Source organism: Hemiscyllium ocellatum, unplaced genomic scaffold (assembly GCF_020745735.1).
Source record: "Hemiscyllium ocellatum isolate sHemOce1 unplaced genomic scaffold, sHemOce1.pat.X.cur. scaffold_560_pat_ctg1, whole genome shotgun sequence".
NCBI classification, from domain to species: Eukaryota; Metazoa; Chordata; class Chondrichthyes; order Orectolobiformes; family Hemiscylliidae; genus Hemiscyllium; species Hemiscyllium ocellatum.
Genome location: NW_026869116.1, coordinates 118,121 through 185,253, shown reverse-complemented (window position 1 = coordinate 185,253; position 67,133 = coordinate 118,121). Strand labels below are relative to the sequence as shown.

At 43.4% G+C, this 67,133-nt stretch overlaps 1 long non-coding RNA gene across 2 annotated transcripts; it reads left to right on the top strand.

Moving 5' to 3' along the window:
• The first annotated feature begins 10,928 nt into the window (after positions 1-10,928).
• LOC132813941 (uncharacterized) lies at positions 10,929-40,178 on the top strand. Of its 2 annotated transcripts, none has more exons than XR_009644229.1 (5): positions 10,929-10,985; positions 17,954-18,060; positions 20,530-20,620; positions 36,723-36,840; positions 39,439-40,178. It is a non-coding gene; the product is annotated as an uncharacterized LOC132813941 (long non-coding RNA). The 2 variants fall into 2 exon arrangements; XR_009644228.1 differs by lacking the exon at positions 10,929-10,985 and adding an exon at positions 11,628-11,727.
• Positions 40,179-67,133: the final 26,955 nt, after the last annotated feature.

Here is a 67,133-nt window from a genome sequence, read left to right as displayed (position 1 = left end):
GAGAGAGAGAGAGGGAGCGGGCGAGTCTAAGATGGAGGGGAGCGAGAAAGGGGGTGCGAGAGAGAGAGAGGAGGGGAGGGAGAGACAGAGATGGTGGGGGCGACAGAGCGAGAGGGAGGGGACGAGAGAGCGAGAGGGAGGGTGTGAGAGAGAGGAGGGTGAGGGCGAAGGTGAGGAGGGCGAGGGCGAGGGCGAGAGAGAGCCAGAACGAGAGCAAGAGACACAGAAAGATGGACAAAGGGGGAGAGCAAGAGAGAGCGAGCGCGTGAGAGAGACAGCAAGAGAGAGGTGCCAGAGAGATGGAGAGAGGGGGCAAGAGAGAGAGAGTGAGAGACAGAGAGAGAGTGAGCGCGAGAGAGAGAGAGAGAGAGATGGTCGAGAGAGAGAGGATTGGCAGAGAGAGTGAGGAGGAGTCAGGATAGAGAGAGAGAGAGGGCTGCAGAGAAAGTGGGGGAGAGTGAGAGTGTGAGAGAGAGGCCGCGAGAGAGAGAGGAAGCAAGAGTGAAGGGATAGCGAGATGGAGAGACGGGATGAGCAAGAGGTAGAGCAATGAGAGAGAGGCAAAAGAGCAATAGTGGAAGCGAGAGACAGAGGGAAGGCCCAGAGCGGCAGAGACAGAGAGGTGAGAGAGGAAGGGAGGATGCGAGAGCGATGAGGCTAGAGCGAATGAAGGAGCGATGTGTTGTGTGAGACAGAGAGAGACAGAGAGAGACAGAGAGAGACAGAGAGAGACAGAGAGAGACAGAGAGAGACAGAGAGAGAGACAGAGAGAGAGACAGAGAGAGAGACAGAGAGAGAGACAGAGAGAGAGACAGAGAGAGAGACAGAGAGAGAGACAGAGAGGTGCCAAATAAAGTGAGGGGCAAGAGAGAGAGAGGGGCGGGAGAGGGAGGGAGAGAGAGGGGTGGAAGAGGGAGGGAGAGAGAGGGGCGGGAGAGGGAGGGATAGAGTGGGGGGAGAGATAGAGGAGCGAGACGGGGAGAGAGAGAGAGAGAGGATGGGGCTTGATAGAGAGAGGGAGAGAATGATCGAGAATGAGTGAGAGAGAGAGAACGAGCGAGAGGGAACGAGAGAAAGAAGGAGAGAGTTGCGGTAAAGATGGGCAAATACGGGAGAGAGAGTGAGAGTGCGAGGAAAAGAGAGAGGGACAGAGGGTGTGGGAGAGAGTGATTGAGAGAAAGCAAGGGAGGGGTTAGAGAGGAGCAACAGAGAGCGCGAGAAAGCTTCAGAGGAGTGAGAGGGAGAGAGTGATAGAGAAGGATAGAGAGAGAGCGAGAGACGTGTGCGATGGTGACATGGGGAACAAAGAGAAATATATATATATATATATATATATAGAGAGAGAGAGAGAGAGAGGCGAAGGTGGGTGTAAGACAGAGAGAGGGCCGCGCGCAAAAGAGAGAGAGGCAAGAGAGGACAACAGTGATGGGGGGGGAGAGAGGAGAGAAAGGGGGTGTGAGAGGGAGGGGAAAAGGAGAGCGAGAGAGAGGAGCGAGAGAGAGAGAGCTGGTGAGAGCGAGAGGGTGAGAGAAAGAGGGGGTGAGTGAGAGACAGAGGGTTGAGAGACAGAGTGGTGTGAGGGAGTGAAAGAGAGAGAGAGAGCACGAGCAAGAGAGAGAGCGCGAGAGAGAGCTGCAAGAAAGAGCAAGAGAGAGAGAGAGGGCAGATACGAGAGAGAGAGAAATGAAAGATCGAGAGTGGCAGAGTGGGATCATGGAAACGTGGGAGCCTGGGAACGAGGGAGTGAGGGAGCGAGAAAGAGGGAGTGTGGCAGAGGGGCAGCGAGGGAGTGGCAAGAAAACATGAGAGAGATGGGGAGGGGTGATAGCGGGGTAGAGATAGGGGGGACAGAGGGAGGCGGGACAGAGGGAGGCGGGAACAGAGGGAGGCGGGAACAGAGGGAGGCGGGAACAGAGGGAGGCGGGAACAGAGGGAGGCGGGAACAGAGGGAAGGATAATAGAGGGAGGGGGTTAGAGGGAAGGGGGACAGAGGGAGGGGGTTAGAGGGAGGAGTGGTAAAGGGAGGGGTAGAGGGAGGAGTAGAAGGAGGGGAGTAGAAGGAGGGGAGTAGAAGGAGGGGAGTAGAAGGAGGGGAGTAGAAGGAGGGGAGTAGAAGGAGGGGAGTAGAGGGGGGTAGAGAGAGGGGGGATCGAGAGAGGGGGGATCGAGAGAGGGGGGATCGAGAGAGGGGGGATCGAGAGAGGGGGGATCGAGAGAGGGGGGATCGAGAGAGGGGGGATCGAGAGAGAGGGGGGATCGAGAGAGGGGGGATCGAGAGAGGGGGGATCGAGAGAGGGGGGATCGAGAGAGGGGGGATCGAGAGAGGGGGGATCGAGAGAGGGGGGATCGAGAGAGGGGGGATCGAGAGAGGGGGGGATCGAGAGAGGGGGGATCGAGAGAGGGGGATCGAGAGAGGGGGGATCGAGAGAGGGGGGATCGAGAGAGGGGGGATCGAGAGAGGGGGAGAGGGAGAGCAGGTACCGGGTGTAGAGGGAGGTGGGTAGAAGGGGGGATGGGGGATGGGGGATGGGGGGATAGAGGGAGGGGGCGTAGATAGAGGGGGGACAGAGGGAGGGGGGACAGAGGGAGGGGGGACAGAGGGAGGGGGGGACAGAGGGAGGGGGGACAGAGGGAGGGGGGACAGAGGGAGGGGGGACAGAGGGAGGGGGTAAAAGGAGGGGGGTAGAGGGAGGGGGGATCGAGAGAGGGGGGATCGCGAGAGGGGGATCGCGAGAGGGGGGATCGAGAGAGGGGGGATCGAGAGAGGGGGGATCGAGAGAGGGGTGGATCGAGAGAGGGGTGGATCGAGAGAGGGGTGGATCGAGAGAGGGGGAGAGGGAGGGCAGGTAGCGGGTGTAGAGGGAGAGGGGTAGAAGGGGGGGATGGGGGATAGAGGGAGGGGAGATAGAGGGACAGGGATAGAGGGAGGGGGGATAGAGGGAGGGGGGATAGAGGGAGGGGGGATAGAGGGAGGGGGGATAGAGGGAGGGGGGATAGAGGGAGGGGGGATAGAGGGAGGGGGGATAGAGGGAGGGGGGATAGAGGGAGGGGGGATAGAGGGAGGGGGGATAGAGGGAGGGTTAGAGGAAGGGCAGGTAGCGGGTGTAGAGGGAGTGGGGTAGATGAAGGGGTGGGAGGGGCAGAGGAAAGAGGTAGATGGAGAGGGGAGAGGAAGGGTGGAGAGGGAGGAGTTGGGGGTGTAAGGGATAGATGGAGGGGTAGAGGGAGGGGGAGAATGGGTGCGGGGGGACGAATCAGTGTGCGAGGGGGACGAATCAGGGTGCGAAAGGGTGGCGCGGGGGTGTGGGGGGTGAGGAGGATAGGGGGTTGTGGCGAGGGGGTTGGGGGAAGAGGGGGGTCGAGCGGGGGTGAGGGAGACGATTAGAGGGTGAGTGGGGGTGAGTGGGGACGAGGGGGGTGCGAGGGGGAGGTGAAGCGGGGGTTCGAGGGGTGCGAGGGGAGCGATTGGAGGGCGAGTTAGGGGCGAGGGGGGTCGTGGAGGGGCGAGGGTGGCGATGGGGGGTGAGCAGGTTTGAGGGGGCGGGGGCGAGAGGGTAGTGAGGGGGGGCGAGGTGGGACAAGGTGAGCCAGTGGGGGCGAGGGGGGCGGGGGAGGGGTGGGTAGAGGGGTGGGGCGTAAGAGTGGTGTGCCGGGGGCCCGAGACGGTGGGGGTGGGGGTGGGGGGTGGGAGTGGAGGAGAGGTTGAAGAGAGTCGGGGAGAGACAGAAGGAGAGTGCTGGCTGTGTCATTTCATCATCTGTGAAACACATTAAGACCGGCGAAGTCCCTCATCCTGATAACGTTCTGCTCAGGACTCCAGTCACTAACTTGCTGCCAGGTTCTGATAAATAACCAAAAACACAACAGGAGTTGCACTTGCAGAGAATAGGGGAGCCACGGTTACATCAACATCAGAACACGAGGAGGCTATTTAGCGTCGTGAGCCTATTCCACCATTCACCCAAATCATGGTCATCTTCATCATCGTGACAAATCCCTGTCTTTGTCCCATAATCCTTCAGCATTTTCATTCCAAATCTACCAACCTCAAATTTGAAATTTGCAAATAATTTCCAATCAATCCCTGTTTGTGGAACTTTATCAAACTATCCATTTCTGTGTATAAAAGTGTTCCCCGTTATCACACCTCAATGTTCTGACTCGAACACTTCATCGGTTTAATCTTTCTTCTTAAGTTAAACCTTGGAATCCAAGTATCACTTCAGTAAATCTGCACTGCACTTCCCCTCAGAGGGATACTCTCCTTCAGCCATGGTACCCAGCCCTGACAGCTTGGTCTAACTAGGTTCGGATTTGCTGAAGCATGACTTCTAATCCTTTGGGATCTCGTCTTCTGTCGAGATCAATGTCAACATTCCACCGGCCCCTTGGTCACTTTTCTTAACCTGTTTGAGACATTTTCGTGAACTATACAGCTGGATCAATCCCACCAAGTTCCTTTGGAGTCCACTCTCTCTATTTTCACAATCACAAAATATCCGATTTTGATCCAACCTCTCACTTGCCGACACAAACTCATCTGTCGTTGTTTTTTTTTCATTTACTGAATCTATCAAGATTGCTTCCTAATGCTGTGCTTCCATCTACCTACACTTGGAATCGCTGTCATCTGCAGAGTGGCCCCAAATGTTGAATGTGGCTTTCCTTTCATTATGAATAGCGAATAATAAGATCTCCAACATCGATCCATGCAGGATATCACTAAACATATCCTTCCAATTAGAATACCTCTTACTATCTGCACAAATGTCTCTTGTTCAAATCAAATTCCTCTGCAAAAATATCTTTTGCATCTTATTACCTTTAATGAACAGTAGAAAGGTGTAAATTCAGGGACATGCTTCACAGTCAAATTTGCCTTGTGTTTATCTGATTGGGGGAGCAAGGAATCCCAGTAAATATTAATCGTTGTCTTCACTATATGGGAACTCGATCACAAAGATTAACAATGTCAAGTATTTATTCTCCTTCATGATTTATAAACTCTGGGCACATTGTGACCGAGTGGTACTCGCTTTTTTTTTCAAAAACACAGGCCCTGCCCAACTGTTGGCTCACACTCGTTACACCATATGGTCCTCGTCCACTCCATCTGAATCTCTTGGCAAGGTACCTCGAACATGGAGAGGAGCAACTATTCCAAGCACTGAGATCCCACTAATTGGTAACATCACTCACCCTAATCCATAAGAGAAGCCGACTGGTCCCGCACTACGTCCTCATCTGAACCATCCTGCTGGCTGCGTTCCTTCCCCATAAGAAAGTGGTGTTGGCTCTCTGATGGCAGAAGGGAAGGGAAGGATTTCTCTTCAATCTCATCTTTAGTCATTGGCTCGTCAAACTTATGGGAGTACTCAGTGGCAACAGAAGCAGAGGCTGTAGAGACAATAAATGACTGACATTGTTCTTTGTTATTTTCCATTGCTAACTAAAGGTTGAGAACTTGAATTTGAAGTTAAGGGCTGAGCTAGAATCCTTGGATTAACTATTTGCTCAAGGAGCAGAGTGGGGTTACAATTATTGATTCAACACAACTTTGATATTGAATCATACATTGTCTAAGTATCCTTGTGCACAACCACAGATCCAAGGGAAACACAAGGAACTTGGACTGAATAGGTTAAGCTCATGACTGAATAAAGGAATCTTGAATTAAAGCAGTGCCTATTTGACCCACATATCCTTTGGGTAGGGAAGGAGTGCTAACGTAGCAAAAGATATGATTGATTCAAATCATCTAACTGATGAGACACATTTCCCTGCTTAAGTCATGAGATCATTGGAAGGACAAAACATCATTTCTGGTTAAAGAATTCACCTTTCTCACCAGGTAATGAAGGCACACTGTCTCTCGGATTGAGTCGTTGGCCACTGTTTGAACCACCTCCTTAATGGAGCTATTTCCCTTTTGTGTGGCCAGAGGTTCTGCTTTTCTCCAAGAATGGTAAGGGTGAGCTGTCTTGTTTACTGCTGCCGCTGCTGCTCCTATAGAAATGTCACAGAACAACACAGATGCATCGTTTCAGGGCACAAAAACAGGTTCTCAGTATCTGTGATTTACACAGGCTTCCTTCTCAACCTAAACCCATCAACATGGTTTTCTTTGATTTCTTGTATTCCAAGCTCCTCCTTGAATTCATCTGTTATTTACTTCAATTATTCCTGATGAAGTAAGTTCTACATTCAAACCCCTTTTTGGTAAAGACTTTGTCGCCCTCTGCAAATTCCCCGTGAGATTTAATAGTGATTACAATTATATCCACAGATCCAGTGGATTCTCTCATTCACAAGCAGAAACATCTTTTCCACGTCTACCCGATCAAACGTAACTGGACCATGTCACTCTTTTTCAATGAGACAAGACTGCCCAATCTTACTTGATGAATTCAAATTCAGTTTGAATATAATTCCAGTAACTATTCTTTATCTTCCCTACTGCCTCTACATTCACATTACAATATGAAGATCGGAACTGTTTGCAGTGCTCCAAGGGTGATCTGTCCATGGTTCTACACATATCGAACACATTTCCATTCTGTCATCCCAGAAATAAACCCATGATACACTTTTCTATTTAACCTCACAAACTGGTGCCATTTGCTGCCAGTGACTCATTGCTATCTCCAGATCCCTCTTCTCTGTTTAAGGACATATTCCCAAAGAGGAAGTGGTCTCTTTATTCTTTTGACCACAGTGTACTACCTCACACATGGGTGGGGGTTAATCTTCCACAGCTTTGACTGCAATATTCCCTTAACCAAATCTCCCCAACAGTAAGTCTTCCTAAAAACAAAACTCCAACATATTAATGTACTTAATGTCGTCAACTATTTCTTATTTGAAAAGCACTAACTGTCGAGCTCAGTTTTGAACAAACATCCTCTGCCACAGTTATCAAAATGCCACAAGCTGAACGACAACCACTATTTACATTCATATTCATTGCAGCCTAAGAATGAGAGGTGGTATCATTGAGGGTCTATAAAATGGTCAAGGGATTGACCAAGTAGAGGCAGAGAAGATGATTCAATCTACAATGAGTCGTCCTAAGTTGACAATGAAGGGAAAGTTGGAGGAATTACTTCTCTCAGAGGATGGTGAAGCTGGGGAATTCCCTATCTCAGAACACTGTGGATTCTGGGACATGAAGTAAATTTAAATAAGAGACACACAGACTTTTAATCAGTAATGGGTTGAAGAGTTAAGGAGGGCTGGCAGGAAAGTGGTGTTCAGGCCAAGATGAGATTGACAATCAAGCTGCCTAAATTTTAAACATGAACACTTCTTAATAGTTCACTCGATCCTAACGAAATATTTTGTGCAAAACAAATCACATGATACATAGTTATTCAGAGAACAAAACAAGTTTGTTCATTGAAGAACCCAGAGGAAAAGGTGATGAAACAATGTGAGTTTGATATACCTCAGTCATCATTTCAAGTGCATTCTCGGCATAAATTCTCCTTTTCCTCCTCGAAGTATTCAACTTCTTGAATAATTGAGAGAACGAAGTCACAGTTGTACAATACATAAATCAGACCCTTCAGTCCAACTTGCCCATGCTGACCAGATATCCTAAATTAATCTAGTCCCATTTGCCAGCATTTGTTCCATATCCATCTGAGACCATAAGACCATAAGACATAGGAGTGGAAGTAAGGCCATTCGGCCCATCGAGTCCACTCCGCCATTCAATCATGGCTGATGGGCATTTCAACTCCACTTACCCGCATTCTCCCCGTAGCCCTTAATTCCTCGAGGCAACAAGAATCTATCAATCTTAAACCCTTTCTGCTGATTATCGGTTTATTTTACTTTATCAGCACTTGAAATACTGACTTTTTTTCTCCCAACATTGGTGAAAGAAATCATAACTTCATTCATCCAAGTTAATTTTGTAATCTTTCACAAAGTAACAAGTGAGAACAACATATAGCGGAGTACAAAACAAAATACTGCAGCTGCACGATATCTGGGAACACTCTAAAGGTGAGGCACTGATACTTTGGTGTAACCTGCAGTCTGGCCAAATTGTAGCAAAAAGCTGTTCAATTTTATCTGCAAACTATTGAATAAAATCCTCCTTGCACAATAATAAGGCAGCATTTTGGGATGTCATTTTTAAAATATATTATTTTCAAAGTTACTCACAATTAAGAGTGATCACTTGGTGCTGTCTGCATAACTCAGTACGAAAAGGAATTAACAGTAAAAAACACAATAACCCAAATTCAGAGTCACTAATTCATTGATGTTGCATGGGTCCAGCATTTATAAGTAATCAATTTTTAAAAACAACTACAAATACATTTACTAACTATATTGGAGTACAGTCAAGTTTCTTACTGAACAGTGACAGGATTGGACAGAGTCCGCATGGATTTAAGAGAGGGGAATCATACTTAGCAAATCTACTGAAAGAATCTACAGAGTCAAATATTAAAGTAAGAAATAGCAGGACATTTAGAAAAGCTTATCATTAAACATGGTCGACTGGGTTTTGTGAAAGAGAAACTATATTTGACAAATTTGCGACAGTTCATTGAGGAGATAACAAGCAGGGCTGATAAAGGGCAATCGAATGATGTTCAGTATTTGGAATTTAAAAATGCATGTGATAATGTGCTACATAAAAGTTAATTGCACAATTGAGGAGCTCATGGTATCAGTGTAATGTATTAGCATGGATTGAGGATTGGTTAACCACACTGGCTGTTGCTGAGTCCTCACTTGCAGTGCTGTATACAATGTTAGCTCCCATATTTAATAAATGATAAACCAACATCGGAGACCATTCAAAAAAGATTCACTTAGCTGCTTCAAGGATGAAAGGGTTGACCTATCAAGAACAGATAAGCAGGGGTGATCTTATGGAAACAAGATTCTGAGGAGTTTGACAGGGTAGATGTTGACTAGATCTTCCAGCACCAATGAAGTCTCAAACAAGGGGACATTCATTTTAGAAAAAGTAAAGATTTTTTTTTCTCAGTGAATGGCTAGAATTTTCTCACCCAAACTTTTGTGGAAGTTAAATGTGGGAGGGGAATGGTTGGGTTACTCTTCGGAGGGTTGTTCTGGCTTGTTGGGCTGAAGGGCCTGTTTCCACACAGTAGGGAATCTGTGATTCTATCTCAAATTATTTTAAAAGAGGGCAGATAGATTTTTGAAATATTGAGCAGTTGAGGGCTATGCGGATCAAGCATAAAAGAGGTGTTGAGGTCTGGGTTGGCCCAGCCATGATCTGACAGAATGGGGGAACAAGCTGAAAGGGATGAATTGCCTACTCCTGCTCCGATTCCTTGAGGCTCCATTTCATGTTTTTTTTCCAAAGAAGAGCGTAATACAATGTGCTAAAGATCTCAGATGTTGTGAAAATGGGGTGTTTATGTACTGATTCAGATGGCATTGATTCATCAATCACAGCTATACAATCATGAGTAGGAAGGCAATTCCCTCCATGAATAAAGGAAATCTACTGCAGAGCTCACGCAAAGGGAATTCTTACCCTCAGTAAACTCTCAACCCACCCTACCTCTTGCAAAAATGCCATCCCGTTTTCCAATTCCTCCACCTCCGACATATCTGCTCCCAGGAGGACCAGTTCCACCAGAGAACACACCAGATGGCCTCCTTCTTTAGAGACCGCAATTTCCCTTCCCACGTGGTTAAAGATGCCCTCCAACGCATCTCGTCCACATCCCACACCTCCGCCTTCCACACCCCACCCCTCCAACCGTAACAAGGACAGAACGCCCCAGGGGCTCACCTTCCACCCTATAAACCTTCGCATAAACCAAATCATCCACCGACATTTCTGCCACCTCCAAAAAGACCCCACCACCAGGGATATATTTCCCTCCCCACCCCTTTCCGCCTTCTGCAAAGACCGTTCCCTCCGTGACTACCTGGTCAGGTCCACGCCCCCCTACAACCCACCCTCCCATCCTGGCACTTTCCCCTGCCACAACAGGAACTGTAAAACCTGTGCCCACACCTCCTCCCTCACCTCTATCCAAGGCCCTAAAGGAGCCTTCCACATCCATCAAAGTTTTACCTGCACATCCACTAATTTCATTTATTGTATCCGTTGCTCCCGATGTGGTCTCCTCTACACTGGGGAGACTGGGGGCGCCTCCTAGCAGAGGGCTTCAGGGAACATCTCCGGGACACCCCACCAATCCATCACACTGCCCTGTGGCCCAACATTTCAACTCCCCCTCCCACTCTGCCGAGGACATGGAAGTCCTGGGCCTCCTTCACCGCCGCTCCCTCACCACCAGATGCCTGGAGGAAGAACGCCTCATCTTCCGCCTCAGAACACTTCAACCCCAGGGCATCAATGTGGACTTCAACAGTTTCCTCATTTCCCCTTCCCCCACCTCACCCTAGTTCAAACTTCCAGCTCAGCACTGTCCCCATGACTTGTCCGGACTTGCCCTACCTGCCTGTCTTCTTTCCCACCTATCCACTCCACCCTCTCCTCCCTGACCTGTCACCTTCATCCTCTCCCCCACTCACCCATTGGACTCTATGCTACTTTCTCCCCACCCTCCTCTCGCTTATCTCTCCACGCTTCAGGCTCACTGCCTTTATTCCTGATGAAGGGCTTTTTCTCTGCCCTTTGGATGCTGCATGAACTGCTGTGCTCTTCCAGCACCACTGACCCAGAATCTGGTTCCAGCATCTGCAGTCATTGTTGTTACCTCCCATCACATGACCCAACATCTCAGCACAAGCAGGACACACTGCGCATGCTCCAGCCAACAGTGATCCCGGGTGATTGATGTCAGCACCGGACCAATGAAAGGACGGTGGGCGGAGCTGGAGGACCTTGCGGGAGGTTAGTCCTCCAACCAATCACAGTGAATGAAGGGCGGAGCTAACGTAAACCATGTGATCACCCTCGCGCCCGACGCAGAGTCGCTGTAATGAATGCTCGGGAAGTTATGGAGCGAAAGGAGACGGTAAGGAAAGAAATAAACAGGGAAACGGGAGAAAAACTGTGTTGGTATGAGCGGAGAGGTTTTACAAACAAATTGTGCACGTTGGAAAACACAAATTTGAACGTCCCAGTCCCGTGTTTGCAGTAAATGGGTAATTGCCTCAGCGGCTGCAGGCCTGAGTGAGCGCCGCCATCTTTGTTCGGGACAATGATTCACTGGACACGTGCGGGCCGCCATCTTTGTAGGGGGCAAGGTGCAGCCAGGCGCATGTGCAGCCTGTCTCTGGTACAGAGTCATTGTGATGACAGCAGCCAATCCTGCTCTGATTCACCTCTGGGCTCCCTCAGGACCACTTTGTCAATGTCTAGCTTCCTCAGTCTCCAACCATGGGGGTATGTTTGGCCTGTTTAATACTGTATTATTACTTTTATAGACCCTTTGTAAATGAGTTTTTCACGGTGGTCCAGCCCCTGACCATGTGCTGCTCTATTATCAGATTACTTTTTTCTTGAATATTTTTGACAGTCAAGAATTCCTTTTTCCAATAAGCAAGTGTATTTTCCTTCCATTTCTGACTATCAAATTCTGAACCATTTTCATTCCCTGTAATTCATTTTGCACTCCCTGAAACATCAACTGTGTTTCTCCTTCCACAGATCCCAGTGATTAATGCCAAAGCCCTGTTGCCTGGGGAGAGGGTGATGTTTGACTTTCTTGTACAGCTGCAGTTTGTGTGGTGAAGGTGCTCCCACAATGTGGTTGGGTAAGAGACATTACAGATTATTCATTACAGCAACAGTGATGATTTGAAGATAATGTCCAAATCAAGAACAGTTTGTAGTTTTATTATCATGCTTTCACAAAAATATGATTGAGGACTTTAGATATGAGGCCAGAGATGGAGATATTTGGTCAGGTGACCAAAAGCATTGCCAAAAAGTAGGTTTTGAGGGATGTCTTAACGGTGGAAGCAGACCTGTGAGGTTTTGTCTGCAAATTCCAGATCACAATGCTTTAGCAACTGTAGAATCAGCCACACAATTGAAGTAATGAATTAACAAATCATTGGGTGTCTCAAAGAAAATGGGTTGTCGAGGTCTCAAAGGATGTGTGGTGAAGGGAGCTAGGGATGATCACAGCCAGGAATTATATGAAGAGTGAGTTTTCTAAATTGTTGTTGCTTATGAATAGGTGCCTTTTGATGGATCAACATGTTTTGGGAGAAGTGAGCACATGGGTGACAGTTTTAAATTTTTCTTGAGATAACAGAGGTTGAATTTGGGAGGCTGGCTAGGAGTGTGTTTGGATAATTAAGTCTGGAGATAACACACGATGGATGAGGGTTTCAGTGTATGAGCTGAGATGAGGGTAGAATCAGCTAGAAATAGTGGTGTTGGAGTGGGACTGGGCTGTCACTCTCTCCTCACCTCTGGGATCCAGCTGGTTGTCAGGTTGTGAATCAGGGCGGTAACACAATCGGGAGCTGAGTGGCCCTGGTGGAGCCTGAAATGAGTGTCACTCAGCTGGCTGTTGCTGAGCAGCTGCTGCTTGGTAGCCCTGCTGATAACGACTTCCATCACTTTACTGCTGATCGAGTATGGACTGACAAAGGCAAATTTCCTGGGTTGGATTTGCCCTGTGTTTTTATTTGAACATCCCTGGGCAATGTTCCACATTGTCAGTAGATTCCAGTGCTGGAGCAGTACGTGGCTTGGTGGGTGGCAAGTTCTGGAGCACAAGCTATCAGTATTATTGCCAGAATGTTGGCAGGGCCTGTAGCCTTTACACTACTTAACCATTTGTTGATATTATTCAAACTAAATTGAACTGGTTTAAAGTTCATATCTGGGACGTTAGGAACCACTGGAGAAGGCTGAGATGGATCATCCCACTTTGCATCTGGCTGAAAATTGCTGCAAATGCTGTCATCTTATCTTTTGCATGGATGTGTAAAACCCCTCCATCAGTAAGGGTGGGGATATCTGTGGTGCTTCCTGCAACAAGTTGTTTAATTGTCCATTTCCATCACAACTGGGCGTGGCAGAACTGCATTTTAGGTATGCCTGGTGCTGCTCATAGCATGCCCTCCTTTCCTGTCCATTGTGATGGGTGAGAGCGGGATGTACAAACCCATGAGATTACAGATTGTGCTGGAGTACCGTTCTGCTGCTGATGTTATCCCACAGTGCCTCAGAGAGATCCAGTTTGAGTTCCTACATCTGTCCCATTTAGCACGGTGATAGTACCACTCTGAACAAGGGAGCTTTTTCTCAACTTTATGGCGAGGCTTTGTCTCCAAAAGGACTGTGTGATGGTCGCTCTTACCGACACTGTCATGGACAGATGCATTTGCAGCTGGTAGATTCATAACGATAAGATGTAGTACCTTGTTCCCTCACCACCTGCTGCAAACCCCATTTGAACAGTTATGTCCTTGAGGACTGAGACAGCTCAGTCTGAGCTACTCTCTCAGCTACTGAGTTAGACTCACCTTCCCAGAAGTCCTTCGCTCCTACCTCGCACCTCTAATATTCCATGTCTTTTTTTCACTGGAGAAGGATGTGGAAGCTCGAGAGTTTGGAGAAATGAATAGTAATAACTTGTAAAGTGTCTGTTACAGAGGAGGAGTTTCAGGATGTCTTAAATTGCATCAAGGTGGATAAAGCCTTGGGACCTGATCAGGTGTATTCCAGAAATTTGTGGGAAGCTCGGGAAGTGATTGCTGGGCCCCTCCCTGACATATTGGTATTATCGTTCGTGACAGGTGAGGTGCTGGAAGACGGGTGCCATTTTTTTTATAAAAAGGTGGTAACAAAAGGCCAAGGAACACGAGAACAGTGAGCCTGAAGTCAGTGGCAGGCAAGTTGTTGGAAGGGATTCTGAGCGACAGGATTTACATGTATTTGGAAAGACAAGGAATGATGAGAGAGTCAGCATGGCTTTGTGCGTGGGAAATTGTCACTCTAACCTGATTGAGGTTTTTTTTGAAGAAGTGCTAAGAAGATCGATGAAGACAGACTGTGGACATTGTCTATATGGGCATTGAACAAGGTTCCACAAGCAGACTGGTTAGCAAGGTTAGATAACATGGAATGCAGGGAGAACTATCTATTTGGATACAAAACAGGCTTGAAGGTAGGAGACAGTGGGTGGTGATGAAGGGTTGCTTTGTGGACTGGAAGTCTCTGAAAAGCAGTGTGCTGCAGGAATGGATATTGGGTCCTTAAATAAATGACTTGGATGTGAATATATGAGGTAGGTTTACAGAAAATACAAAATTGTAGGTGTAGTGGACAGTGAAGAAGGTTAGTTTAGAATACAACAGGATCTTGATCAGATGGGCCATTCGAGTGAGGAATGGCAGATGGAGTTCAATTTAGACAAATGTGAGCTGCTGCATTTTGGTAAGGCAAACCAGGACAGGACTTAATGTATTTAATGGTAAGGTCCTGGGGAGTGTTGCTGAAAAAGAGGTACATTGTTCCTTGAATGTAGAGTCGCAGGTCGGCAGGTAGTGAAGGTGGTGCTTGGTTTGCTTATTTATTGGTCAATGCATTGAATACAGAAGCTGGGACATTATATTGTGGCTGGATAGGACATTTGACAATGAGAACCTTTTTCCACGTATGGAGTCAGCTATTACGAGGGGGCATAGCTTTAAATTAAGGGGAGGTAGGGATAGGACAGATGTTAGGGGTAGATTCTTTACTCAGCGAGTCGTGAGTTCATGGACTGCGCTGTATTTTTCTATGTTCTTTGTTCTATGATAAAGCCATTTCAGGAATTCCGTTTTCAGTTCGAATTTTCCTGTTCTGAGAAGGATGTTGTGAAACTTGAAATGGTTCAGACAAGATTTACAAAGATTTGCTACAGTTGGAGGATTTGGGCTCCACAGAGAGGCTAAATAGGCTGGGGTTAATTTCCCTTGAGAATCAAAGACTGAGAGGTGACGTTTGGGAGATTTATAAAATCACGAGGGGTGTGGATATGGTGAACAGCTGGGGTCTTTTTTCCCCCCCAGGTTAGGTGAGTCCAAAACAAGACCACGTAGGTTTAAGTTGAGAGGGCAAAGATTTAAAAGGGATCAAAGGGGCAACGTTTTCAAGCTGAGTGTGGTGTGTGGATGGAATGAGCTGCCAGATGAAGTAGTGGAGACTGATACAATTACAACATTTAAAAGGCATCCGATTGGGTACGTGATTAGGAAGGGTTTTGAGGAATTCAGACCAATAGCTGGCAAGTGGGACTCCGTTAGTTTAGGATTCCTAGTTGGCATGGGCGAATTGGTCCATTGTTTCTGAGCTGTACATCTCAGCACAGATAATTCTTGGATCTGAGAAGGTTAAGCAGTGATTTCGACAAGGGGGAGATTTGTTTCAAGATATTTATTTTGAAGAGAGAGGGGAATTGTTAACAATGTCACAATATTAGTAACTACTTTATGTTAAATGGAAAATAATGTGAATATGTCACCTATATTTTACTGAGTACATTCTGAGCATCTGGAACAGTCTGAACAGCGGGTGGACACAGATTCAGCAGGTGTTCTCAAAAAGATTTGCAATTTTACTATTTACGGAAAGATTGGGGGGCTGTGGGTAAATGCGAGGGGAGTTGGGACGGATTTGCAGCATCTCCAGAGGGAGAGATTACAGCCTCAATGGGCTGAATAGCCCCTAGCCCCTGTGCTCTGTGATACTGCCCTATTCACTGTGAAGTATGAAGCTCATCCCAAGGCAGAGAGAGCGAGGAGCCCCCCACTCACCTCACAATGGGGGATGGCTTGATTGATGGCAGCTCCAGACCAATGGGAGGAGGGTCTGTGTGGTCCTGCAGCCAATGGGAGTGAATGAGGGGTGTGGCCAGCAAGATGACACCTGTCCATGAGCTGTGCAGGTGCAGTGTCACTGGGTGGGGGTGGGAGAGACAGCAGGGACTGGGACAGAGGCTGTTGGACCTGAATTACAAACTCCTGGTAAATTAAAACCAAAAGAACTGCAGATGCTGTGAATCAGAAACAACAACCAGGAGGTTTTGGAGAAGCTCAGCAGGTCTGGCAGCATCTGTGACGAGAAATCAGAGTTAACGTTTCAGATTCGGTTTCCGTTCCTCACAGTTGATGTTACTGTGAGAACAAATGTTGGTTTATATGCAGAAGCTAGGGTTTAGGGGAGCATGTAAGGAGTAAAGGGTAGGTAGGGATAGAGCGAGAAGAACGGTTGGATAAAGGAGTGGATAACGATCTGGCTGAGGGAGGGTAACTAGCTGTTAATGGAGACTATTAGTGGCAAACCATAGGTAGTGTGTGATGACAGGCTGTGAGAACAAGGCCTAGTGTGTGGGGTAGGGGGGTAGGACATGGGGTTGTTAAGCTATGGTTAGACACTAACTGCCTCCGTTGTAAACTCTTCCCCACATACATCACTCCACGATTGGAGCTGCAGATGGGTGGCACAGTGGTTAGCACTATTACATCACAGCGCCAGTGACCCGCTTTCAATTCCCACTTCAGGCAACTGTCTGTGTGGAGTTTGCACATTCTCCCCGTGTCTGTGTGGGTTTCATCCGGGTGCTCCGGTTTCCTCCCTCAGTCCAAAAGTGTGCAGATTAGGTGAATTGGCCATGCTAAATTGCCCGTAGTGTTAGATGTAGGGGGTTGGGTATGAGTGTGTTGCTCATTCAAGGGTTGCTGTGGGCTTGTTGGGCCAAAGGGCCTGTTTCCACACTGTAAGTAATCTAATCTAAAAAAAACCTCTTGAATATCTTTCCTAATCCCCTCTGTCCTCCTTAAATATGTATCTTAAAGTTGTTCTCTTTAATCCATGTTTCCAGCATTCGTGAAACACTTTAGGAGAATTGTCAGTGTGAAAGACTCCATAAAATGCAGGTAGTTGTTGTTAATGTCTGAGATCAGGAGAAACAGGAATGAACCTTCACCCTTATACCTCTTATAAGAAGATGGGGCTGGGACTGGAAGACCAGGCAGTGCCTGTCGGTCCTCCAACCAATCGGAGTGAATGAGGGGCGTGGCTATAAACAACCACGTGATCAGCTTCACTGGCAGCACAGTGGATGTTGTGACCAAGGCATTGGAAATGTGTGAAGGCGCAGGGCACGGATAAGGGAAGACATATTGACCAGGAAGAGAAGGAAATTTTCATGGAACGGGCTGAGACGTTTTACAGAACTTAGTGCACATCGGAAAACACAAATTTGAAAATCCCAGGACCGTGTTTGTGGCAAACGGGAAAATGCTTCAAATGGTGAATGGTGCGAGTGAGCGCCGCCACCTTTATTGGGGGCAGAGATTCATGGGACATGTGTGGCAGCCAACTTTGTGAGGGGCAAGCTGCAGGGGGACACATGCGCAGCTTTGCCTGGCAGGGAGTGATAGGACAGGATTTACACAGTGTCAGAGTCAGGGTGTTTTCAATGTCAGAGTGTGATGCTGGAAAAGCACAGCCGGTCAATCAGCAGCCAATCGGTGGGAAGGAAGATGGACAAGAAGGTGGTGCCGAGTTGGAAGGCTGGATCTGGGATAAGGTTGGGTGAGTGGAAATGAGGAAACTGGTGAAATCCACATTGATCCAATGTGGTTGGAGGATCCGAACACAGAAGATGAGGCGCTCTTCCTCCAGGCATCAGATGCCTGGGATTTGGCGGTGGAGGTGGCCCAGGACCTGCATGTTCTTGGTGGAGCGGGAAGGGGAGTTAAAGTCTTTGGACAGAGGGTGTTTTTGTTTAGTGTTTTACTGTTACTTTCACAGACCTTTTGTAAGTTAATTTTCCTCTGCTGCCCAACCCCTGACAACGTGCTGGGCTCTAAACGGACTAAATTTTCCACAATCACTTTGCCAGTGAATAATTCCTTTTTACAACAAAAGAGTGTGTTTTCCTTCCATGTCTGACCATCAAATTCTGCAACATTTTCATTCCCTGTAATCCGTTTTGCACTCCCTGAAATATCAACTGTGTTTCTCCTTCCACAGATCCCAGTGATTAATGCCAAAGCCCCATTGCCTGTGGAGAGGGTGATGTTTGACTTCCTTGTACAGCTGCAGTTTGTGTGGTGAAGGTGCTCCCACAATGTGGTTGGGTAAGAGACATTACAGATTAGTCACTCAGCGATAGAGAAAAGTTAAATGTATGTGCAAATCAACAACAATTTGTATTTTTATCATTTTTATAATTTCACAGAAATACGATTCATAATTTCTGACGTTAGGCAACAGATGGGTATATTAGGTCAGGTGATCAAAAGAATTGCCAAATAAGCAGTTTTTCGGGAATTCTTTAAAGGAGTAAAACAGACATGAAAGGGTTAGGATAGGAATTCCAGACCGTGTTGCCTGGGCAACAGTAGAAACAGCCAATCCGGTGAAGCAATGAATAAACACATCATTGGGAGTCTGAAAGAAAATGAGTTGTTGAGGTCTCACAGATTGTGTAGTGCAGGGAGACAGGGATGTTCACAGCCAGGAATTACATCAAGGGTGAGAATTTTAAGTTGCTTGTAAACGGGAGCCTTGTGTTGGATCAACAAGTTTTAGAGCAAGTGAGCACTTGGGCAGTAGAGTTTGAGATATTCTTGAGATTATATGTAAGTTGAATGTGGGAGGCTGGCCAGGAGTGTGTTTGGATAATGAAGTCTGGAGATAACACAGGGATGGACAAGTATTTCAGTAAATGAGCTGAGACTAGGGTGGGGTTGGGTGATCTCACAAATGTAGAAATAGCAGCTTTGGAGTCAGGCTCCTCCTCCTCATCATCATCATCACTCCCCCTCACCAATTCACAGATATTTTTCCTTGTTCTGTCTGTCCTTTCTGGTTATGTCCTGCTCACCCATTCTGCTACTAACTAATATTTTACTTCAAGGTTGTTGGAAAATCCTTCTCCATCTCAACTCTCCCTTTCCTTTCTGAAGTCCTTGCATTTGGTGTCCCTCAAGGATCTATCCTTGGTCGCTCCTGTTTCTCACCTACATATTGGCAGGAGGTGACATCGTCCAAAAGCACTGTTAGGTTTCACATGTACACTGACAATGTCTAGCTCTACCTCCCCATCATCCCTTTCCATTGCTCCACTGTTATTCTGTTATCAAACTGCTTGCCACTCCCACCAATCGATTAGCTGCAATTTCCTCCAATGAAACATTGCAATGGTTAAACCCATTGCCTTCAATTGCTGTTACAAATTCCTTTCCCTTACTGCAGAACCCCTCTCTCTCACTGAGAACTGAGGCAGAACTACACTCTTCACAATATTGCTCTCCTATTCTGACCCCAAGGTGACCTTCTGATCAGACATCTACACAATCACAAACACCAGGAATTCCAATCTGTAAAATGTTGCTTGTCTCCCCCTCGGCCCAGCTCCATTGCTAATGAAACCCCTTACCCGTGTTAGTGTTGCGTTAAAGTTGACAAAACTAAAACAGAACCCTTGATTCCGCGACTGACTCAGAGTCTGGTTCTAGGTTCCCTCATGCTGGGACACATCCTGTCAGTCTTTACCTTGTCAAACCCCTTAGGAAGCCGATATGTTTGAAAGAGTTCACTTCTCATTCTTCCCAAATCGAGTGAGTAGAGTCCCGACTTCTTCAGCCTTTTCTTAAAAGAGAATCCCTTCAAACCAAGGATCATCCCAGTCAATCTTCTCTGAATGCCTCAATGAAGTGATGTATTACCTTAAATAAAGGGAGCAAACCTTCTCTCATTACTCCAGATGTTTTCTCACTCGCACTGTATGAAGTTGTTCTCAGGTATATACTTCAAACTCTTATACTGCAAATCCCTTGAAATCAGGAGCAATATTCCATTCCCCTTCCTGATGACCTGGTGTAACTTTGTGCTACCTTGCTTTGTTTCCTGCACATTTACCTCTTGCTCCCTTTGTGGTGCAGCTTTCTACAGTTTCCACCAATTAAATAGTCCTCTGTTCTTTTTATTATCTCCTCCAAAATGAACAACTTCACATTTTCCCAAGTGATACTCCATTTGCCAACTTGTTGCCCACTTCTCCAATGAATTCCTCTGTGTAAATTGTTTATAATCCTTTTGGAACTTTACTGTTATGCCTTTCCTAGGAGATTTTCCCCATCATTCTTCTAAACTTTTCCTGGGAACACTGGGCAGTGGGAAGCATGCAGAGTTCCTGTCTTTTACGGGATACTCTATGGAATGACTGGGAGGAGCTTGCTGCCTATTTGGTCAGAATGGTGACAACTTGCCCCTGAAGCTGCATGAGCCTTTCACCCCCCCCCCCCCATGTCTTATTGATGAGGCACAGCGGCAGCACGGAAGGAAAGAAGAAGCAACAAGTCCTGCTCTCCACATCTCACTGACACTTGGAAAATTCTCTCCCATGTGTCAAAGATTGGCCCTGTGCAGTCACATGAAGTCCCAAGGTGGAAACTGATAGAAACCCACGTAGATTTCCCCCTGAATTGACTGCTGACCTCCACAAGGGGTAATGTGTCCGGTCATCCTGGGCCAGGAGGAGGGGATGGCGTGAGTTTCTAACCTGATCTGACAGTGACGGATTTTATAAACTTGTATTACAGGTGGACATTCAGATGGTAACCTCGGTATTTGTAACACCAAACTCTGACAGAATTACTCAATTCATCAGGACCAGGATATTTGCATTTAGTTGTGAGTATTGTGTTCCAACTCATTCCTATTTGATGCATAAAAGTTCTCCTTTGAATCAAACCATCCTGTCAATAGATCTCCCTCCAAGTCTTTCATATATGTCTTGTCAACAGTTTATGATGAGCTGATGAGTGTAAGGTTGATTATTCTAATGTATAATTTCTGTAAACCCCTCTGTCACAGTGCAGCCACAATTTCCTCTGCTACAAGGAGAACAACCTCAGTTTCCCCAAACCCCTGATTCCCCAATGTCTGTTTGCTCTCTATAAGGTACACATCAGGATTGTGTTGGAACATTCCCCACTTGCCTGCATCAGTGCAGCCCCCAACAATATTAAAGAAAGTGACCATCCTCCAGGACAAAGCACTGTGCCTGAGTGGTGTCCCATCCACCACCTTCAGCATTCCCTCTCCCCACCCCCGGGGTACAGTGGCATCACTGTGTAAAAGGGAAAGGCAGCATTGTCCTCCCAGACCATAGGGCTGCTCTCTCATTAGGGAGAAATGTCTGGTAGGTTTAACCTGAAGGTTACCCAGCCCAGGCAAGGGGAGAGGTTGTCAAGGAGAGTCCATCTATTGTAGTTGGATATTCTTGATATGTACCATTAACACCCTTGTCCCTTCAACTAAAATCCCCCATTCCTTGTACCATCCTGGTAAATCTCCTGTGTCCCCTCTCAGGGTACCTACCATCCTTCCCAATGTGTTGGTGATCTCTGGTTTGCACAGACCCAGCTGCTCTGTGTTCCTGTGGGTGATATCGTCATAGAACAAGAGTTGCACTAAGCCTCACTGTCTGTCAGGGTGGGAGACAAATCCTGAAAACATTTGAGATATATTTAGTATACACTTGCGATGCCATGATAGATGAGACTTTTCCACAAGTACTGGAAAATAGATCAGGATAGTTTGGTGTTAGTTTTCTTTCTCACAGATGGATCACCAGAGCGTTTTTTCTGTTCTGTATACAGCTGAGATGTTTATTATAGAAATATGACAGGCTCCATTGGACATCAGGTCAGAAAAGGTGATACTAGAATAGATGGCACATGGTTGGTCGATGTTTTTGGGAGGTAAGTGAGATGGAGAGTTTTAAGATGAAATTCAGAAGCTCAGCTCAGGAATCAGAAAGGGCCATCATCAAGTGAGAAATAAAACCTTGGTGTCCTGGAGGCTGGAAATAAAGAAAGGCACATATCGCAAAGTTTTGAGAGAGGGGAGGGGATTGGAGATAGGGAGGATAATGAAGCTGGAGGATATGAAATTTGGAAAGTATTCTGAGGACGGAGGATGTTACAGAGATAGGTATTTATGATAGAAATTTTTGGGTTTTGAGGCTGGAGAGGAATTATTGAGATATGGAAGAGTTGTAAGGCTGGATGAGGTGACATTGACAGGGAGAGTACCGAGCACACAGGAATTTACAGAGGTAGCGAGGGTTAGAGACATAAAGTTATACAGCACTGACACAGGCCCTGTGGTCCAACCAGTCCATGTTGACCATAGTTTTGAACTGAACTAATCGCATCTGCCTCCACTTGTAATCCTTTTGTTCTTAATGCATTTATAAAAACCCTTTGGATTATCCTTAACCCTATTCGCCAAAGCTGTGTCCTGTCCCCTTTTGACCTCCTGATTCCCCTCTTCAGTATACTCCTACTGCCCTTATACTCGAAGGATGTTTTGTATTGGAATAAATGCAAAATATTACATCTTGATAAAAGAAGGCAGGATTTACACTCACTAAAAGTCAGGCCATGAGAAGTGATATAGAACAGAGACCTCGGTGTTCAGATTTTTGAAGTATGTGTCACATGTAGACAGGGTGGTTAAAAAGGTGTTCAGCACATTTATCTTCATTGCTCAGACCTCAGAGTATAGGAGTTGGGACGGGATGTTGAGGTTGTACAGGATGTTGGGGAGGCCTCTTCTGAAATACTGTGCCCAGTTCTGGTTGTGCTGTTATGGGAAGGGTTTTTTTTTGTAGATATTTTTATTGAAATTTAACATTTTTGCAAATTTACAAAAATAAACAAAACTCTCAAATACAAACATTGATGTACAATTAAATCATATATACAATAGTCATAATTTAACAAAGAAAAGAGAAAGAAAGAAAACAAAAAAAGAAAAAAAAGAAACGAAAAAAGAAAAAAAAACTCAACTTTCTACTAATCTAACCTATAACTAACCAGAGTGTATACCTAAGTCTCTTACATGCTCGGAATGTATAAACATCAAATATAATAAAACCCGTATTCGCGCAGGATTCCTCTCCCAAGGGGCCCCGGAGCAGCCCGGTCTGAAATCTTCACTAAATAAAAGCCCTTGTTAGGATAGCCGAAATATCTGCATTTATATAATTCAAAAAGGGCTGCCATATTTTATAAAATAATTCAGTCTTTCGGTGCACCATATTTGTGAGGAAGTCAAGGGGGATATATTCCATAATTAATCTGTGCCAATTTGAAAGTCCAGGGGGGCCCTCAGCCACCCAGTTCACCAAAATATTTTTCCTTGCACAGAAAGAGAGAATAGAAAATAGTCTCTTCCCATGCATATCCAGAGATGAGGTTCGAAAAGCCCAAAAGGAGAGATACAGGGTCCACCCTAATTTCCGTTCCTAAAATTTCTGTCAGGGTATTTGCCACTTTAGTCCAGTATCTGCGGATTTTCTAACAAGTCCACAGACAATGTACAAGAGTACCCACCTCTATTTTGCATTTAGGACACATTGGAGATGCTCCTGCCTTAAATTTTGCCAGTCGAGCCGGAGCTATATGGGCCCTATGAAGTATCTTTAGTTGGATAGCCTGAGTTCTGTTACAGATAGCAATTCTTCTAGCATTTTCCCAAATGTCATTCCACATATCCTCAGAGATTTCTAGCCCCAAGTCCTGCTCCCATGTTTTAAGCAGGTCATCCATGTCTCCTGAGACTCCATCATGTAGCAAATGGTATATAGTACTAACGGAGGATGCCCCCGCTGGTCGTAAGACATTACGTTCTCTGTCTGATTTATAAAGACTATCTATTAATGTAGTCTTCCTCTGTATATAATCTCGAACTTGGAAGTATCGAAAGAGATCCCCATTAGTTATTCCGAATTTCAGACGCAGCTGCTCAAAGGACATCAGGATCCCATCTTTAAATAGGTCCCCTAAGCATGAGATGCCCCTGGATCTCCAGAGTTTAAAGGTGGCATCTGTAATCCCAGGTTGGAATCCCCATGCGCCTACTATTAGTGCATGGGGGGATTAGATTAGATTAGACTTACAGTGTGGAAACAGGCCCTTCGGCCCAACAAGTCCACACCGACCCGCCGAAGCGCAACCCACCCATACCCCCACATTTACCCCTTACCTAACACTATGGGCAATTTAGCTTGGCCAATTCACCTGACCCGCACATCTTTGGACTGTGGGAGGAAACCGGAGCACCCGGAGGAAACCCACGGGATGTTTTATGTGAGTTACCCTCATTTTGCCGCATTATATTCCAGGCCTTAATTGTGTTTAATATTATGGGATTTTTACAGTGGTCTGTAATGATTTTCCTCTTATCTGAAAATAAAAGGTTAATAAGTGGGTATTTTACTTGGGAGGCTTCGATATCCAGCCAAATTGATTGTGGATCAGATGAAACCCAATCAGCTATGTAACTTAGTAGGGAGCTTAACTGATATTTCCTAAAGTCTGGGAAGTCCAGTCCTCCCCTTGCCTGTGGAAGCTGTAGCTTCTTCAGCTTAATAAGGGGCTGTCTATGGTTCCAAATAAAGGAGCCCAACCAGCCATATAATTTACGTAGGGCTAGCCTTGGCAGCATCAGCGGGAGCATTCTCATAGGATATAAGAGACGGGGCAGAACATTCATTTTAATTAATGCTATTCTCCCTAGCCAGGAAATCGGAAGGTCTCTCCATCGCTGGAGGTCCTGCCTTATCCTTTCCATTAATTGTACAAAATTAGCCCTATACAGCTGATCAAATACTGGCGTGATAAAAATACCTAAATATAAGAAGCCATCCAGGGACCAACGGAAGGGAAAAGGGGATCCGTCCATTAAGTGGGGTATCATAGCCAGACCACCCATTGGCATGGCTTCCGATTTTGAAAAATTAATTTTATAGCCTGAGAATGCACTAAATGTATTAATAACTTGAATTAGACGAGGCACTGACATTAAAGGATTACTGAGGAATAAGAGAACGTCATCTGCATAGAGGGTAATTTTGTGTTTACCTGTACCAATCCTCGGGGCCGTTATATTAGGATCAGTCCGGATGGCTTCTGCTAATGGTTCGATTATCAGCGTAAACAACAATGGTGAGAGAGGATATCCTTGACGGCAGCCCCTACCCACACTGAAGCCATCCGATCTTAACCCATTAGTAATAACAGCTGCTTTGGGGTCATTATACAATGTTGAAACCCATTTGGTAAACACCTGTCCAACGCCAAACCTTTCCAATGTGTAAAATAAATATGACCATTCAACCCTATCAAATGCCTTTTCCGCATCCAATGAAATTACTACTCCTGTTATCTTTCCCTGATGACAGGCTTGGATCATATTCAAGACCCTTCTGATATTATTGGATGATCTGTGGCCCTTAATAAATCCCGTCTGGTCCTCCTTTATAATATATGGCAGTACCCTTTCTAGTCTTAGTGCTAACATTTTTGAGAGAATTTTAAAGTCTACGTTTAGTAAGGATATTGGTTTGTAAGATGCACAATCTTCTGGGTCTTTTCCTTTTTTGAGGATAAGAGAAATATTTGCTTCTTTCAGTGTGGGCGGGAGACAGACCTGACTATGCGCAAAATTATACATATCCATAAGTGGGTCAACCAATATTCCTGTAAATTCTTTATAGAATTCAGCTTGAAAACCATCCGGGCCCGGTGCTTTTCCGCTCTGAAGTTGCCTAATTGCCTCAAGTATTTCTTGGACTGTTAAAGGGGTATTTAGGGCCGACACCTGTTCCGGAGTCAGGCCCGGGAAGGTCAAATTTTTAAAAAATGACTGCATCCTCCTAATCCTATCTTCACAGTCCTGCGATCTATATAGTTCAGAATAAAATTCTTTAAAGGTCGCATTGATCTTTTTATGATCATGAGTCAGGGTACCTGTACTTTCCTTGATGGTCGGAATAGTTTGAGGGGCTTTCTTTTTCTTTGCAAGAAATGCTAAGTATCTACCCGGTTTGTCGCCATATTCATATAATCTTTGTTTCGCAAATAATATTTCCCTTTTAGCCGTTTGAGTAAGCGCGGTGTTTAAAGCTGTCCTAAGAGCTTGTAATCCTCTGCAATTTTGTGATAGAAGGTCTATCAGTGTATGCTGTTTCGGCTGCTTTTAGGCGAGCTTCGAGCAGACGCTGTTGCTTTCCCTTCATTTTCCTCTGGGTCGCTGAATAGGAGATGATCAAACCTCGTGCATAAGCTTTGATGGTCTCCCACATCATTGACGGATTGCTAGCCGTACCAGTATTAATTTCTAAAAACGTTTTAAGTTCTTGGGAGAAGTACTTTAAAAAATTGCTATCTTTTATCAGGAAGGGGTCCATACGCCAATGCCGAGCAGATGTCCCATTGTTCTTTACCTTAGTTTCCATGTATACAGCGGCATGGTCAGAGATTGCTATAGTACCTATTTTACAAGTTGCTATAGAGTTTAGAAAAATCGATGGGGCAAAAAACATATCAATTCTTGTGTGACATTTATGTGGATTAGAGTAGAAAGAAAAATCTCTACCCTGTGGATGGAGACATCTCCATACATCTACCAATCCTAATTCTTTATTCAGGTCCGCCAGTTGTCTAGATCTGGGAGATACTCCAGCGGCACTCTTGGGAATCCTGTCTATTTCCGGATCCATAATACAATTAAAGTCTCCCCCTATAATTGTATGACGGGCACCAAAGGCCATCAGTTTTGAAAAAGCTTCCGTTATGAATTTAAAGGGGTGTGCCGGGGGGCAGTATACATTTAAGATCCCATATTCCTCTCCATTTATGAGGGCTTTAATCAAAATATATCGTCCAGATTCATCTTTTATCTGATTTAGAATTTTCAAAGGGAAGTTCTTCCGGACAAGGATAACGACTCCCCTGCTTTTTGAATTAAAAGAGGAAAAAAAGGCCTGATCAAATCCGCCCTGTCGTAATTTTAAGTGTTCTTTATCCGACAGGTGTGTCTCCTGTAGGAGAGCTATATCAACTCTCTCCTTCTTAAGATTTGATAATATTTTCTTCCTTTTAACTGGCGAATTACTCCCCCTGACATTTCAGGTGCACCACTTAACCGACTGTTCAGCCATAATCATCTGGACAGATCCGAGACCCCTCGGGAGGGGAAACCCTATCTAGGACATCCCGAGCATGGACCATACAAGATTTACAAAAGTAAAGATTCTCTGATACACTCAAAACAATATAACAAAAAACTCTTTCTAAGTATAAAAAATATAAAACATTCCGAATTGGAGATTTTCTCCCTTGTTCCCAGGGAGCGTCACTTCCTCTCCCACAGTCCATCTTACCCTCTTCCAACCAGTGCCCCACCCTTGACCCAGGTGTTCCTCAATAAAATGAGGAGAATTCAAATATGATATAAAGCTAGAGTTAACAGTGAACACCCCACCCCGACCCACACCCACATCTAAATATATTTGGGAATATTAATACCATATATAACTATAAGATTACAATCTCAACATGTAATACTTAAATATAATACCACAAACTAACAGGGGAAAGAAAAACAACCCCGCTCCTAAAAACAGAAGTAAAATAGGATAAGGTAACCACCTCTCCCCATCAACATTAACCATACGCCCCTATATATATACACACACACACACACACACACACACACACACACACACACACACACACACACACATACACACACACAGAAAGATAAGAAAAGATGAAGGGATGTACACCAAAATAATGGGAAAGGCAGACCAGCGTCCACAATCTCTTACAGTTTATTTAAGAGAGTCCAAGAATTCCTTAGCCTTCTCCGGTGATCCGAAGTTATATATGGATCCTTCGTGGCTAAGGCGTAGCGTCGCTGGATATCGTAAGGAGTACTGGATATTTAAGTCCCTTAAACGCTTCTTCGCCTCATCGAATGCCTTCCTCTTTCGGACCAAAGCTGGGGAGAAGTCCTGGAACAGCATGATCCTGGATCCTTTGTGGGTCATAGCTTGGGGATCTTTTCCCAGATTTCCTGAGGCTTCCAGGAGCATCTGCCTCTCCCTATAGCTCTGCAGCTGGAACAGGACCGGGCGTGGGCGCTGGGTTGAGCCGGGCCCACGTACTGTGACCCGGTAGGCCCATTCTACCCTTACCTGGCCTGATCCATTATGCAGATTTAAAAGTTGTGGCAGCCAATGCTCTAAGAATGCTGTCAGCTGACCTCCCTCTTCCTGCTCGGGCAGGCCCAACAACCGAATATTTTTTTCTACGACATCAATTTTCGAGGTCATCAATGTGGTTTTCTAGGTTCTGGACTCGATTCTCGAGAAAACGGATGTGGTCGGCTGTTGATTTTATCCCAGTCTCTGAGGCTGCGGCCTTCGACTCCACCTCTCTGACTCGGCACTCCAATTCCTGAATGTCTCTGCCCTGCTTCTGCAGCTCGGCTGATAGTGCTTCTCTGCTCTGCCGAGACTCATCGATAAAAGCATCAATCTTCGCCTCCCACCTGGCAAACATCTCCTCAAAGCTCATCTTCATTGGTAAATCTCCTGAAGTAGCTGAAGACACCTTTGTTGCAGCTGAAGAGGGAGAGGGTGGGGGAGGGGTCCCTGCTTTCTTAGAGCCGCCTGTTCCCTTCCCTTTACTCATTTTCCAGCTAGTATTAGACTATTTAAATGTACTAATAGGTAACTATTTAAGGTTAACAACTATTATAAATGGTTTAGTGAGTGTGGTGGGGGTGGATAGCCCACTTTTGGGAAGGGTATTTTTAAACTGGAGCGGGTTCAGAAGAGTTTTACCAGTGGGTTAATGGGAATGGATGGTTTGAATTTTAAGCAGAGTCTGGATAGGCTGTGACTTCTTTCACCAGAGCATAGGAGGCTGAGGGGTGACATTATTAGAGATTTAGTCTTCAGGATTTTATATCAGTAATGTGAACAACAGATGCCCTTTCCAGGAGGGATTGCGATTCAAGACTGGGTACAGACATTTTAAAGTGAGAGGAGGAAAGCTTTAAAACGACGTTTGGGATTTTATTTTTGCATAGAGAGTGGTTCGCATGTGGAATATATTTGCAGAGGTAGCTGTGAATGCAATTACAATTTCAGGGTGGCACAGTGGCTCAATGGCTAGCAGGGCTGCCTCACAGCACCAGGGACACAGGTTCAATTCCTGTATTGGGTGGCTGTCCATGTGGAGTTTGGATATTCCTCCCCGTGTCAGCGTGGGTTCCTCCAGGTGCTCCCCTTTCTTCCCACAAACCACAGATATACAGAGTAGGTGAACTGGCCGTGCTAAATTGCCCATCGTGTTCAGGGATGATTGGGTTTAGTGAATTAGTCAGGGGTATATGTAGAGTAAAAAGGGTAGGGGAATGGGATTCTAAGAGGAAAAACATGTGGACCCATATATCGATAGGGAACTAGAAAGAGATTAGGGCTCCTCAAAAGATCAGCAACGTGGCCTATGTGTGGAGCTGTCAGTGATACGGTGGGGGAGAGACTAAACGAGTATTTGGCATCATTGTTTACTGTGGAGAAGGACATGGGATTTATAGAATGTCGGGAAATAGATGGTGACACCTTGACAATGTCCATATTACACAGAAGGTGGTACTGGATACCTTGAAACGCATAAAGGTGGATAAATCCCCAGGATCTGATCAGGTGTACCCTAAAATTCTGTAGGAAGCTAGGGAAGTGATTGCTGGGCCCCTTGCTGAGAGTTTTGTATTATTGATAGTCACAGCTGAGGAGCCAGGAGACTGGGGGTTGGTTAATGGGGTGCTCCTGTTTAAGGAAGGCGGTTTGGACAAGCCCGGGAACTACAGACGCGTGACCCTGACGTCGGTGCTAGACAAGTTGGAGGGAACCCTGAGGGCCAGCATTTACACGTATTTAGAAAAGCAAGGACAGATCAAGATTGATGAAATTGATGTGCTGGAAATTTTGGAAAACATCAAGATTGATATGTCCCCATGGCCAGACCAGATTTATCCTCGGCTGCTCCAGGAAGCGAGAAAGGAGGTTGCTAAGCCGCTGGCAAGGATGTTTGCCTCCTCACTCTACAGGAGTCGTACCAGAGAATTAGAAGGAGGCGAATGTTGTTCCTCTTTTCAAGAAGGGAAATAGGGAAATTGGTGGCAATTACATCTGTTAGCAAAGTTGTGGAAATAATTCTGAGGGATAGAATTTATGACAGTTTGTCAAAGCATAGTGTGATTATTGAGTTCTTTGAGGAGGTATCAAGACAGGTCGATGACTGTAGAGCAGTGGATGTGTTATAAATGGATTTCAGCAAGGCATTTGTTCGGGTTCCCCATGGTAGGTTCATCCATAAAGTCAGGAAGTATGGGACACAGGGAGATTTGGGTATCCGGACTCAGAATTGGCTGGCTGACAGAAGGCAGAGAGTGGTTGTCGATGGAAAGCATTCTGCCTGGAGGACAGTGTTGAGTGGGGTCCCGCAGAGCTCTGTTCTTGGGTCTCTGTAGGATTTGTAAATGACTTGGATGAGGAGGTTGATGGTTGGGTTAGTAAATTTGCCGATGACACAAAGATTGGAAGTGTCGTTGATAATATAGAGGGCTACTGCAGGCTGCAGTGTAACATAGACAGGATGCAGAGCTGGGCTGAGAAATGGCAGATGGAGTTCAACCTGGATAAATGGGAACTTGAATGCTGAATATAGGATTAAAGACAGGATTCTTGGCAGTGTGGAGGAACAGAGGGATCTGGGTGTGCAAGTACATAAATCCCTCAAAGTTGCCAACCAAGTGGATAGGGTTGTTAATAAAGCAAATGTTTTTTTTGGCTTTCATTATCAGGGGATAGAGTTTAAAAGCCATGAGGTTTTTCTACAGCTCTACAAGTCCCAGGTGAGACCACACTTGGAATTTTGTGTCCAGTCCTGGTCTCACTACTATAGGAAATGTACAGAGGCTTTGGAGAGGGTGCAAAAAGGTTTACTAGCATGCTTCCTGGACTGGAGGCCTTCCTGTAAGAAGAAAGTTTGAATAAGCTCAGACTTTTCTCTCTGGAGAAAAAGAGGAAGAGAGGAGACCTGATACAGGTGTACAGAGACTTTGCCCCAGGGCAGGATTGACTTGTTTGAGAAGTCATACTATGAAGATATTAGGAGGAAGGTATTCAGGACACGTCCGAGGTAGGTTTTTTACACAGAGTTGTGAATGCATGGAATGCGTTACCAGTGGTGGTGGTGGCAGCGAAGTCATTGGGGACAAGACATGCACATGGATAGCAGTGAGTTGAGGGGTGCGTAGGTTAAGTTACTATGTTTTACATTAGGATTAAATCTCGGTATAACATCGTGGACGTAAGGGCCTGTTCTGTGCTGTACTTGTCTATGTTGTGTGATTAGGGATAGTCGGCATGGCTTTGTGTGTGGGAAATCACGTGTCTCATACTTGATTGAGCTGTTTTTGAAGAATTAACAGAGGATTGAAGAGGGCAGAGTGGCAGATGTGATCTCTATGGACTTCAGTAAGGCTTTTGGTAAGGTTCCCCATGGGAGATTGATTAGCAAGGTGAGATCTCACAGAATACAGGGAGAACTAGCCATTTGGATACAGAACAGGCTCAAAGTTAGAAGACAGAGGGTGGTGGTGGAAGATTGTTTTTGGACTGGAGGCCTGTGATCAGTGAAGTGCCACAAGGATCGGTGCTGGGCCCTCTGCTTTTTGTGATTTATATCAATGATTTGGATGTGAACATAGGAGGTATAGTTAGTAAGTTGGCAGATGAAACCAAAATTGTATGCGTAGCGGACAATGGAGTATGTTACCTCGGATTACAATGGGATCTTGATCAGATGGGCAAATGGGCTGAGGAGTGGCAGATGGAGTTTAATTTAGATAAATGCAAGGTGCTGCATTTTGGAAAAGCAAAGCTTAGCAGGACTGATGCACATCATGGTGAGGCCTGGGGAGTGTTGCTGAACAAAGAGACCTTGCAGTGCAGATTCATAATTCCTCGAAAGTAGAGGCACAGGTAGATCGTGCACTTGAAGAAGTGTTGAGATGGACACACCAAGCACTACTGATGCTGCCTGACCTGAACACAATGAACAGGATGGATAAGATGTGGGCATTGCTGGAAGTCCGAGTCTATACAATGCGGACCTGGGGAAGTGCAGCAGGTCAGGCAGTATCAGAGGAGCAGGAAAGTGGATGTTTTGGGTCGGGACCCTTTGTCAGTCCTGATGAATAGTCCTGACCCAGAACGTCAGCTTTCCAACCCCATCGTATTCATGCTGGTCATCAAACACCTATTTATTCTCGTCCCACGTTCTGGCACTCAGCGTGTAATCGATATTGTAGTGCTTGGTGTGATCATCCCAACACTACTTCAAGGCTGCAATGTTTCCTGCATCTGTCACCATTTCAGATGCTGCCTGACCCGCTGAGGATCTCCAGCACTTTTTGTTTTTATTGTGGCTTTTCCACCATTTTGCTGAGGCACTTCGAGTCAGAGTGTTATCCAGCACGGAAACAGGCCCCTCAGTCCAACTCGTCCATGTCGACCAGATATCCTAACCTGATCCAGCGCCATTTGGGAGAGTTGGCCTATATCACACATGAACACTTTCTATTCATGTACCTCTCCAGACGCCTTTTAAATTTAATTTGGCCTGTGTTCATCATTCCTATAGCATCTCATTCCATACGCTCACTAACCTCTGAGTGAACCGTTTGGCCCTCAGGTCCATTTGAAACGTTTCCCCTCTCACCTAAAACCCAATGCCCTGTATTTTTGAACTCCCCGACACTGGGTGGAAACAAAGGCCTTGGCTATTCACCCTGTCTGTGCTTCTCCGTAAGGTAACCCGTCATCTCTGACGCTCTGGGGGGAAAAGCCCCAGCTTATTCAGCCTTTCCCTTTAACTCCACAGTCCTAACAATAACCTTGCAGATATTTTCTGAAACCCTCCTCAAGTTTTGTAAAACAGAGTCACAGAGATGTACAGAATGGAAACAGACCCTCTGTCCGAATCGTCCATGCCAACCAACTCATTTATACATGTACCAAGCAAGTTGTTGTAGGGGCCCCTTGAAGTCTTTCCCCTCTCACGTCAAACCTATACCCTCTGCTTTTGGACTCCCCTATCCTGGGAATAAAGAAACTGACCCGTCACCCTGTTGTTGCTCCTCACAATTTTATAAAGTTGCATAATGCCATCCCACAGCATCTCCTGCTCCAGGGAAAATAGCCTTAGCCCCCCCATGGTTCAATTGTTCCAATACTGGGAACACCCTTGTAAATCTTTGCTGAACTTGTTCAGGTTTCCCAACATCTTTCCTGGAGCAGGGAGACCAGAATGGAAAGCAGTCTGGGAATTCCAAAAGTGGCTGAGCTAATATACTGTACAACCAAACCATGATCTCCCAACTCCTATACTCAATGCACTGCCCAATGACAGCTAGCATACCAAACACCACCTTCACCGACCTGTCTACCTTCAACCCCACTTTCAAGGAATTATCAACCCACACTGCACAGTGTATTTGTTTGTGCACACTTCCCAAGAACTTGTCATTATGAGGTTGAGTCGTACTGTGGTAACATTTTTTCCGAAATCAGGGAGAATAGAATTGAATGTAGTATTTTAAAACTGGCCTCACCAATGCCCAGTACAGCCACAACTGTAGCTAACTCCTATACTCAGTGAACAAATCCCTACAGTGTGGAAGCAGGCCATTCGACCCATGAGACTATCCCAACCATCTGAACTTGTGTATTTCCCCTATCCATGCCCCTCATGATTTTGCAAACCTCAATTTTGCAAGCCTCTGACGCTCCAGAGAACACAGCCTATTCAACTTTTCCTGGTAGCTCAAATCCTCCAGTCCTGACAACATCCTTGAAATTCTTTTCTGACTCCTTTCAAGTTTCACAATATTGTTTTGATAGGAAGGCAACCAGAATTGTATGGATTATTCCAACAGTGGCCTAAGCAATGTCCCGTGCAGCCGCAATATGATCTCCTAACTCCTGTACTCAATGCTCTGACCAATAAAGGAAATCATACCAAATGCTGCCTTCACTATTCTATCTACCTGCGACTCCACTTTCAAGAAGCTATGAATCTGCACTCCATGGTGTCTTTGTTCAGCAATGCTCCCGAGGACCTTATCATTAAGTGGATAAGTCCCAACTGCAGCACCTCACATTTTTCTAAATTAAACTCCATCTGCCACTCCTCAGCTCATTCGCCCATCTGATCAAGTTCCCATTGTACTCTGAGGTAATCTTCTTCACTGTCTATTACACCTCCAATGTTGGTGTGATCTGCAAACTTACTAACCATACCTCCTATGTTAGCATTCCAGTCATTTATATAAATGACGAAAAGTAGTGGATCAAGCAGCGATCGTTGTGACACTCCACTGGTCACAGGCCTCAAGTCTGCAAAGCAGCCCTCCACCACTCTGTCTTCTACCTTTGAGTCAGTTCTGTATCCACATGGCTGGTTTCCTCTGTATTCCATGAGACCTAACCTTGCTAACCAGTCTCCCCTGAGGAGCCTTGCGGAACACCTTACTGAAGTCCACGTAGATCATGTCCATCGCTCTGCCCTCATCAATCCTTTGTTACTTCTTCAAAAGACATTCTTCCCTTTGAAAAACGTAACAGTTACAGCACCGGAATAATCGGCCCACCGTGTCTGTGCGGATCATGATGCCATTCCAAACTAATTCCATCTGCCTGTACATGATCCATATCCCTGCCACCCCATGCCTGCTTCTGTGTCTGCCCAAACCCCTCAAAAACATTGTGATTGTTTCTGCTTTTACCATCTCCCAGGAGAGTACATTCTAGTCAACTACCACCTTCTGCATAAGAAACTTGCCTGACATAACTCCCTTTAAACCTGCACAGATATTGTTGGAAATGCCCAGCAGGTCATGCAGCATCTGTGAAGAAAAATGAGTTACTGTTTCGGGACTGGTCCCCCTTCCTCAGAAACGTTAACTCTGATTTCTCTTCACAGATGCTGCTGGACCTGCCGAGCTGTTTCAGAAACGTCTGTTTCTCTTCCTGGTTTACAGCATCTGCAGTTGTTCTGGTTTTCATTCCTTTAAACTGCTCCCTCTCCTCTTAAATGTGTGGCTCTAGAATTTGTCACTTCCACCTTGGAAAAAAGATTCACGTTATTCACTCTGTCTGTGCCTCTCGGGTTACCCCGCAGCTACTGACTTGCCAAAGACAAAAGTTTTTCCAGCCTCTCCCAATCCAGACAACATCCTGGTAAACCTGTTTTCACCCTCTCCAAAGCCTCCAAATCCCCTTGAAGTCTTTCCCCTCTCATGTTAAACCTATGCTGTCTACTTTTAGATTCCCATACCCTGGGGTAAAAAAGAAACCATGACTAGTCACCCTATCGTTGCTCCTCATAATTTAATAAAATTCTACAATGCCACCTCAAGCGTCCAGTGATCCAGGGAAAATAGCCTCAGCCTATTCAGCCTCTCCCTATGGTTCTAATGTTCCAATCCTGGCAAGACCCTTGTAAATCTTTTCTGAATTCTTTCAAGTTTCCCAATATCCATCCTATAGCAGGGAGACTGGAATTGAAAGCAGTATGGAAATTCCAAAAGTGGCCGAGCCAATAAACTGTACAACCGAAACATGATCTCCCAACTCCTATCCTCAATGCACTGCCCAATAACAGCTAGCATTACAAACACCACCTCACTGATCTGTCTACCTTCAACTCCACTTTCAAGGATCTATCAACCCACACTGCACGGTCTGTTTATTCGTCAATATTTCCCAGGAACTTGTTATTGAGGTTGAGTTTATTGTGGTAACATCTTTCTGAAATCAGGGAGACGAGAATTGAATGTAGTATTCTAAGTATTCTAAGGTCACCCCTCAGTCTCCGACACTCCAGGTAAAACTCCTGGCAACATCCTTGTAATACCTTTCTGACCTATTTCAAGTTTGAGAACATTCTTCTGATCGGAAGACCAGAATTGCATGGAATATTCCAAAAGTTGCCTAATCAATGTCCTGTACAGCCACATTATGACCTCCCAACCCCTATACTAAACACTCTGACCAATAAAGGCAAGCAGACCAACTGCCGCCTTCACTATCTTATCTACCTGCGACTTTACTATCAAGGAACTATGAAGCTGCATAACAAGGTCTCTGTTTAGCAGCACTCCCCAGGCACTTACTATTAACTGTATACGTCCTGCTAAGGTTTGCTTTTCCAAAATGCAGCACCTCACATTTTTTTCTAAATTGAACTCCTCAGCCCATTTGCCCATGTGATCCAGATGCCTTGTACTCTGAGGTAATCTAATTCACTGGGGGAGGATTTTGCAGAAAGTTATCAGAACACATTTTATGAAAATTCAGGATTGTTATGGAAAGGGACAAGGATGGGCCTGCAATTAGAGTTCTAACTTGCTTCATTTCAGTTCAACCAGATAGGATTTTGCCAGTGTGCAGGATGCAGTGTGTGCAGGATGGTTCTCATCAGAGGGTGGAGGTGGGGAATATAAATGAGAGGTTCCAGATTGATTTTTCCCCAATATGATTCCCACCAGGAAGGAAACCCGGGGACCTGGCGGGAGGATTCACCAACACCCGGGAGGCTCTGAGTCAGAATCATTGATTTGGATCTTAGTCTGCAGACAAGAGCTAGGCAACTGAATTCAAGGAGAGGAGAGAGATTGTGAAAACTGGGTGTGGAGGGAAGGAGTGAGGAGATTGGTTTGGTCTTCAGTTAACAAGAGAGAGAAATTGTGAGACTGAGATTTAAAGCTTTGGGAGGAACAAGGAAACTACAATTTAATAGTATCATTATCTTATAAAGTTCCGTCCTGTAGTAACAGTGGTGAGTTGTTTTCTCTGTTGTAGGGTACTGAAAGGGTGGATTTGTGGATGAAAAATTCAAATTGAGCTTCATGTTCAGACCTGATCGTTACTAGATCCGTTCCGATCTGAATATCATTGGCCTTTTCATCTGGAAGGAAAGGTGTGTATTCTGTCCGTGGACAATATTTCAAATGTCAGTATCTGGAAAAATTACTGCGACACAGCCAAGTCCATGTTAGCAAAGTTTGTAGCTTTGAATGGAGGCTGTTTATCAGGATTACCTCCATGGCAATGGCAGTTTAAAAAGTCTCGTTCAATTCAGCACATTGTTTTCACATCGCACCCCTCCCCCACATCCCCCGTGGCTCACTTCAGTACCTGACAGGCGCTTCAGTTTCAGTGGGATTGTCTGTCAGGATTCTGATGTGGAGGAGACGGTGTTGGAGTGGGGTGGACAAAGTTATAAATCTCACAACACCAGATTATAGTCCAACAGGTTTTATTTGGAAGCACTAGCTTTCCGAGCACAGCGTAATTTTTAACTTTATCAGGTCTATCTCTGTGATGAGAGACTTCTTCAGTTAAGTACTTCAATAAATACTGAGGCCACATATTCCCCTCTAGCAGTATCAACTGCTATTCTGGCCCTCGGGTTAGCTACTCGTCACTTTTTATCCCCAATCCCATCCAGCTTTCTGTTGCTCTTTAAAGTTCTTCTAATCTCCTAGTTTCTCGCTGATCATTGCCAATTTGTATGCCTTCTATTACAATTTGATAGACTCCCTTATTTCCTGAGCCACTCATGGCAGATTACTCCTTTATCTACAGTCCTTCTTTTTCACTGATATATATTTTTGCTCAGCACTTTGAAACATTGCTTTGATATTTCCCCACTGGCCGTCAACTACCCCATCGTAAACTCTTTGCTTCCAGTTTACATTAGCCAACTCCTGTCTCATCCTATTGTAGTCTCCTTTGTTTAAGCACAGGATCTTGGGACTGGATTTAATCTTCCCGCTTTCCATCTGTGTTCTAAATTCATCCAGACTTATCACTAGTCCTTTATCAGATTACAAGGTGAGGGGACGTTTCCTGGGTGTTTTGGTTTTCATTGTCAGAGATCTTAACTTTGTAATAAAGTACAGGATGGATATTCACAACAGAGTATTCTGGACGGTGTGAATGTACTACACAATCTAAAACCATAAATCACTGTCTCCTCTCAGTTTAAAATTGTAAAACCATTATCTCCTACATGGGCGGCACGGTGGCACAGTGGTTAGCACTGCTGCCTCACAGCGCCTGAAGACCCGGGTTCAATTCCCGACTCAGGCGACTGACTGTGTGGAGTTTGCACGTTCTCCCCGTGTCTGCGTGGGTTTCCTCCGGGTGCTCCGGTTTCCTCCCACAGTCCAAAGATGTGCGGGTCAGGTGAATTGGCCATGCTAAATTGCCCGTAGTGTTAGGTAAGGGGTAATGTAGGGGTATGGGTGGGTTTCGCTTCGGCGGGTCGGTGTGGACTTGTTGGGCCGAAGGGCCTGTTTCCACACTGTAAGTCTAATCTACATGCTTCCTCACTATCTAAGTTTGGAACACTAATCCACCTGATTATCCTGCATTTTCCAAAAATCTCCTTGGGTGAATGTGGTGATTTTTGGATTCATTTTTCCAGTTATTAACGTAAGATGAGCACTGGGCACAGGAGAGGCAGTGTAGCCTTTCGATGATGATTGAGTTAGTTTGGCCAATTCACCTAACCGGCACATATTTGGACTGTTGGAGGAAACTGGAGCACCCAGAGGAAACCCACGCAGACATGGGGAGAACGTGTAAACTCCACACAGTCACCTAAGGCTGGAATCAAACCCGGGTCCCTGACGCTGTGAGGCAGTGGTGCTCGCCACTGAGCCACCTCTGCTTAAAATCTGCTCCCCTTTATTAAACTCCCCACCCCGCAATTGGCTGAATCTGTGTTCTTTACATCAGAAATCAGGTTGTGGAAGCAGGTGTCTCAGTAAAACCCAGTGACAGCCCATATGTTCTGTGTGTCTGAATGGGGATCCTATACACAACACCCTCCACCCCACACTTTTCATTCACTTTCCAGCGACAGGGCTCCAGTAGCTTCATGGGGACTACAACTCCCACAATCCCTGAGGCAGGGATCACACGTGTGCGGAAACCTGGCACTGTAAATGTACAGAATGTGGGCCGATTTTGGAGCATGTGCTTTGGGGTAACTAGCGGAAAGTACTTCACACTGTGATTGGCTGGAGGACGAACATATCGGTTGCGGGGGCGGGAGGTCAAAGTGTCACTACACCCATGTGGGGCCAAAGGCCATCCCCAACTCGTCATAACACTGGGCATCGACCAATGGGAAACAAAGAAGGATCTGACCCATTCTCCCAGACTGAATGTTCCCCTTCTGTCCAGGATCTGCTACCTCCCTTTCTGTTTCCTTTTGTTTCATTCTGCTGTTACATTATTGACTTGCAGCAACTGAAGGGAAAGGAAGTGAACCCAGAAAGGGCGCAGAGTTTAACCAGGGACGGGAAGTGGTGGCATGGATCTGTTTATCAGTAACTCCATGAGAATGGGGAGGGTGTACATTAGGGGGTAGCAGAGTCAGAATGGTGGGAGAGAGTAAGTGGGCTGGAGGGTTACAGCTTTGGGGGAAGAAATTGGAAAAAGATATTCCAGAGAAACTAGAATTGTCTGTTCTGAATTTCTAATCTGTACATATTCCTTTATACAGGGTGCTAGATGGTGAAGGTGTGCAGCCTGAAATCTCAAACTCGTGCAGATTGTGATTAAGTTAACCAGCATTTGAAGAATCAAAGATAGAGAATCACTCGGTCAAAATCCTGCAACACTCTCCCTCACAGCATTTTTGGTCTATCTGCGCCAAATGGACTGTGAATGGTACAAGACAGCAGCTCACTCCCATCTTCTCAAGGGTAACTAGAGATGGGGAATAAATGCTGGCTGAGCCAGTGATGCCCATATCCTGGAAATGGTTTCTATCTCTAGTTGCTGAACCCCAGTTGATGTTACTGCAGGATGATGAGGGATGCTGAGTGTATCCTCCAGGAGGCAGCACCATCACATTACCCCTGCCTACACCCACACAGTAACACCGCCACGTCACTGGAACAAAAGGCAGTGAAACCAAAGGAGGACTGAGATATAGTTCTTCGAGGTAGAGTCATGAAAGGGGATTGGAACACAGCAGGAACAGGAGACTGAGCTGGATGGTCAGCTGTTTCCCATTGAATGGTGGAGCAGGATTGAAAGGCTGAATGGTCTCCTCCTGCTGCTGTCTCCCAGGTATGTATATAGTCATGGAGCCCGGGTAGGAAGGAGTGGGCAGGGATTCTCCAGGAGATTGCACTTCCACATCAGGTTTCAGTGAGGGATGGTTTGATGGATTTTATTTAACATTTATCTGTAACACAAGGTTTGTAAATTTTTGTTTTAAAATATTGTAAAAGTTTCTTGCACAGCAAATAAAATTCAAGAAAATAAATTAAACTATCTGAATATAACAGTTTTAAAACTTTCAACCTCTGTAATAGAAAATCCTGTCTATTCCTGGACACCATCACTTTCCATCTACTCAAACTCCAGGGAAATATTCCCTCCCTATCTGAACCTTTGGTTTGATTTAACTGCTTTTCAGATCTCGTTCTGTGAGCTGTGAAGCGTTCTTTTTCCCCATTTCTCCGACCCAGAATTGTGATCACAGCAACCTTCCCACCATCAACATCATCATTACACCATTTTGCTTTTGGTTAACATATAATCACCAGCAGTGCAATACTGAGGACCGCAGATGCTGGAAACCAGAGCCTAGATTAGAGTGGTGCTGGAAAAGGGCTTTTGCCACAATGTTGATTTTCCTTCTGACCTGCTGTGACTTTCCAGCACCTCTCTAATCTACATATATAATCACCCGCAGCAAACCATTTGTGTAACCAATTGAATGTTTCCAAACAAAGCCCATTACGGGCTAAGCAAACCATTACAAGTGACAGAGTGAGAAGGGACTAAATCAAAGTAGAGTTGGGGGGTGGGGGCAGCGGTGGAGATAAAGCACTGTATCCCCTGCGATACCCACCTCTATCTAAAGGCATCAAGAGCATTGATACACACCACATGCTCCTTCTCCAAGGACACCCGGCTGTGTAGCCTTTATCCTCAATCATAGAATAGAATCCCGACAGTGTGGAAGGAGAGCATTGGCCCATCAAACCCCACTGACCATCCGAAGAACATCACGCCCAGAGCACTCTATCACTGTAACACAGCATTTCCCATGGCTGGTCCAGCTCGTCTGCACAATCCTGGATACTGTGGACAAGGTAGCACGACTGATCCACCTAACCTGCACATCTTTGGGCTGTGGGAGGAAACCAGAGCACCTGGAGGGGACCCACACTATCATGGGGAGAATGTGGGAAATCCACATTGACCAAGGCTGGACTCCAACCTTGTACCTAGTGCTGTGAATCAGGAGTGCTATTATCACAATTTAAATCAAAACAGAGGATCCCTGCTCATTGTCCCATTGCTGTTTGTAGAGACATCCTGCCCAGAGAGACATCCTGAGGTTTAGAAAGTGGCAATGTAAGTTCAGTCAACTCCAGCCCAGTTAATGTGGTTAACAACAACAACATCAATACTGCAACAGTGTCATCATGTACAAGGTCCACTCCTGACTCTGATGGACAGTAACATCAAAGTCAGAGTCCTGCAGTCCACACGGAGCAGGTGGATGACCACTTCCCTGTGAGCACTCACCGGTCTCTCAATCGTGTTGAAGACGCAGCAAATCCCTCGTCACAGAGAGAGGTGAACAGCTCCTACCCAGTGTGAACCCGCTGGGGTCTCGGGGGCAGGATGGATCACTGAATCATTTCTCTCACACAGCATCTGAATGGCCTCTCCCCTGTGTGGGCTCACTGGGGACTCCGCAGGTGCTGCATTTGAGTGAATCTCCCCCCACACTGGGAACAAGTGAATGACCTTTCCCCAGAGTGAACTTGCTGGTGGTTAAGCAGGTCAGAGGACTGAGTGAATGCTTTCCCACACACTGAGCAGGTGAATGGCCTCTCCCCGGTGGGAATGCACTGATGTCTCCGCTGGTGAAAGATGTGAATGAATCCTTTCTCACACGTGGAGCAGGTGAAGGGTCTAAACCCACTGTGCCATCTTTGGTACCTCAGCAGATTGTAAGATAGAGTAAATCCCTTCCCATACGTGGGGCAGGTGAGCGGCCTCTCCGCAGTGTGACTGTGTCGGTGAGTGTCCCACTGGGAGGGGTAAGTGAATTCTTTATTCTGATTGAGTACGTCCTCCTGTTTCTCTCAGTAGTTATTGACAATCTCATTCCCCTCACACCAGAACCTGTTCCAGAGAGGGTTCCAGAACAGGCAGAATGGTCAGCTGCAGCTGGTCACCTGACCGGTCACTGGTCCCGAAAGGTTCACTCTCCACAGATGCTGCCAGACCTCCTGAATGTTTCCAGCAATTTCTGTTTTTATTTCTGATTTCCCAGTATTTGCAGATGTTTAGTTTTCCAATACTCATCTTGCCTGTTGCAGAGGAGTTTATTGATGAAATTAAAGGGTTTCAAAAATTGTACGTTAGGTCACACATCAGCTATGATTATCATGAGTGGCAGAGCAAAGTCGAGGGGCTGAATGGTCTTCTCCTGTTCCAATGAAAGTTATCCATCGTCAGCTTGTGGTAACATTTCCCCTCACTGCTCACTTCACCTCCATGTCGAACACACTGTTACTGACTGAACAAACCTCTTGTGTTTGAACTAAACCTGCTAATGTTCAGTGGCTCCCTCTCCTGCCACCCGGGTTTAACTCTCACCGTGGAATGCTGTCTCATATTACTGCAGGAATGCCCACAAGGATTAAGCCTGGAGTCTGTATCCGCTGGCATCCACAATCACCGTTTATTTCCTTCTTCCTCTTTCATTCTGTCGATTGAACTCTCGGATTCAATCCAATCTCCTGTCATGCTCTTCAACATGTCCATGTGGGTGGACTAGAGGCAGCTGGGATTTAATGAAGGGAAGTGGGGATTAGGCGGAAGCACGAGGAGCGGTGACAGCAAAGACAGTTCTCATTGTAACGGCAGAGTTTCTCCGTGACCCAGTGAGTGGTAAGGCATCTGAGTTTGTGGGGGGAGACAGATTCAATCAGGGATTTGGTAAGACACTCAGACATTGACCTGTCCATCTGATTGTTAACTCGGACAGAAAGAAAGAAAGATACACATTTCGATAGCACCTTTGATGATCTGGGGCAATGAAACATGCTTCCAACCCAATGATTTCAACCTCAAATCTCTGAAAACACAGACACAAAGCTTCCTACTTGTACCAGGCTGTCTCTGAGCCTCCTCTTTCCTTGAGAAAAGCGTTTTGAGCTGTTCAGCCTTTCCTGGTGATTATAGCCACTATGTTCCTGTAAGATTTGTGACTGAACCTTTATTTTCCTTTTCCTTGTGAGTGATGAAAGTAGCAAAAACAGTTCCTGACCTGTGAGGGGTTTTGGTTGGAGTATTTATATTTGCAAATTCATTCCCACCCTCACATTCGGTGTGAAATTGATGTAAAACTGAAGGGAAGGAGTGAGTGAGCACCCACAGAACCATAAGATCAAACTAACCAACATGCCCTTCATTTACTATCATCCATGTGCCTCTCCAGGAGTGGCTTAGAGTCGCTGATGGATCTGAATCTACTGCCACCACTGCCAGTGCATTCCACGCACCCACCACTATCTATAAAGGAACTATCTCTGACATCTCCCCACAACTTCACCCATTCACCTTAAAATTATGCCACTTTGTGGGGAAAACTCTTTCATTATCCATTCTATCTATGCCTCTCATCATCTTATAAAAATCTATCAAGTAAACTCTCACCCTCTTTCACTGCAATGACCAAAGCCCCAGCTCCCTCAACCTTTTTTTCATAAGACATGCCTTCTAGTCCAGGCAGCATCTTGGTAAATCTCATCTGCACCTTTTCTAAAGCTTCCGCATCCAATGTGTAATGAGGTGATCAGAACCGAACCTAATATTCCAAGTGTAGTCTCACCAGGGATCCATAGAGCTGCAGCATAACCTCGTGGCTCTTAAACTCAATTTCCCAGCGAATGAAAGCCAACACACCACACACCATCTCAATAAACGTATCACCTTGGATGTCAGCCATGAGGGATGTATGGATGTACACCCCACGATCCCTCTGTTCCTCCACATTGTCATGAATCCTGCATTTAATCCGAAAATATGCACTCAAATTTGAAATTCCAAAATGAATAACTTCACACTTTCCCAGGTTGAACTCCATCTGCCACTTCTCAGCCCAGCTCTGCCAATGTCCTCTAGCAAGCTACAAAAGGCCTCCACACCATCGACAATTCCACCAACCCTCGTGTCATTGGCAAACTTCCTAACCCACCCTTCCACTTCCTCATCCAAGTCATTTATAAAAATCACAAAGAGCAGAGGTCCCAGAACTAATCCCTTCAGAATATTACTGGTCACCGTGCTCCAAGCTGAAAACTATCCATGTAATCTCACCCTGTCTTCTATGGGCCATCCAATTTATTCTCTGACCAGGCAGGTTTCCCTGTATCCCATGCCTCATTACTTTCTAAATAAGGGAACCTAATCAAACACCTTGCTAAAATCCATATACACCACATCCACTACTCTGTCCTCATCAATGTGTTTGTAATATCCTCAAATAATTCAATAAGTTTTGTGAGGCATAACCTGCCGCTCACAAAGCCATGTTGGCCATTTCTAATCAATGAATGCTTTTCCAAATAATCATAAATTCTGACTTTCAGACTCCTCTCCAATAATTTGCCCACATCTGATGTAAGACTGACTCATCAATGATTCCCAGGATTATCTCAGTTGCCTTTCTTGAATAAGGGAATAATATTTGCCACCCTCCAATCATCTGGTATGACTCCAGTGGACAGTGAGGATGCAAAGATCATTGCCAAAACACAGTGATCCCTTGCCTCCCTTCCCATAACAACCTAACGTATATCCTTTCTGGCCCAGGGGTCATCTATCCCTGTGATTTTCCAATATTTTCAGCACATTCTCTGCCTTAGCATCAACCTGTTCGACCATATCAGCCTGTTCCACGCTGTCCTCACAGGAACAAGGTCCCACTCACTCGGGAATACTGAAGCAAAGTACTCATTAAGGACCTCCCCTACCCCGTCTGACTCCTGGCACAAGTTTGCTTCACTGTTAGTGGTATAAATGTGGAATTATGTCTCAGCACTGAATTAATGTAAAGATGTTGCAGTGTACAATCACTCGATTACTTTGAATATTGAGCTGTATTTTTAATTGAGAAAACACAGTTGAATTGATTTGATTATATTTCACTTCATGCTAACATTTATTGTGTTTCAAAGCACAATAAGAGTTTCATTTTTACATATATATATAAAACTTACTTAAAATTCATCGCACGTTTATGTACAGAAAGTAGAATTATCATCTGCTTGTTCCTTTCTTTATCGATGACTGTTCATTTTGAATTTGTGGAAGTTATACATTGTTGAAAGGAAGGGAAATTGCATTTTTAAAATCAAAGTACAATGATCATGCAGTTTTATCAATTTGTCTTTCAAAGAATTGTCATGAGATTCCTGTTTATTTAAGACCACCATTGTATTGTTATTGTAAAATATTGTTTAATTTCCAGTCCATTACACACAGAAACTGTCTAATTAATTCCCATTCGAATTACTGCAATAAACAGCTGATTAGTTTTCATTTGTGTAACCACATTAAACATAATATTACAGTCCTGCCCGTGCTGAGTGGGAACATTATGAAAGGAGCTTGTGAAGCTGTGGCAGTAAGTCTATTACTAGACTCGAGGGAAGGTTTCAAATCACACCTTCACCAGAAATATATCAAGAGCTGCTCTGAATAGTGATTAGTGAGCACCCAAGCACAGACTGAACTGCTTTTCAATTCAACATTAGATCTGCTTTTATCTATTATATCAATAATCACAAAATCTGACACTTATTTGTGTCAGGTTACCAAGAAATATTGTTGGAAACTTCACTTTAGCCACATTACTTTTACAAAAGACTTACATCTGTCCCTGTTTTCTCTAACTGAAAGAAATCTGAAGAGGACTTCCACTTTTACGAAAAAAGGGGAGATGTTTCCCATATAAATTAATGCTTCTTCGATTTGCCCCTTTTCAGCTTCTGTAAGGTTTCATAATAACACTTGAAATAAAGTTGATATCTTCTTCAGTAAACTAACAAGTGCTACCACCAATTACTTGTCAGTCAGCTGGTTACCTACTTTGTAACTAAATGTTGTGATTAATCTAAATGTTACTCTGTCCTTTTATTAAAGTGAATTTGTAATTGTTGTTCGGTTTATGAATTGTCAGAAACATGTTTTTATTTTTCCATTCACCTGTTCATTTTGACCGATAGATTGAAATGTTTTGAAAATATTGGAGTTTGTTCATTTAAAAATAAGGTTTGCACATCTCTCACATATCTCATTTCTTGTATTATGATTCAAGAATGTTTCCTGGTGGAATTCGAGTAAATTCCAAACATTTGTTGACTTCAAATAAGATCTGTAGTACCCAATTATCAATCTGTTGTTAATGTTTCAGCTGGTTACATTGACATTGATTAGGTACCCATTCAGAGAGATCAATTAACAATTATAAACTATTTGCAGGATTATTGAATTGAAAGAGAGATATAGATGGGCAAACATTTTTTGGAAGGCATTGCTTTTTCTTTTAAATATGTCGGCTCTTCAAGAATTCTATCTCGCCTTCTATTCGAGAATGCAAATTTATAGTTCATGTGAATTTTAATGTGTTCTGTATCTTGAGATTTGTATCCGATTTAAGAAGAAAAGGAGAAACAATTAACAGGAAAACTTTAGTGAATAGAAAGCAAAGGAAATTAAATTGACAGAGGCAACTTTTAGTATAATCTCTGAATATTCAGTCAAATTTTTCTAATGTCAAGAGCGTGGAGCTGGAAAAGCGCAGCAGGTCAGGCAGCATTCGAGGAGAAGCAGAATCAACGTTTTGGGCATAAGCCCTTCATCAGGAATCTTTTCTGATGATGGCTCAATGCCCGACAGGTCGATCCTCCTGCTCTTTGGACGTGCCTGCCCTTGTCCAATGCCAGACTCTTGGCTCTGATCTTCAGCTTCAGCTTTCCCCACTTTCTCCAAATATGTTTAATGAACATGAACGGTATATGTTAGCATCAGCAGTTGAACAAGACCAAGTTAACACATTTTTTGCAATATTTATAGTGAAAACCTGTTTGAGAACGTGCAACAAATCAGATCGAACAACATCTCTTGCCGTTAGAACCCTTGGCCATTCATAATAAAGAATAACCATGCTTTGAACAACCAGTGTGGTGTATAACTACTGAACTGAAATACCAGAGGGACAACGATTGCATTTATTGGAGGGAATGACAACCAGATCCTTACTGTGACTGATCTCAGTAACAGTAAGATATTTAATGTGATTATTCCACTGAACAGTAATTAAATGGTCATGAAGATCTTTGTGTGGCTTCATGTGCAGTGTTTTGTTTGAACATTGATTTCAGTAACATTGAGATATTTTACAAGATTGACAATTGACTGTTAAAGATAAGTTTTAAAGGCAACACTTTTTTTAAATGTCAGTTTTGTTTAGCGAAACACAGTTCTAATTATACGGAATCCCTACTATGTAGAAACAGGTCTACACTGACGTTCCAAAGAATAATCCACTCAGCACCATTCTGCAGTCAGATTACTGGACATTTACCCCTGACTAATGCACCTAACCTACACATCCCTGAACAGAACGTGCAGCTTAGCATGGCCAATTTATCTAATCGGCATATCTTTGGATTGTGGGAGAAAACCAGAACATGCAAACTCCACACAAACATGTGACTGAGGATGGAATCAAACCCAAGTGCACAACACAGTAAGACACAAGTGCTCACCACTGATCCTCTGTTCTCAATGCCCATCCCCCATGCAAGAACTGAAATAAGTAAGAGACGTGCAAAACAAAAAATAAAAATATCTAACAAATCACAAATGAACAATAATTAGAAAATTAAAATGATCAAAGGACACATCAATATTCAGGTGAATTGCATTGTTTAATTAAAAATTTGGGAATGAGCTAACTAACGAATAACGGGAAGTGACATTTATTTATTTCACTGATGAAGAAATTGACTTGCTTTTCATCTTTGTAACACTGCAGAATAGCAATTTATGTGCCTGAAATGTTTGAAGTAAGCTTTTTCTAATAAAAGAAATCAGTGAAATCACAATGATTTCTTCATCTTTAAGACTGCAACAATATAAATACTTTCCAGGAATTTAGAACCAGCAGAATTAGTTAATTTGGTTGCTTGGGAACTCGAAGAGAATAAATAGCAGATTCTGTGAATTAGTCATTTAATGCAATTATTCAGCTGAAGCCAACATCCCTTCTTTGCAAAAATGCTCAACTTCGAAAAATTCAAAATGCATTGTCACTGTTTAATGAAACAATACAGAGAAGTTAATTGTTTTTCATTTGACTTGACAAAACGCAAAAATTTTACATGATTTTGTTGCATGAAAAATACTTAAATCTTATTGTGATTAGAAGTACAATAAATGTTTGCATCGAAGTGAAATATTTAAATGAATTCAACTATGTTTCCGTGGGTAAAATAAGAATTAATATTAACAATGATTGAGAGATTGTACACTACAATATATTTAGTTATTTATGTAAAGAGCTGTAATTCCACATTTACAGCAAATACTGGATTGAATGATTATTAGGTTCAACTGAGCAACAACTGAATTATAAAATTCGATCAATGAATTTAGAAATAGTGAGAAATCTCATTTTGCTATGTGACTGAGGAATATGTGCAAACAAACAGGAATTATTGCAGTGAAAAGTAATTGCAGGTCTGTGAATTTAAAGTCTGTGATTATGGAGATCATTCAAATAAGCAAACATTAGACATTCATAATTAATGTTAGATGGGAATCCTTGGATCCATCGTGGGAAACTTGACCTGAAAATAAAGTTTCATATTGCAGTGTTGGTACTCAGAAACAATTGGTCAAATTAAAATGTGAATCTCACTTTACTTGTTCAAGACTTTCTTAAATAATTGCACAATTATTATCATGACAATGACTTGATAATGTTGTATGAGCAATTAAAATGATTCAATATTTCAAAACACTTTGCTGTTATGTTGATTGAATATTTATTAAAATTGGTAAATTGTGGAATACAATATAGTAACTAGCTTTATGAATTGAAGAAAAAATGAGCCATTCAGTGATTATAGAACTTTCTTTTTCTTTACTAAATACAGGTAACACAAGAAATATGAATTTCTATCAAATGGTTTCCTCATAGAGACATGTTATTTTAATTCAGATGATTAATATTATGATGAGCTTTCAGACATTTGTGTCAAAATTTGGAAGAAAGTTAATAGATAATGAAAGTGAGCATGAAAGTGAACAAATGATGCAGATACTTGGTACATAAAGGAATTATAATAATTGTGCCATTATTGTACAGTGATGAATAATGTTGGAATAGAAAAGACAAAAAGAATCAAGGTGTTCAAAGCAGTTCTTTCCTTACAATTAAATGAAACCAATACTCATTTTGTAGAGTGCGTGATTTGGAAAAAAAAAAGTCATTTACTGTGTGATATAAACTGAAAACGATTTCCATTTTGCAAAAATGGAGACTTTTCCAAATTCAAAGTTTAGGTTTGCTGAATTATACAACAAAACTTGCTGTAATTTGAAATATCTCTTGCACACAAATATAAAAAAAAACTTAAATATTTTTAGAATGACAAAACGTTTGTTGTTTGCATGATTGTATTACTGTCAATATCCGTGATAAAGTAGAAGCATTGTTTTAAGCAACATACATCATCTATAACTCCTGAACTGACATAGAAGGTATCAATTGCACTTGTTGCATGGAATAGTAAACAAATGCTTACTGTTGTCATTGGTTTCAGGAGCAATAACGTACTTACTCAGGTTATTCTACTGAACAAAAGTCAGATGGTGATGGAAGTATTTGTGTAGCTCTATGTGTACTGTTTAGCGTGAACATTGGTTTCAATAAAATTGAAATATTTACATGAATTAGGAACAGATTGATAATTGGGTGCGAATGATCTGATTTAAAATCTGACAGTTTTCTATATTTACTATGATTGCTGAGTGAAACGTTCTTAAACCATCATGCAATCAATGGGATAAGTGAGAGTTTGCAAATCCAACTTTCAAATGAACACAACCTGATATTTTCACATCACTACAATGTCACATTCAATATAAATAAATGACTGGAAAGCTAAACTCAAATCTCACACAATTCATAAACTAACCAGTAATTTAAAAAAATATAATATCATATGATATTTGTTTATTTTACTGAAGAATTAATTGATCTTTTCTCATATTTATAGCACTGGAACATAAAATTCTAAGTGTTGTTTTAACTAAGATCTACAGAACAAGAGAAAATTAATGACTATCATGACTTTGTATATTTCAGCTTTATGAGTGCAACATTCTCAAATATTTTCCGAGGAATATTGATTGAGTGGAATTAGATACATCTTGCTATTAGTGATCAGAAGAAAGAATATAGCAGATACTGTGATTATTGGAATGAACGATGATACCTCCTTATAATCTACTGATATTGTGATTGGATATACAGTAAATGTCAGCATCGAAGTAAATTATTATCAAATCAATTCAAAAATGTTTCCAAGTTTAAAATAAATACAATATTCACAATGATTGAGAGATTTCACTTTGCAATGTCCTTGCAGTATTTATTGTACGGAAGCATAATTCCACATTTATACCCCTTACTGGATTGCAAAATTATTTTTTATAAGATATATTAGCAACAAAGGGATTTTAAAAATCATATTCGTGAATTTGAGAATAATGAGATCTCATCTTGATATTAGACTGAGTAATATATAGAAATGAGTATGAATTCAGATTTCTCCAGCTTCCTCATTTCCCCTCCCCCCACCTTGTCTCAGTCGGTTCCCTCAACTCAGCACCGCCCTCCTAACCTGCAATCCTCTTCCTGACCTCTCCGCCCCCACCCCACTCCGGCCTATCACCCTCACCTTGACCTCCTTCCACCTATCCCACCTCCATCGCCCCTCCCCCTAGTCCCTCCTCCCTACCTTTTATCTTAGCCTGCTTGGCTCTCTCTTATTCCTGATGAAGGGCTTATGCTCGAAACGTCGAATTCTCTATTCCTGAGATGCTGCCTGGCCTGCTGTGCTTTGACCAGCAACACATTTGCAGCTGTGATCTCCAGCATCTGCAGACCTCATTTTTTACTCTAATATATAGAAATGAAGAATGATATTGCAGGGAAACATAATTGGAGCTCTCTGAATTTCAAAGGCTGAGGTAATTGTAATTTTTCAAATGAGCAAAAATCAGATATTTACAAATAATTCTGCAAGGAATATTATTGCTCGTTTTGTAATTGCATTGGCCTGAACAAACAGATCATTCGCACCCAATTACTATAGTAGCATTGACAATAAGAAATAATGAAAGAAATTTTTAAAAAAACACTACAAAGTCTAATTTAAATTGCTGTGTAATTATTGTAATTGATAAATGCCTTTACAATCCTGACAGATAAATTGACTTAATAGTTTGAAAGCACTTTGCTCTGATGTTGATTGGATATTCATTAAGGGTAACAAACTGAAAATTAAAGCATAAAACGTAGCTGGATGGTGTGAAAAAACCATTCAGCAACAATTGAACAAAACAGATTTTGTTCAAAAATGCAGGCAATGCAAGAGTTATATGCTTCCAATAGCTTTCGTGAAGAGTCATGTTGTTATGTTAATATAATTTTAATCACAATAAAGGTTTCAATATTTATTTCAGAAATAGGAGGAAAAGTTTTAGACCATGAAATGACTATTATTGTGAACAAACTGTAGCGTCAATGACATTTGGTACGGAAAGGAATTCTCAAAATTGTGTGATTATTATTCACTGCCAACTAACATGGAAGGAAAAGGGAAATTGTCAACATTTCCAAGCTTTCTTTTCTTATAATGAAATGGAATTAAAAATCATTTTGGAGGGCACATGGTTTGAAAAAAGTAAATAGTCACATCATGTGACATTTGAGCTGAAGACTAGTTCCCGTTTCCTCGATTGTAGTGTTCACAATAATTTAAAACTTATTGTTGGTTGGACTAAAGAACAAATGGATATAATCAAATGGTTTTCTTGTACACTAAAAAAGCAAATGTAAAGCAATTTTATCATGAAAATTATATCACTCTGAATGTAATCATTTCCCACACAATAAATGTTTGTATTGAATTGAAATGTCATCATAGCTGTAGAAGTGTTTTCCCCCTGACAGAGAATGATCACTCAGGAGGCAGGCTGAGTTCAGGAATGTGGAAGATGTTTACTCATGCAGCAACCAGTTAATGAAGGGATCATCCCCCGAGGCCAATCTCGGAAGGGAGATCCATGACACACTGTAAAATGTGTTTTGTGGACTTTCTGCATCACAATGGCCACATGCAATGCAGTTACAGCCCTCTCCTCCTCATCCCGACACCCAATTCAAACACATAATCACAGATGAACATTCTAATGGACATTCCCAAATTCCTTTCATCTCATGTTGTTTAACAGGTACGATAATCTCCAGGCTTTGCGATCTTTCCACGCATCTCATTAATTCAGATTCCAAAGTTATTCCTGCACTCCCTCGGGCCTCTCAGGATGCCTTATCAGTTGGGACATTTGAATTCTGCAATTCATTATACTTTATTTTTTTCAAAGTCAATTACATCTCATATTGCTCACTGTCCTAATTATATATGTACAAAGAAATACAAAAGACCGTGAGTTTTAACTTACTTGATATAAGATTAGTAATATGACTTGTGTTATAATGTTCGTTACATTGTGTGAAATTATCCAGCTTCTCTTACTGTCAGGACTTTATAATTAATGGGCAGTCAACACCACACCTTGAAGTTAATTCCTAAAACTAGCTAACTGCACATCTAAGTCTAAATGCTTTTCTATAATTTTTTTTATAGGCATTGTTTACATGTATCTAATTATGTTACAAATTACCCCTATGATTCTCAGGAATCTGTAATTAGAACCTTTGTTTAATATTCTTAGTAACTTTAAAATAATAACTATTTAGAACATAGAACATAGAACATAGAAGGATACAGCGCAGTACAGGCCCTTCGGCCCTCGATGTTGCGCCGACCGAGTCCTACCTAACCTATACTAGCCCAATAACTTCCAAATGCCTATCCAATGCCCGCTTAAATGAACATAAAGAAGGAGAGTTCACCACTGATACAGGCAGGGCATTCCATGAACTCACAACCCGCTGTGTGAAGAATCTACCCCTAACATCTGTCCTATACCTACCACCACTTAATTTAAAGCTATGTCCCCTAGTAACACCTGACTCCATTAGCGGTAAAAGGTTCTTAGTATCTACCCTATCTAAACCCCTAATCATCTTATACACTTCTATCAGATCTCCCCTAAACCTTCTCTTCTCCAATGAGAACAGCCCCAAGTGCCTCAGCCTTTCCTCATAAGATTTTCCTACCATTCCAGGCAACATCCTGGTAAACCTCCTCTGCACTCGTTCTAAAGCTTCCACATCCTTCCTATAGTATGGCGACCAAAACTGCACACAATACTCCAGATGAGGCCTCACCAGAGTCTTATACAACTGCAACATGACCTCAGGACTCCGGAACTCAATTCCTCTGCCAATAAAGCCCAGTACACCATATGCCTTCCTCACAGCACTATTTACCTGGGTGGCAACTTTCAGAGATCTGTGTACATAGACACCAAGATCCCTCTGCTCATCCACACTACCAAGTAGCCTACCATTAGCCCAGTAATCCATCATCTTGTTATTCCTACCAAAGTGAACGACTTCGCACTTAGCTACATTGAATTCCATTTGCCACATTTCCACCCAGCTCTGCAACTTATCTATATCCCGCTGTAACCTACCACTTCCTTCCTCACTATCCACAACTCCACCGACTTTCGTGTCATCCGCAAACTTGCTTACCCAGCTTTCAAGTCCTTCCTCTAGATCATTTATAAAGATAACAAAAAGCAATGGTCCCAAAACAGATCCTTGTGGTACACCGCTAGTAACTGCGCTCCAAGATGAACATAATCCATCAACTACTACCCTCTGTCTCCTTCCAGCCAGCCAATTCCTAATCCAAACCTCTAATGTATCCTCAATGCCATACCTCCGAAGTTTTAGCATTAGCCTACCATGGGGAACCTTATCGAACGCCTTACTAAAATCCATATACACAACATCTACTGCTTTACCCTCATCCACTTCCACAGTCACCTTCTCAAAGAACTCAATAAGGTTTGTGAGGCACGACCTGCCCTTCACAAAACCATGCTGGCTATCCCTGATCACGTTATTCCTACCCAGATGTTCATAAATCTTATCCCTTACCATTCTCTCTAAGACTTTGCCCACCACTGAAGTCAGACTCACTGGCCTATAGTTACTAGGGCTATCCCTACTCCCTTTCTTGAACAATGGGACCACATTCGCTATCCTCCAGTCCTCTGGTACTATTCCCGTTGACAATGACGACATAAAAATCCAGGCCAATGGCTCTGCTATCTCCTCCCTAGCTTCCCATAGGATCCTGGGGTAAATGCCATCAGGCCCAGGAGACTTATCTATATTCATCCTTTCCAATATTCCCAAAACCTCTTCCCTGCATATTTCCAGGGCATCCATTCTAATTATTTGTGATTCCATATTCACATCAGCAACAGTGTCCTGTTCCTGAGTGAATACTGATGAAAAGTACTGATTTAATGTCTCTCCAATCTCCTCCGCCTCCACACACAACTTCCCACTACTATCCTTGACTGGACCGATACCTACCCTAGTCATCCTTTTATTCTTGACATACCTATAGAAAGCCTTTGGGTTTTCCCTAATCCTACCAGCTAAAGACTTTTCATGTCCCCTTCTCGCTTTTCTTAGCTCCCTCTTTAGCTCCTTCCTGGCTACCTTATAACTCTCAATCGCCCCTACTGAACCTTCACGCCTCATCTTTACATATGCCGCCTTCTTCCCTTTCACAAGGGACTCCAATTCCTTACTAAACCACGGCTGCCTCACAAGGCCCTTTACACCATGCCTGACTGGTACATACCTATCGAGGACATGCAGTAGCTGCTCCTTGAACAATCCCCACATCTCATTAGTGTTCTTCTCTTGAAGCCTGTTTTTCCAATCCACACAACCTAAGTCATGCCTCACTGCATCATAATTTCCCTGCCCCCAGCTATAGCTCTTGCCCTGCGGCGCACGATTATCCCTCTCCATCACTAAAGTAAAAGTCACCGAGTTGTGGTCACTGTCCCCGAAGTGCTCACCTACCTCCAAGTCTAACACCTGGCCTGGTTCATTACCTAGAACCAAATCCAATATAGCCTCCCCTCTTGTTGGCCTGTCGACATATTGTGTCAGGAAACCCTCCTGCACACATTGTACAAACACCGACCCATCTAATGAACTCGAGCTATAGCTCTCCCAGTCAATATCTGGGAAGTTAAAGTCCCCCATAACAACCACCCTGCTACCTTCACTCTTTTCCTGAATCATCCTCGCAATATTATCCTCTACTTCTCTAGGACTATTAGGAGGCCTGTAGAAAACACCTAACAGGGTGACCTCACCTTTCCTATTTCTAACCTCAGCCCAAACTACCTCAGATGGCAAGTCCTCTTCCATCGTCCATTCCACTGCTGTGATACTGTCTTTGACAAGTAATGCCACGCCTCCCCCTTTTTTACCCCCATGTCTGATCCTACTAAAACATTTGAACCCTGGAACGTGCAACAGCCATTCTTGTCCCTGTTCTACCCACGTCTCTGTAATGGCCACAACATCGAAGTCCCAGGTACCAACCCATGCTGCAAGTTCACCTACCTTATTCCTTATACTTCTGGCATTGAAGTATACACACTTCAATCCACCTTTCTGGTTACAGGCACCCTCCTTAGAGATCGTTGCATTATTCCTAACCTCCCTACACTCAAGGTCCTGTACCCTAAAGCTACAGTCCTGGTTCCCATGCCCCCGCGGAGTTAGTTTAAACCCTCCCAAAGAGCACTAGCAAACCTCCCCCCAAGGACACTGGTGCCCCTCAGGTTCAGGTGTAGCCCATCCTTTTTATAGAGGTCCCACCTTCCCCAGAAAGGACCCCAGTTGTCCAGAAACCGGAATCCCTCCCTCCTGCACCATCCCTGTAGCCACGCATTTAACTGCTCTCTCTCCCTATTCCTCGACTCTCTATCACGTGGCACGGGTAACAAACCAGAGACTACAACTCTGTTTGTTCTAACTCTGAGCTTCCAACCTAGCTCCCTGAAAGCCTGTCTGACATCCTCACCCTTCTTCCTACCTATATCGTTGGTGCCAACGTGGACCACGATCTGGGGCTGCTCCCCCTCCCCCTTAAGGACCCGGAAAACACGATCAGCGACATCACGTACCCTTGCACCTGGGAGGCAACATACCAAACGTGAGTCCCTGTCGCCCCCACAAAACCGTCTGTCTGTACCCCTCACTATCGAGTCCCCAAGAACTATTGCTCTACCTTTCTCCACCCTACCCTTCTGAGCAACGGGGCCAGGCTCCGTGCCAGAGCCTACGCCTTTAAATAAAGGGAGAGAAAAAAAAACCTTACCCAGGTAACCTAGCGCGCCTTCCGGGTCTGCTACCGCTTTTTTTAAAGGAAAACTTTAAATTTACAACTATTAAATAAACGACCAAACTTACCCACCATTCTGACAATTTCTGACAAACGAACTCTTCTATTGTCGCGACAGCTGATTAGAAATCTCATATAGCTGCCCGTCATATGTAAAAATGAACAGCATTTGTTGGAGTGTAATGGGCGGCACGGTGGCACAGTGGTTAGCACTGCTGCCTCACAGCACCAAAGACTCGGCTTCAATTCCCACCTCAGGCGACTGACTGTGTGGAATTTGCACATTCTCCCCGTGTCTGCATGGGTTTCTTCCCACGGTCCAAAAATATGCAGATTAGGAAAATGGGCTGTGCTATAATTGCCCGTAGTGTTAGCAGGGGTAAATGTAGGGGAATGGGTCTGGGTGTGTTGCGCTTCAGAGGGTCGGTGTGGACTTGTTGGGCCGAAGAGCCTGTTTCCACACTGTAAGTAATCTAAACTCAAAAAAAATCAGACATCACTGAATATGTAAGGCCGAATATTAATCCAATGATTTCTGTGAACATTCAAATTAGAAAGGAACAGATATTACCTGTGAGTGTTGGATGGGGAATCATTAGTAAGTTTGTGTTTGTGTTGACCTGGAATGAGAGAACTATTATTCCTTTTTAATATTGACTCTAAGAAATAATGGATTAAATTAAAATATGCATTAGATGATGTTTGTTATAAAACCTGAACTGAATTACTGTGAGATTTTTGGAGAGACAATGAATTGATAATTAATTTTAGAACTTTGTCAAAGTAAATGTTTCAATATTTCCAAACGGGTTTGCTCTGATGTTGACTAGATATTTCTTAATGTGTCAGCTGAGAATACAAATTCTGGCATGATGATGTGGCAAGACATTAGACATTCGGTGAACGTTGATCAGAAATGGTTTGTCATTCAAAATTCTCAGATCTTCAAGATTTCTGTACTTGGTTTCTTAGCTTTTCTTCTGGAGAAATATAATATATAATGAGAACAAATTCTGCATTGTATTTAATTTATGCAATTTTTCATATCATCAATATTTAGACATATGAGTCAGAATTATAAAGAAAATATGTTAATAAGGAAGATTTCACACAAACGTACGGTCAACAGCATTTATCAAGGTATTTGTTTCAATATTGTCTCTGAATAAACAGATAACTATGTTTAATGTAATGAGCCACAATTACATTTTTATCATAATTTTTGGATGGAAACTATCAGAAAAAGATTCCTATATTTAAGATTTGCTTCATCTCGATACATGTTACGAGTAATATCCTCAGTCAGAAGTAATAAGGTGTCATCATTGGTCTGGGAAAGATGTAGTGTGTAAATTATAATAAGGTGTCTGTTACATATCTTTGGATCCGGTGAGACTGTGATGTTTGCTGTGATTATTCTTCCTGAGAACAATAAGGCACGTCCAAAGTGTTTTTCACCGAGCAGTAATGAGGTGGTCTTGAAGAACATTCAGAGTACTTTGATTTCAATAATGTTGAGCTGATTTCCATGATCTGGGAAAAGTTTCACAATATTTTACCAGAATTCTGGATTCTAAGCATTCTATGGGTTTCGTGCAAACACCCTTCACTTGTCGTCATTCTCAAGTGAGGTGTCTAACGCTCAGGCACTGGCTGCAAGGCAAGGTGCCAGGAAGTCTGCTTCAAACTCTCCAAAGCTCAACTCTCGGGCTGGTTGTGACTGGATCTCCAGAAACGTTGTGAGCTCTTTAACCAGGCTTTCCACTGTTTATTGGAACTGGTTATTTTGTCTAATGCTTGCTTTAGTTTGACGTTTTTAGCTCCGATTTCTCAAGCTTTAGGAATAATTAGAATGTTCAATTATGGGCCAAAGGTCACTTGACCTTAGTGGACAGGTAAAATATGGTTCATTCATTGTTTTAATAACAAATTGAGAATGAATCTTTGCATTTTAACAATAAAAGTTTCAATGTTTTCAGTGGTTTACAATGACATTGATTAGGTATTCATTAAGGGAGACCAACTGACAATTATAAGCTATTTGCAGGATTATTGCATTGAAAAAGGATACAGACGTGCAGAGATTTTTTTGGAAGGCATTGCTTTTTCATTCAAATATCTCGGATGTTCAAGAGGTCTATGTAGCTGTTCATTGGTTCTCTTGTCCAGATACTAATTTATAATTCATATCGCTTTTATTGTGCCCGGAGTTTTGAGATTTGTATCAGATTAAGAAGAAAACGTGGAGCTATTAAAATGAGAACTTGAGTGAATAGAAAGCACGAGTAAAAAATGAGGTCTGCAGATGCTGGAGATCACAGCTGCAAATGTGTTGCTGGTCAAAGCACAGCAGGCCAGGCAGCATCTCAGGAATAGAGAATTCGACGTTTCGAGCATAAGCCCTTCATCAGGAATAAGAGAGAGAGAGCCAAGCCGGCTAAGATAAAAGGTAGGGAGGAGGGACTAGGGGGAGGGGCGATGGAGGTGGGATAGGTGGAAGGAGGTCAAGGTGAGGGTGATAGGCCGGAGTGGGGTGGGGGCGGAGAGGTCAGGAAGAGGATTGCAGGTTAGGAGGGCGGTGCTGAGTTGAGGGAACCGACTGAGACAAGGTGGGGGGAGGGGAAATGAGGAAGCTGGAGAAATCTGAATTCATACCTTGTGGTTGGAGGGTTCCCAGGCGGAAGATGAGGCGCTCCTCCTCCAGCCGTCGTGTAGTTGTGTTCTGCCGGTGGAGGAGTCCAAGGACCTGCATGTCCTCGGTGGAGTGGGAGGGGGAGTTAAAGTGTTGAGCCACGGGGTGATTGGGTTGGTTGGTTCGGGCGGCCCAGAGGTGTTCTCTGAAGCGTTCCGCAAGTAAGCGGCCTGTCTCACCAATATAGAGGAGGCCACATCGGGTGCAGCGGATGCAATAGATGATGTGTGTGGAGGTACAGGTGAACTTGTGGCGGATATGGAAGGATCCCTTGGGGCCTTGGAGGGAAGTGAGTGTGGATATGGAAGGATCCCTTGGGGCCTTGGAGGTATGGAAGGATCCCTTGGGGCCTTGGAGGTATGGAAGGATAGAAAGCACAGTAAATTTATATTACCGAGGAAAAAGAGAGTATTTGCTCCAAATAAGCAGACAAATATTTTTTATGTCGAAAGTGTGGTGGTGGAAAAGCATAGCCGACCAGGCAGCATCCACGGAGCCGGGGATTCACGATAGAACATAGAACATAGAACAATACAGCACAGAACAGGCCCTTCAGCCCACGATGTTGTGCTGAACATTTGTCCTAGCTTAAGCACCCATCCATGTACCTATCCAATTGCCGCTTAAAGGTCACCAATGATTCTGACTCTGCCACTCCCACAGGCAGCGCATTCCATGCCGCCATCACTCTCTGGATAAAGAACCTACCCCTGACATCCCCCTATACCTTCCCCCCTTCACCTTAAATTTATGTCCCCTTGTAACACTCTGTTGTACCCGGGGAAAAAGTCTCTGACTGTCTACTCTATCTATTCCTCTGATCATCTTATAAACCTCTATCAAGTTACCCCTCATCCTTTGCCGTTCCAATGAGGAAAGGCCTAGCACTCTCAACCAATCCTCGTACGACCTATTCTCCATTCCAGCAACATCTGGTAAATCTGCTCTGCAGCCTCTCCAAAGCTTCCACATTTTTCCTAAAGTGAGGCGATCGGAACTTCACACAGTACTCTAAATGTGGCCTAACCAAGGTCCTGTACAGCTGCAACATCACTTCACGACTCTTGAATTCAAGCCCTCTGCTAATGAACGCTAATACACCATAGGCCTTCTTACAAGCTCTATCCACCTGAGTGGCAACTTTCAAAGATCTATGAACATAGACTCCAAGATCCCTCTGCTCCTCCATCTTACTAAGAACCCTACTGTTAACCCTGTATTCCACATTCTTATTTGTCCTTCCAAAATGGACAACCTTACACTTGACAGGGTTGAACTCCATCTGCCACTCCTCAGCCCAGATCTGCATCATATCTAAGTCCCTTTGCAGCCGACAACAGCCCTCCTCACTCTCCACAAAAACCACCAATCTTCGTATCATCTGCAAATTTACTGACTCACCTTTCGATTCCCTCTTCCAAGTCATTAATAAAAAACACAAACAGCAGAGAACCCAGAACTGATCCCTGCAGAACTCCACTTGTAACTGGGCTCCAGGCTGAAAATTTACCATCTACCATCACTCTCTGACTACAACCAGTTAGCCAGTTTCTATCCAACTGGCCAAATTTCCCTCTATCCCATGCCTCCTGACTTTCCGCATAAGCCTACCAGGGGGAAACTTATCAAATGCCTTACTAAAATCCGCGTACACTACATCTACTGCTCTACCCTCATCCACATGCTCGGTCACCTCCTCAAAGAATTCAATAATATGATGAAGGCTTATGCCTGAAACGTGGTTTCTGCTGCTCCTCAGATGCTGCCTGACATACTTTGCTATCACAGCACCACATGCTTGACTCTGATCACCAGCACTTGCTTTCCCTCACTTTCTCCAAATATTTGTAACGGACATGAACAGAAAATGTTAGCCTCGGCAGTTGAACAAAACCAAATTTACACTTTCCTTTTGCAATATTTGGACTGAAACCTGTTTGTCACCATGCAACACATCATTATACAAAATATACATTCTACAAGAATTGTGAATTTCCATCCACTGAACTCCTTGTAGAGATGTGTTACATTGATTTATATGATTAATATTATGATGAATGTTTAAACATTTGTGTCAGAATTAGGAAGAGAATTAGTAGATCATGAAAGTAAACAGGAAATTGAACAAACAATGTAGTCAACAACATGTGGTATATAAAGCAATTTTAATAATTTTGTCATTATTGTACAATGATGAATAACGCCAGAATAGAAACGGCAAAAAACAATTGACGTGATCAAAGCTGTTCTTTTCTTACAATGAAATGCAAGCAATAATCATTTTGGAGCACACATGATTTGAAAAAGCAGTCCTTTAATGTGAAACATACAGTGGCGACTAACCTTTTTGCAAAAATGTAGGAATTTCAGAAATTTGAAATGAAGCGTTTGTTGAATTTGCAACAAAAATGGCTGTAATTTGAATTGTCTGTTGCACACACAAAAAAGCTTAAACATTGTTAGAATGACAAAACTTTTGTTCCCAATGTTCTTGTATTCCAGTCAATGTCCAGGATAAAGTAGAATTATTGGTTGAAACAATATAAATCATCGTTGACGACTGGACTGAAATATAAGATATCAATTGCACTTACTGCAGGGAATATTAGACAAATGCTTACTGTTGTTATTAGTCTCAGGAACAATAAGGTATTTACTCAGTAATCAGGTGGTGATAAGGAACTTTGTGTTGCTTTATGTGCTCTGTTTTGTGTTAACATTGATTTCAATAAAATTGAGGTACTTACATGAATTAGGAACAGACTGATATTTGGGTGTGAAGGATCTTTTTTAAGATTAGACATTTTTAAATATTTACTAGAATTGCTGAGCAAAACACACTTAAGACATCATGCAATAAATGAGGTAAGTGAGAAATATGTAAAGTCAGTTTTCAAATGAACACACCCTGATATTTTCACAGCATTTCAATCTTACATTCAACATAAATAGGTGAGTGGAAAACTAAACATTTCACACAATTCACAAACAGATCAATAACTAAAAATTGATAAATAATAGCAAGTGGCATTTGTTTATTTTACTGAAGAAGAACAATATTATTTTCTAATATTTGTAGCACTGGAGCATCAAGTTCTATGTGTTGTCCGAACTAAGCTCTTCAGAACAAAACAAAATCAATGAATATAATTCCTTTGTATATTTCATCTTTATGACTGCAACATTCTCAAATATTTTCCAAGGAATATTGATTGAGTGGAATTAGATACATTCTGTTATTAATGACCTGATGAAAGTAAATAACAAATACTGAGATTATTGGAATTAACAACAGATGGAAGCATATCGAATATTGATTTGAAAGGCAATTCAATTGATTCTTAGATATTTTCGAATCAGAATTCTGTACAAGGTGGGAATTGAAACTGTGCCTACTGGTGTGGTAGCAGAGACAGTAACAGCTGCACAAGATTCCTTCATAACGTTCCCAGTCATAATGGGCATGGCGACAATCACATGCTTGTTACAAATTCTAAGCTAAAGTGTTGTGTACTTACTGTAATTGATAATTGTTTCTAAAATCCTGATAGATAAATTGACTTAATATTTTGAGTGCACTTTGCTCTGATGTCGATTGTATATTCATTAATACTAATAAACTGAAAACTAAAATGTAAAAGGTGGCTTTAATAATTAAAAAAACACTCAGCAACAATTGATTTTCTTTTGTAGATTCACGTCCATTTAATTAATGTAATTTTTACCATGATAAATGTTTAGACATTTATGTCAGAATTTGGAAGACAATAATTAGCCCAGGAAAGTGAGTATTATTGTGAAGGAAAGGTCGTGTTAATGACATTTGGTCCCAGAAGTCATTTTGTACCAAGTGACTGATAATTGTGGGATTACTGTTCACTGACAACTCATGTTGGAAGAAAAAGAAACTATCTCAACATTTCAAAAGCAGTTTTTTTTTTCTTCTTATGAAATTAAATAAATAGTGTTTTGGAGGTCATAGGATTTGAAAAATAGAAACAGCCATTTAATATGAGATTTGAGCTAAGGATCGTTCTTTCATCCCAGTGTAGTGTTTCCAATAAATTAAAATTTTGTGTTAGCTGAACTAAAGAACAAATGGATGTACCTACATTGTTTTCTTGCACACATAAAAAGTAAAACAATTTTAACATGGAAATTATATTACTCTGAAAGTAATAATTTCACACAAAGTAAGTGTTTGTATTGAATTGAAGTGTCAATCATAGCTGCAGGAGTGTTTTCCACTGAATGAAGACTCAGAAGGCAGGCAGAACTCTGGGAAGTGGAAGATGTTTATCTATGCTGCAACCAGTTAACATAGAACATAGAATATTACAGTGCAGTACAGGCCCTCCGGCCCTCGATGTTGCGCCGATCTGTCATACCAATCTGAAGCCCATCCAATCTACACTATTCCATGTACGTCCATATGCTTGTCCAATGACAACTTAAATGTACTTAAAGTTGGCGAATCTCCTACAGTTGCAGGCAAAACATTCCATAGGAGTAAGTGAGGACTGCAGATGCTGGAGATCAGAACTGAAAATGTGTTGCTGGAGAAGTGCAGCAGGTCAGGCAGCATCCAAGGAACAGGAGAATCGACGTTTCGGGCATAAGCCCTTCTTCAGGAATGAGGAAAGTGTGTCCAGCAGGCTAAGATAAAAGGTAGGGAGGAGGGACTTGGGGGAGGGGCGTTGAAAATGCGATAGGTGGAAGGAGGTCAAGGTGAGGGTATAAGGCCGGAGTGGGGTGGGGGCGGAGAGGTCAGGAAAAAGTTTGCAGGTTAGGAAGACGATGCTGATTTTGAGGGATTTGACTGAGACAAGGTTGGGGAAGGTGAAATGTGGAAACTGGAGAAACTGGTTGGAGGGTTTCTAGGTGGAAGATGAGGCGCTCTTACTCTAACCATTGTGTTGCAATGGTCTGACCTGCATGTCCTTGGTGGAGTGGGAGGGGGAGTTGAAGTGTTGAGCCACGGGGTGGTTGGGTTGGTTGGTCCAGGTGTCCCAGAGGTGTTCTCTGAAACATTCCGTAAGTAGGGGGCCTGTCTCCCCAATATAGAGGAGGCCACATCGGATGCAGCGGATGCAATAAATGATGTATGTGGAGGTGCAGGTGAATTTGTGGTGGATATGGAAGGATCCCTTTGGGCCTTGGAGGGAAGTGAGGGGGGAGGTGTGGGCGCACGTTTTGCATTTCTTGCGGTTTCAGGGGAAGGTGCCGGGAGTGGAGGTTGGGTTGGTGGGGTTTGTGGACCTGACGAGGGAGTCACGGAGGGAGTGGTCTTTTCGGAACGCTGATAGGGGAGGGGAGAGAAATATATCCCTGGTGGTGGGGTCCGTTTGGAGGTGGCAAAAAAATATTCCATACCCTTACTACCCTCTGAGTAAAGAAACTACCTCTGACATCTTTCCTATATCTATCACCCCTCAATTTAATGTTATGACCCCTTGTGCTCCTCATCACTATACTTGGAAAAACGCTCTCCCTGTCCACCTTATCTAACACTCTGATTATCTTATATGTCTCTATGAAGTCACCTCTCAACCTTCTTCTCTCCAGCAAAAACAGCCTCAAGTCACTCAGCCTTTCCTCATAAGACCTTCCCTCCATACTAGGCAACATCCGAGGAAATCTCCTCAGCACTCTTTCCAAAGCTTCCACATCCATCTTATAATGCGGTGACCAGAACTGTACACAATACTCCAAGTTCGGCCGCACCAGAGTTTTGTACAGCTGCAGCATAACCTCATGGTTCCAGAACTCGATCCCTCTATTAATAAAAGCGAAAACACTGTATGCCTTCTTAACAAGCCTGTCAACCTAGATGGCAAATTTCAAGGATCTGTGTACCTGGACACTGAGATCGCTCTGCTCATCTACACTACCAAGAATCTTACCATTAGCCCAGTACTTTGCATTACAGTTACTCCAACCAAAGTGAATCACCTCACACTTGTCCACATTAAATTCCATTTGCCACCTCTCAGCCGAGCTCTGAAGCTTATCTATGTCTCTCTGTAACCTACAACATCCTTCGTCATTATCCACAACTCCATTGACCTTAGTGTCATCTGCAAATTTACTAACCCACCCTTCTACGCCCTCAGCCAGGTCGTTTATAAGAATGACGAACAGCAGTGGACCCAACACTGACCCTTGCGGTACACCTCTGGTAACTGGACTCCAGGATGAACATTTCCCATCAACCACCACCCTATGTCTTCTTTCAGCAAGACAATTACTGATCCAAACTGCTGTATCTCCCACAATCCCATTCCCCTGCAGTTTGTACAATAGCCTATTGTGGGGGAACTTTTTTGAATGCCTTGCAGGGATCATCCCCCAAGGCCAATCTCAGAATGTAGGTCCATGACACACTGTAACGTGTACAGTGAAAGCAGCAATTGTACATACTTGCTGTATTACAATGGCCACATGCAATGTGGTTACAGTCTTTCCCTCCTTACACAGACACCTGATCCTGTAGAACACCTAATCTCAGATGGACATTGTTATGGATAGCCCCAGCTTCCTATTGTTTCATGATGTTTCATGATACCAATGTTCCGGCATTGGTATCTCTCAATGTATCTTATTTCTTCAGTTTACAAAGTTAATTATTACACTCCTTCCAGCCTCGCACTCTGCCTTGTCCACAATTCTCAAGAATCTGCAATTAGAAGTTCTTTTTTAATGTTCTGAGCAACTTTAAAATAGTAACTGTTTTTGACAAATGAACCCTGTGAGTTGCCCTGATAGCTGCTGTGACATTTAACTGGGCTGTATCCTGCAGCTGGTGTTTATTCATTCACTGGGACAATTATTCTTTCGTTAATGAAGGTCAGGGTTGGTCGTTTTTCTGTATCTGGCATGTTCTTATTACTGTCTGGAATATTACTGTCTGGACTGGCATACTGATGGAGTTGGAGTGGGATTTTACAAAATATTATTTTCTTTCATCAAGATTGGAACAGACTGTTAGTTTATCTCTCCTCCGCCATCTTGTGTTTTAATTCTAAGGCAGGTTGCGTCTTTTTGTTTGTCAGACATTTTGTATGAGCCAACATAGGCCATTCTATTCCAGATGGGGCGGGGCACCCCTACAACAGCGAATCAACCAGGATTTCAGTATTAAAATACAAATCTGCATTCGCTACCATTAGGGAACAATACCGTGCAATATGCCTACGTCACTGAGACTTAATTCCACACTTAAAGCCAAATATACTGGATTTCAACAATGATTAAATATTAGATATAAGGAAAAATTTGTCTCAAAACAGGTCACTGCGAACTTAAAATAATTAGAAACTTCATATTGCTATCTGTAACATGTAGAAATGAACATTAATTATTGGAGTCTAAAACAATTAGATGTATCTTCATTTGTCATGCCGAATATTAATCCAATGATTTCTGTGAACATTCAAATGAGAAGGCATCAGATAGTTCCTGTGAGTGTTGGATGAGGAATCATTGCTTAGTTCATGGATGTGTTGACCTGGAAAAAAAAATCCATTTTCCTTTGTAAAATTGGTATGAAGAAGTAATGGCTCAAATTGAAATGTGAAACTCATGATACTTGTTACTAAACTTAAACAGAATTATTGTGTGATGTTGGTCTAACAATGAATTGGTAATTTATTTTAGAACGCTGACACATTAAATGATTCAATATTTCCAAACGAGTTTGCTCTGATATCGATGACACAGTAATTAGTATCAGTGAGCTGAGAACTAGAATGCTGGCATGATGGTTTGGAAAATACATTCAATATGCAGTGATTATTGATCAGAAAAGTTTTGTCA